Source organism: Podarcis cretensis, assembly GCF_951804945.1.
Source record: "Podarcis cretensis genome assembly, chromosome: 11".
Taxonomy (NCBI): Eukaryota; Metazoa; Chordata; class Lepidosauria; order Squamata; family Lacertidae; genus Podarcis; species Podarcis cretensis.
Window position 1 is genome coordinate 13961052 of NC_137180.1, and position 72089 is coordinate 14033140.

General features: G+C 43.9%; 1 protein-coding gene and 1 long non-coding RNA gene across 3 annotated transcripts; both read right to left on the reverse strand.

Annotated features, from left to right (window-relative positions):
• Positions 1-1257: 1257 nt before the first annotated feature.
• Positions 1258-38050, reverse strand: SPTLC1 (serine palmitoyltransferase long chain base subunit 1). Its single transcript, XM_079995642.1, has 15 exons — positions 37951-38050; positions 35422-35529; positions 31524-31618; positions 29371-29464; positions 26729-26801; positions 20912-21044; positions 16316-16445; positions 15550-15639; positions 13928-14035; positions 12591-12686; positions 10486-10582; positions 9303-9357; positions 6364-6481; positions 3706-3779; positions 1258-2691 (listed from the first exon to the last, which is right to left on the reverse strand). The coding sequence occupies exons 1-15, from the start codon at positions 38011-38013 to the stop codon at positions 2598-2600; spliced, it is 1428 nt and encodes a 475-aa protein (XP_079851768.1). The 5' UTR covers positions 38014-38050; the 3' UTR covers positions 1258-2597.
• Positions 38051-48944: 10894 nt separating this feature from the next.
• On the reverse strand, positions 48945-51167 carry LOC307226492. 2 transcript variants are annotated; one of them, XR_013843470.1, is made up of 4 exons: positions 50574-51167; positions 50256-50360; positions 50012-50135; positions 48945-49768 (listed from the first exon to the last, which is right to left on the reverse strand). It is a non-coding gene; the product is annotated as an uncharacterized lncRNA (long non-coding RNA). The 2 variants fall into 2 exon arrangements; XR_013843471.1 differs by having other exon boundaries at positions 50256-51167.
• Positions 51168-72089: the final 20922 nt, after the last annotated feature.

A 72089-nucleotide genomic window follows, 5' to 3' on the forward strand; every position in this document is an offset into this window, starting at 1 on the left:
CAGTAAACATTTACCAAGAAAAAACAACAACTGGTTTTTAGCACAAATCAAAACTGGTAACATACCTTGAATGCAAGTTCAGGGCTGACTTTCTCTTCCACTTGTGCTTCATGCAGTCTGCATTTTGTCACTTTGGTTTAAAGCAGCACCTATGAGTTTGTCTATATTCTCACACACATATCCTTTCTTTATCAACCCCACCTCCACTCCCACAAAATCATGAAAATTGTAAACAGTTGCAAAACTGGGATGATGGCTGATATTGTTTAGGGAAGCTTTTAATGTTTAATAGACTACTGTATTTTAATATTTTGTTGGAAGCCGCCCAGAGTGGCTGGCGAAACCCAGCCAGATGGGCGGGGTATAAATAATAATTAATTATTATTATTGTTACAGGAACTAGCCAATAGGTGCCACAGACAGATGCCATTTGGCCACACTAGACACTTGTACGACTCAGTCTCTTACTGCAGCTTACTGCAGGATATTAATATATCCTGCATCCAGGAAAAGGCACTTTCAGACTGCTTCACCATCAGGAAAGCAGAATGCTTTAGCTTTACATTAAAAAAATCACAACACAGAAAGTGATAGGACTGTTTTCATCTAGTATTTATCTGGAAATCCATACCATTATTTTTATTTCTGCCATTTATACACTTTCCAGCTGACCATGTCCTCTGGCTGCTTCAGATATATTTTTTAAAAAACCAACCCAATTAATAAACCACATTAATGCAATAAAAAAATCAATACTAAAACACAGAGCAGCATAAAACCAAAGGCATGAAAACGATTGTGGAAAAGCAGGACACCCTGTTTTAAATGAGAAGTCCCAACCCTTTCCTGATCTCATTTGAAAGAGAACTTGGGAGTCTACAGTCCTGAAAATATTTTCAGTTTACAATTAGCATAACTGTCGGCAGCTGATAAAGTTACACTGGACTGTACAACGTTTGGCCACAATCCTGAAACCGCATTTTGAAGAAAACCAGAAACTCATCAACGTAGCAAATTAAGTGGCTTGGGTATGGAAGGCAGCACAGCCTGAAGCATGATGGAAAAATTTATACCTTAAAATACTGAGAGAGAAGCCCGATACCCACCTCAGGTTACCATGAAGCACTTTAAGCCGATTTAGCCCTACTGAGTTCAGGGACTGTAGCTCAAATCCAATTATTTCCCCCCTTAATGAGATTGTAGCTGATAGGGAAGATGGTGCAGTCGGAATATGAAGAAAGAAGGACAAAAGCAGGATCAAATATATGCTTTTATTTTTTAAAAAAATTATGTGTCAAATAGAGCGCTGGAATATGTAGCAGCAACCAAAAAAGGCACAGGAGTGTAGAACAACCCAGACATAACAGAAAGTCTTTAAAAAATAGTATTCACCAGAAATCTGGAACACTTATCATGGCAAATTCATTGAAGGGCGAAAGAGGTCCTTCTGACTCTGGGTGGAATACTGAAACTTCTACGGTATCAATGACAGTCCCTTTTCTGCACATCTTTAGGAGACCTGAGTGGTGGTCTCAAGCAAGTAATTGAGAGAAAAAGAGAAAGAGAGAGAAAAATTGGAACTTCCTGATCACAGTAGGGATATGTGCCCATGCAACTAAATGTTAAGTATTTCTAACTTATTCATGGTTTTTAAAGGTATTCATGAGTAAACATGGACAATAAACATCATGAGTGAATTAGTTTTCCCATTAATTTATGTACCCACCAGATTATGGTAAGAGATCAATATTTGTTTTGTTTGCTTGGCGGAAGAAATTCTACCAGCATTTCATCTGTGTGTGCATACAGATTGTACTGTACAATGCTGAACTCAATCCAATGGAGATTGAGACTGAAATTTAACCGAGAGCTCCAATGTGTGCACAGCACTGGCGATCACCGGTATAAAAGTTAAATGCGTGGTAAAATCACAGGAAAGGTAAACTTGTATAGAATAAAGGAATTGGCATGAGATAAGACATTTAATGGAAACCGGACAAATAGTTAGAAAAACAGCTCCTTCTGGGAATTTCAAAAACCAAAAGATCTTTAAAAAAAAGTGTACAAAATTCCCACATACCCAGTGTAATAAAAGCTACTTAAGTACATTATTCAAAAGCATAATTCCATAATACCGTTTAACTATCTGGTCTGACAGTAATAGGAACCTGTTCGGGGGAATGTTATTTAAAATAAGAGAGGTTAAATGAAGAATATCGTGTAAGTTTTCTCACCCTTTTCATGTTCATTAGCGTTAAACACAAAACTCTCAAAAATAGCTCGGCTTGTTTTACACATTTAGAGAGCTAGGGAAAGGAATAAGGCCCTTTAAGAACAAAGGTGAAACTCATGTAAAATGCCAGTGATAACAATGATCTCCAATCGAAACAGTACTTATACAGTGAGCAGAGTTTCACATTCCCATATTTGTGACTTTTTTGTTGTTCTGGAATGACTCGGTGGAAGTTGAGCTTTCCACTCCGTCAGAAGAGAAAGTCAACGAGCTTGAACCTTGGGAGCACAAGCCAATCCGCCATACAGTAGGAAAACCGGTATTCCAGTGTTGGGTGAAGAACGAAGACTCAAGTATGCGGGCCTCAATTCAGCACTGACTCGGCAGCTTCCCTGATAAGCGAGGCAGCTTTGTCCAATTCCGCTTCTGTCTGTTCTACCGTCACTACAACTCGGATGCTGTCAGGGGCAAACACAGAGTAGTCGGTCAAAGTTGTTGTCTTTTCGTTGCGTGGCAAAATGCATGCAACCTTACAGCACAAACCAGACTCTCTAAGCTCCGGAACGCTGTTGCCAGTCAGAGAAGACATTACCAGCTTAGGCAGATCAGTGGCCTGACTTAGTAAATAAGACAGCTGCACATGTACTCAGTCTCCTAATACAGTGGTACCTCAGGTTACACACGCTTCAGGTTACATACGCTTCAGGTTATAGACTCCGCTAACCCAGAAATAGTGCTTCAGGTTAAGAACTTTGCTTCAGGTTGAGAACAGAAATCGTGCTCCGGCGGCGTGGCAGCAGCGGGAGGCCCCATTAGCTAAAGTGGTGCTTCAGGTTAAGAACAGTTTCAGGTTAAGTACGGACCTCCAGAACGAATTAAGTACTTAACCCGAGGTACCACTGTACTTTCCTTTGCCCATCAATATTTTTTGCTTCCCATAACAGTAGTGATAGCTTCCCCTGTCAATTCAGTAACAAGGATTATGAAGTCTAGATTTGGTGACTGGTAAAGTTCAGTAGCTAGAAAAGGTACAGCGAGATGATGATGATGATGTTAATAATAATAATAATAATAATAATAATAATAATAATAATAATTTATTACTTATATCCCACCCATCTGGCTGGGCCTCGAGTCATTCTGTTGCTTCTAGTGACCACAGAATGTAAGTGACCTTATTCTCCCTCCCAAGGCCTGATCTCAAGTAACCTTCAGACAGCATTTTATTAGCTATTCTTAAAAAAACCTCACACATATTCCTGCCCTGAACCCTATTTAGGTATAGATGAGCAAGCCATTTAGGACAGTCTGCCTGTTCACTAGACGAGTCCATGACTTATAAAACAACAGCGACCTTGAAAATCCCGAGGTTCCAACACAAGCTACGGCATGCTTCTCAACCCACCCATTCTGCCTGCCATCAGAAGAACACAATTTTCTTTTAATAGCAAGGTGAGCAAGTATTTACGAACCTGGGTGGTGGGAGAAATTTCTCTTCTTTCTCCAAATAGCGAGCCTGGGTTAATGCAATACCTCTGTTCATACACTGAGGAGAGAAACAGGAACATCAGGTGCCATGCTCATGTGTTATCGGACTGTTAAGTAACATGTGATACCCTGCCACAAGGAGCTAAATACATTTTGAGTTCTGGTTTGTAATACTGTTCTTTCTCTTCTAGCCATCCCCATGACTGCTCCTTGTTCTATTGTAAAATAAAAAATAAAAAATTGTAAAGGTAAAGTCCGATCAAAGGCGACTATGGGGCTGCAGCACTGAGGGAGGCAGGTTTGTCTGCAGAAGGTTTTCCAGGTCATGTGGCCAAGCATGACTAAACTGCTTCTGGCACAATGGGACACCATGAAGGAAACCAGAGCAGATGGAAACGACATTCATCTTCCCGCTGCAGCGGTACCTATTTATTTACTTGCACCGGTGTGCTTTCGAACTGCTAGGCTGGCAGGAGCTGGGACAGAGCAACGGGAGCTCACCCCGTCGCGGGGATTCGAACCGCTGACCTTCTGATCAGTAAGCCCAAGAGGCTCAGTGGTTCTGACCACAGCGTTACCCACGTCCCCTTGTCATTATTCCTTTCTCTAAGTGAACCAGCGTGCATTCCATGCATTTGCACACAACACCAAATACTAGGTACATGTTATGCGCACTAGTCTTGGGCCCATCAACTCCCCAACATTTTTCCTCCTCCAGTGGTCAGAATCTTTCACTTTCATTTACAGCTAATTGCAGTGGTTAAGGTTAACTATGGTTTAGTGCAGGGGTCGGCAACCTGCGCCCACAGGGCAGTTTAACTGGCCCCCAAGCAGAGCTACAAGCTGGGCGAGTCCATGCGTGCTGCGCTAAACCAGTGTGGCACGGTGACTCACTTCTGCAGTGCCAGAAATCACGTCTGTGCATGTCCAGATGCTGAAAATCACACGCACGTGCAATGCAGCCCACGGAGAGATCTCCGCAGGACTTGAGCGGCCCAGGCAGGTAAAACCTTGCTGACACCTGGTTTAGTGAAACAAGGCAACTTCAAACCATGGTTAATGACCCTAGCTTGCAATCACCTCCTTGCTGTTGTACCAGAGAAGTGAAATGGAGCAGGGAAGACCAGGCTCTTGCCTGCCTGCCGAGCTGAAAATCCCCCAATGGCCACTGCCAACAGATCTGAATAGGTGTCAAGTAAGGTAAAGGTAAAGGTAAAGGTACCCCTGCCCGTACGGGCCAGTCTTGACAGACTCTGGGGTTGTGCGCCCATCTCACTTAAGAGGCCAGGGGCCAGCGCTGTCCGGAGACACTTCCGGGTCACGTGGCCAGCATGACATCGCTGCTCTGGCGAGCCAGAGTCGCACACGGAAACGCTGTTTACCTTCCCGCTGGTAAGCGGTCCCTATTTATCTACTTGCACCCGGAGGTGCTTTCGAACTGCTAGGTTGGCAGGCGCTGAGACCGAGCAGCGGGAGCGCACCCCGCCGCAGGGATTCGAACCGCCGACCTTTCGATCGGCAAGCCCTAGGCGCTGAGGCTTTAACCCACAGCGCCACCTGCGTCCCTTAGGTGTCAAGTAGCGCTGGACAAATTATAGTCCCCTGTGTGTCAGGGACTGGGAAGAGGAGGAATGGTGGAGACGGCCTCCCCAGCTTGACCCTTCCAGGGAGGAAGAAGAGGAAGACATTTTAGATTTACAACAGGGGTTTGAGGGAGGTCGCAGCTCAGAGGCAGATGAGGGGGAAAGTTGGGAAATAATGGGAGAGGAGGGGGAGGGGGAGGGGGAGGAGGAAGCACCAGGGGGGTGACAGCTAATGGACATGGTGTATTTAGAAAGCATTCCAGACCCCCCCCCCATCCCAGAACCCGGCGAGCCTTAAAAGTAGGAGAGCAAAGAACTTAAAGACAGAGGGCATGTAGCAGCATTCGTAAAAGTGATGAATGAAGAAGTGAGGGAGACGGGGGGTGGAGATTCACTCTGGACAATGCCATTATACAAGAGGCTGGGTTCTTCAGCCTCTCTCTGTAAATACTGAATAAAAAGCAGACGGTAAGAGACATTTCCTTATCTTCGTACGTTCCTGGGCAACCAACTGGGAGTCGCTGGCAGAGGCCTGACATTGTGGGACCACAAGGCTCAAGAGCGAGGGAATTTAGAGACATTCGTCCAATGCTGTCTTGCCCTCAATACCCATCTCCCATAGTAGGTACAATGCTGCCTTTCATATGCCTTATTTCAAAAAGGGACTAATCCCAGATGATTGCTGTAGCCAACTTAGGGTTGCCATATTTCAAAGTGTGAAAATCCTTTTCGGCCAAAGTTGTTGAACTTTCCTTTTCTCTTTTTACAAAATATAGTTCTGGAGCTATTTTTAAGGAAATTTGCCCAAATCTACACTTCCGGCATGGGCTGCCATACGTCCGGATTTTCCCAAAGCGATTTCCGCCCGGACATGGTTTCCAGCGGCCGAATCCCAGCTATGCCCAGGAAATTTCGGGTGTATGGCAACCCTACTTTTCAAATGTAACCTTGCAACCCAGCACATGGAGGAATTCTAGAAGGAAGTGCAACAGAGACTTCAATACAGGACACCTTTCTTGTCGTTGTTAGGCTTTGAGGACTGTAAAAAAGGACCCTTACATAATCAACAATTTCCTTCAGTAGCCTTGCATCACTCTCTCGAGATCCAGTGCTTTCTTCTAAGCGGAGGTGTAATGCTGGAGAAATGGATTGCCCCACTACACGTAGACCAGGAATCCTAAAAAAAAAAAAAAAGGTCAACATATCAAAAACGCTGATATGGTCAGCAATCAAATGAAAGAAAAACTGGCAACGTAAATTAGCAGTCGCTTTGTGACAATAGTGAACTCAATGGAATGCATTCTCTGCTTTCCTGTAGGATTGCATGACCGAAACAGCCAACCACACGGTCAAGTCAGGAAGGCTGTCCCATCCAATGGAACTCACCCCTTCCTTCCTTCCTTCCTTCCTTCCTTCCTTCCTTCCTTCCTTCCTTCCTTCCTTCCTTCCTTCTATTCCTATACCAACCCATGGTGGATCACAAGCTGAGAGCAGAAGCAAACATCATGCATTATAGCAGGTTGCCTAAGCAGCAGGTGGCCCAGCTGCAGACTACAGGCAAACGGCCCATCTCCCAAAACCTTCAATTACTTTTCTCGGCCTCTGGATGTGATAGGACCAGTATCCAAATAAACTAATTTGAGAAATGGAACTACTTTCCTACATGGACAGAATCAAATGTTTAATCACAGCAAGAACAGCTTTTCAGCACTGGATCAGCCAATTTCTACAGTATCGTCTAGTTCTGCGTAACCCGGAGTGTGGATAACAAAACATCTGGAAACGGCCATGTCAATTCTACCATTTTCTTTCAGCAACTTCCTATCCCACAGCTACATGGGTAATTGTTTTAGATGCTAAACAGCTAGACTCTAGCGTGCCAAAGAGTGTCCAGGAGGAACAAAGCAGAGACAACACTGGCTTGATCAAATCTAGAAACAGAGATGACACATTCGACTTGGGGAGGCAGTTTCAACTCCTGTAAGAGTGCCAGTAGAATCTGCCTAAACTGCACTTCTAAATTAAGAGGTGAGGCACTTCCTTGAACTGTGGAAGAATATATTTTCCTCCAACTAGGTCAGCATAAAAGCCCTGCCAGCCACAAGTTTTTCACTGGGCAAGTGGACAATGCTGTCAACAGGACAAAGATATGCAAAAACAAATTAAGAGTTTTGCTCAATTTAATTTAGAATTTAATGTCTAGAAACATCTCAATTTTCAATTATTCCACATTAAAATTGCTGGAAAGCATCTTGTTAAGAGCCTGAAATCTAATGGAAGGCTATTTACTGGAAGGAAATCAATAACACGAGAGAGAGAAAGAAGCAGTGTTGATTAATATCATAAAGCAAGCAATCATCTAGTCACAAGCAAAATCATGAATGCAACTGTATGTTAGTTTACGGGGCAGATTTTTATGGAACCATGTGAGAGGCTTGCATGCTGAAGACTTACAAAATAACTTTAGATCATTTATGAAGAACTTAAAAAGCTCAGGTCCCAATACCAATGCTTCACGTCAAATTCTAACAGACAGTTTAAGTTATAAAATGGACCATTAGCATGTTTCAGAAATGAAGGCAACTAACTGCTACAAAAGGAAGAGGTGGTTTAATAAGAGAAACCGCCTTTGAATGCCAGCCAATTTAAAGCTTTGACATTTGCAGATTTCTCCCCAACCGCACTTTGTCATAAATGTACTGTACATTTCTAGAGGCTGTTTTAGAAGTCCCAAGTTGATATCCAAGTTCCTTTTGCCACTTACTTAAAATAAACCAACATCTGACTCAAGTACGCATCAAGCTAAAGAAGAACAATAAGCAAAGTGTCAGACAAAGCTCAAAAGGTCAGTTAATGTTTGTGTTAAGAGAAGAGAGTCTGGCTTTGATGGTATGGCAACCCTATTCGAAAGGATATTTTACATAGGCAGAGGATGGGGAATTTGGCACAATGAAATGTATGCCTAATGAAAACTTGTGCTACAGAAGATGTAGTAAATGTATGACGTGAGAACTTATATGGAAAAGCTAAGGATAGTATGTAAGATGCACCTGACTACGGAAAAGAGAATTGCAGCGTCGCCTTCAAAAAAGGGAACAGATATCGTGCAACTGCCTAGGGCCAAGGCTCTTTCGTGATCTGAAAGATGTGCTAAACACTGATGTGTTGAAGACGTTCAACACATCAGTGAATTCAGAGAGACTCATCTAAACTTGGATATATTAATTTACAACCTCTTGCGCTAACTGAAGTGAAATGCACAGAAATTAATTTTGCACAAGAGGCTCAAACCTGAAGCATCCAAAATCTTGATGCTAGTCTTTGCAAATATTCCTGCATTAATACTTGGGAGTGCTCCAAAGTGAGCCCAGAGCAAAGTCTTGGAAGCAGGGTCTCCCACAAGTATCTATTTTCGGCAATGCTGCTGGCCAGCTACATCTTAATTATGACCATATTTACAGACACGGACTACATCTTTGGTATCAATCGAAGACTGTATTCCCTGCTAATAATTCAATGTGCAAGTAAAATAGCTAGGAGTGCCTAGGAACAAAGGCTATTTTACACATGACATGTTTATTTACCCCAGCTATAAAATTTCATATAGCACTATTGGAGGAAGTATGATCTTTTAAATGCATGTCTGATATTGAAATGCCACAGAGAAGAATTTTAAACAGAAGATAAATTACGGCTAAACTGCCCATATTGTATTTCAAGAAATTGTTCCCTGCTTTAACTGTAACTGCAGTCAAACGCAGAAGCCGGATTTTCTAAAGTAGCTCAAACTTCAACAGAGCTGGGTGGGGGAAAACTCCACTAGGAGGGGCAATCTTACACAATCCTCTATATGCCTATCCAGAAGCAAGCCCTATTCCACTCACTAGGGATTACTCCTGGATAATATGGTATAGGATGTTTGGAAAACTATGGCTTTTTTAGGAGGCATTTTCCGTTCAACGTGGAGTTCAAAGTAAGAAGGCGAAACATTCACTTACCCTTGTAAAGCCTGGTGTATTCGCTTGCATTTTTGTCGTAAAATCTGAAAAATGCCTAGACAAAACAGTTTTAAGTTGGGGTATCTAAAACTGAGCAGCATAAATATAAACAGCTGTTTAAGTCTTGTGCTAGAGTTGCCACTTCTACAAATCTGCCTTTCTACCACTCGAGAGGTTACAGGGAATTATACAGAGAAAATAAATGCTTAGCGATACAAACATGGGGCTCCCATGCTACCTTAGACCACGGGGAATAGACAACAGGCATCGTAGAACAGAAGAAGACCACATGGTCAACAGTGGGGCATTTTTGCCTCTTTTAAGTCAAGCTCATGAATCAATGAACTTCACCTTCTCTCAAAGGCAGAGCTGGAGAACTGCTAGAGAGCAAAAAGGCTTTCTCTTATCTCAACTTCCGGGTAAACAGAAGTGAAGGATGGTAGCAGAATAGTTCAGGCCTCTAAAGGAGAAATTCTCTTTCCTGGAGGGAGAACAACATAAGCCAGCGGAGGAGGGAAAGCTGAGAGGTGCTCTAACCCCTAGCCACCTAATTATTTCTGCTGTCATTTTTCCTACACCTTTTCCAACTGTAATCCAGTACAACTGGAATTGTGCACAATGTAATAGATTTGGCCATTCTGAGATTTCCATGATGCCATTATGCTACTAGCTGTTTTCAATTCCCTTCACAAGGATTTCCAATGCTGAATTTGCCTTTTTCTGGCACATTCTGAATGACTTCTCGACTAGAGAGAAGACTCTTTCCTGGTAGCCATTGCTATTGCCATTTATTTTTCTTCTCTATTCAAAAAAATAAAAACTCACTCCCTCATCCTTTGCCTACATCACTTTTAATGGAACAAATCATTTATATCATTTGTGGCCCATTCAACAAGCCTGGCGAGATTTCTTAGGAGATTTCTTGGGATTTCATCACTCTCAAAAAACTACAAACTTTCCTACTGCACTATGTACTAGGTGATATAGCACAACTATCCTCCGGATAACCTAGGCATCTTTAAAAAAGAAGAAGGGCTGAGTCAACTATCAAGCATACCAAAATGTGAACTGCAATTTCTACAGTGAACCTACGAGCAATCTCTCATAAGAACAGGAAGTCAAACCCATCTCACAAGTATGGCAGTTTATGCTAAACAGTTTTCTGCTTTTTAAAAAAAGATACCTGGGTTTTCCTCCATGATATTGAGGCCCTCAATGGCGGCAGCAGCTAGGAGAGGAGGCAGAGAGGCTGAAAAGCAGTACCCCTGACCAGATAATCTCTGGAAAGAAAAAGGAGCATGGAGTGACCACACTTTATATCGATAATTCATTGGTAAACAAGTTGGAATTTATCTGGATGCTTAGTTTGCCCTTGTTCCAAAGACCTAATCTGAAATTATTTCCAACAGCTACATGTGTGCAACACAGTATCTTTATTTGCATCAACCACTAGCCATAGCAATAAAATAAAATAAAATGTACTGAATATAAGAGGTAAAAACTTAACTATACAAAATACATTTTGGAGGTTTACATCAATAATCAGATAATATATCTTATTCTGATTGCCCCTGCTAAAAACCTTGCAGTTTTTGCTGTGACCTGATCATCTTGATCTGCTAAAAGAAAAGACACAGTAGCAATGGCTGAGTGACCTGGCATGGACAATAATTGAGGAGTAATAACCTCACTCCTCAAATCCTTATAAAGAGTGCAAGCCAGAAGCACATGAGCCACTGGCTCAATACTGCCCTCTCCACAAGGACATAACCGTTTTCCCAGCGGGATTTTTCAAAATCGACCCTCAAGTACAGCCGAAGGCAGTATATTCAATCTTGCGAAAGTGAAAGCTGGTCTGTATTTTGGAATTGTTAAATTTTGCAAAGAGGGTGCCAAAGTGACTAGGTGGAAAACAATCATACCGTGGACAAAATGTCCTTGTTGTGGCCAAATTATTCTGTCGCTCAATATCATATAGGTAAAGGTAAAGGGACCCCTGACCATTAGGTCCAGTCGTGGACGACTCTGGGGTTGCAATGCTCATCTCACTTTACTGGCTGAGGGAGCTGGCGTACAGCATGACTGCTGTGACCAGCATGACTAAGCCGCTTCTGGAGAACCAGAGCAGCGCACGGAAACACCGTTTACCTTCCTGCCAGAGTGGTACCTATTTATCTACTTGCACTGTGTGCTTTCAAACTGCTAGGTTGGCAGGAGCTGGGACTGAGCAATGGGAGCTCACTCCGTCGTGGGGATTCGAACTGCCGACCTTCTAATTGGCAATCCCTAGGCTCTGTGGTTTAACCCACAGCGCCACCCGTGTCCCTTTCGATATCATATAGGTGCTGTCTAATTAAATTATTTGTTTTACTGAAGCCCAGGCTCTCCTTTGCTCTAGGACCTTCACCTCTACTATCAACTACTTCTCCCCAATTCTTCCCTGGTCAGCCACCTTCCTTTATGTATACTGGGCACCAATTCAGCTGCATCCAGTGAAACCTTTGCCCCATTCCGCAGCAATAGATGCTGATGCTCCTTGTTTCCTGCGGCTCCCTTGGATGGTCATAATAAATAACAAGATGAAAGATGAAAACATCTTTCAGTAATTCCAGTGGCACCTTATAGATCAACTAAATATAAGCTTTCAAGGTATGAGCTTTCGTGTATAATACACACTTTGTCAGAGGTCGCTTCAACCTTACAACTGTTGATGACTGTTATGGCAGTTGGTTCCACAGGGAAGGGCAAGGGATTTTTAAAGGGATAGTTGACCAAAATTAGCTTTAGTGTATATAATGGGGCATGAATCCAATATCTCTATTCAGACCAGGTCTCTCCATAGTTTTTAGTTTGGTAATGAGTTGTAATTCAGCAACTTCTCTTTCAAGTGTATTTCTAAAATTCTTTTCCAATAAGACAGCTACTTTAAGATCTTGTATAGAATGTCCTGGGAGATTGAAGTGTTCTCCTACTGGTTTTTCTGTTTTATGATTCCTGATGTCAGATTTATGTCCATTTAGCCTTTGGCATAAAGTTTGTCCTGTTTGTCCAATATAGAGAGCTGAAGGGCAGTGTTGGCATTTGATAGCATATATAATGTTGGAAGATGAACAAGATGGTGTTATTCTCAACTGACAACATGAAGAGGAGATGCTCCCACCAGCCTACCAACATCTGCCAGACTGGCCAAGTGTGACTCCACTCTATCCAATACCTGCCTTGGTCACAGTATTCTACTGGAACTGCAAAACATACAACATATCATGCATTTCCGGTTTTTACACCTACCTGGTGATCAATAACAAAGGATCGCCCACAGCAAAACCCTCCAATAGAAGCCAGGGAGTTTTCCATGTTTGCACTTATAAGATCAATGTCATCCATCTGTTGCACAAACAAGGCAATACCAGAGATAGTTAAAAACAGCATGTTTGGTAACCAGCCATATAGCCATAGAAAGGTTAGATTGGCTTCTGAATTATTTAACCCTCCCAAACGTGCCCATAATTAATAAAGACACAAACTCTTTAAATTCATCTAGAGAAGGACAGACAGCAAAATACAAGAGAAATTATTAAAGTGGCACTCAATGCAAATTTCTGGTGTCAGTGGGTATCCTACAAAGTACAGTGGCACCTTGGTTCTCGAACTTAATCCGTTTCGGGAGTCCGTGGAAGCTGCATCAGATGTTCTGCTTCCAAAAAATGTTCGCAAACTGAAACACTTACTTCTGGGTTTGCGGCATTTGGGAGCCGATTTGTTTGGCAACTAAGCTCTTTGGGAACCAAGGTACAGCTGTATCCACAATTTAAGTTTTCCTGTTTTAACCACTGAGATCTAAAATAGCAAAGTAGATCTGAAGCAGCTCTCAACTTAACTCTGGAATACATTCAGTTAACACATTTGACCCGAGTGTCAATATTAATGTAAATTTCTACATGCACTTTCCAGAATGATTACAATGACACAACCCATCTGGAATAAAAATGCTCAACAAATCAAAAGATGAACAGGGAGCAGGATTTTTTTCCCTTCCAAGATTAGCTCCTTGCGGCTTTCCAAGTTCTACTTTATGAGCTCTTTTCCTTTTTGTGGATAAACAGTTCCTGAACATGTAGAGGACACTACAAGTAGCACCCTGAATCCTAGCCAGTAATTTGTAAAATGTTCTGAATGATTTATATAAAGTTTTGTGTGTTAGTTTGCATCATGCGGGTATATTAATGTATACGGCATCTCTGTGTTAAGTATGTTCTTTCATATCAGAAAATTCACCCATTCATTTGTCCGTTCCCAAAGCAGATTCTTGACAAATTCAGAAAAAGGCAAAGCAGTAACAAAAACCTGCAAACCGAGTAAGTCACAGTAGATTGTTTTAAAAGGACAATGATTTTGATAACTTGAAGATGCTTTACATATTTGTTGCTAGTAATAATCCCACCTATATTTAAATTTTCTTTGCAAAGCTAATATTTAAGGGATTATGCAAGAGACAAGATTGCCATGCACAGAATTTGCATATAATGGCTGCTAAGCCACTGCTATAAACATGACAAGCATATCAAAAGTTGTTTCTTCCTTTTGGCACAAAAAAGCATTGTCATCAGAGAAAAGCATGCACTTACATTTATTCCAAAATGTTCTGTAACTCCTCGTCCATGTTCTCCCAGCACTCCGAAGGAAAGACTTTCTTCCAAAAATAACCTCACTTTGTATTTGTATTTCAATTTCACCTACATATTTATTCAATTGCAAGTGACACAAGAGAGCACAAGATTATCGAGTGCTCAGGACAAGAAACCAGATTCATGCACAAGTTGTCAAGTGTTCAATCAGATTGTTGCTCAGTCAACTTCATTCTAAAAATGCAAACCTCCATGCACGTTAATTCCTTGACATTGTTGTAAGATATTGTAATGGTTCTAGGGGTTGCTCGTGCGTAAACCGGCGCCACACCTGGCTGGGTTGCCTGAGTGAACCTCTTCTGTCCGGACAGCCACTCGCCCGTGGCTGTCTCAATCGCTGGCAGAATCCGTCAGTGGGCGTTTCTTGAACTTCTTCCAGCAAAGAAGCTCTTTGACGCCTAGTCTCCTCCTACTCTCCCTGCACGGAAGCCTTCTGTGCAAGGAGGGTGTGGGCAGCAGAGGACCCTTACTCTCCCCGCTGGTCCCCAGCAAGTAGTCATGGGACCGCCTCGCCGATTCCCCCATCTGCCCCCCTTCTCCACTGGTGCTACGCTGATTCCCTTTCCCAGAAGATGGGCTGCCTCTCCCCATCCCGGGACGCTCTCTGGAATCCCTCTGGAGCCCGCTCTCTCCCTCCGGCCCTGATGGCAGTTCCCTGACAGATATGGAACATATTTAGCCTGATTATGCATAGAATATAATTTTCTGTGCACTGGTGCCTCACTGAGTAGCTGGACTTTTGGGAGTCCAGAGTGTGTGCGCGGTGAAATATCGAAATGCAGAACTAGTACCCTTAAAACTTTGGGAGTAGGAACAGACTTCCTTGAAGAAATAAATAGAAAGCCTTCTTACTGAGAAATTGCCCAAATGCATTGTAACAAAACTTTCCCCAGTTATAGGGGAAAGTTATCAATGCACAACTAGAGTTTTAGGCAGAACACAGCAGCATCAATATAACACGCCTCATTCCCAGTGTGAGAATATTGTCTCCTGCCTCAAAATTGCTGCATCCCATTCTTCTGACCCCTGCACTAGCCAAGTGATCTCATATATAAGGGGTGAAGCCCTCAATCCCTATCTAAGGTAAAGGTAAAGGACCCCTGGGCAGTTAAGTCCAGTCAAAGGCAACTATGGGGTTGTGGTGCTCATCTCACTTTCAGGCTGAGAGAGCCAGCGTTTGTCCGCAGGCAGCTTTTTGGGTCATGTAGCCCGCATGACTAAACCGCTTCTGGCTCAACTGAACACCGTGACGGAAACCAGAGCACACGGAAATGCCGTTTACCTTCCTGCCACAGTGGTATCTATTTATCTACTCACACTGGCATGCTTTTGAACTGCTAGGTAGGCAGGAGCTGGGACAGAGCAACAGGAGCTGGGACAGAGCAACAGGAGCTCACCCCCTTGTGCAGATTCGAACCGCCAACCTTCTGATCAGCAAGCCCAAGAGTGGTTTAGGTCCCCCCCCCCCATCACTAAACAGTCTAGTATTTTTCTGTTCATTCTTCACATAGCACATAATAACTGGTAGGGAAAATACTTATTGATAAAAACTACCTACTCACCAATTCTGGAAGAGGACAAATATCTCCAGCGTTAACATACAAACCCTCAACCACGATAAAGCGCCGGGTTACACGAGCTTTACGAGGGTTCTGCAGAGAAGTAAAAGTTTTGTATGGATGCTTCTTAACAGATGCTTGTTATGAGATAATCTCACTTAGGTTACTACTAAAATGCCATCAAAAGTTGACAGAATGTATAGAAGAAAAGCTTGCGCTTATGCCAGCAGAAATCAATGGCCTTAAACACATTTTTAACAATATGATACTTTGCGGTTAAGCATTCTTTATAGCCAGTAAGCTCTGCAGCCAGGATAAAGGCTTAATGCTATTAACTCTGAGCCTTTTACATGTTGATGTATAAAGAAATGTGCATGGCTGTGTTTTGATACTACTTTAATACAAAAATGGTGCTTACAGTGTGGTTGTGAAACAAAATGGAACTCTTCAGTATTTTTTACACTGCACTGATATTGCGGTGGTGTGTGTTCTGGTTATTTTGAGTTGTTTTTTTAAAAAAAGAAAAAGTGGGTGAACTGCATATCTTACAGTTCCATCTGTAGATTTTTCAAAAGTTAAGTGAAAGTTGCAGACACCAAGCACGGCTATCTGAATAAATGAAACACAGCTGCCAAACCTACTTCAAAAGATACACAACACTTCATTTCCAGAATGGACTAGAAGATAAATAATGAGCAATGAAGGCATCAAAATATGTTAGCTTAAAAATACACCCTACAACACATCAATGACTTCAAAAATACTGTACCTTCTGATCTTCAATCTCCTGCTCTTTGAGTAGATGCTCAAGGTCAGCTATATCATTATGTTTAAAAAACTTAATGTTGCTTCTGGATGCCTGTAAGCCTTTCTGAATAGCAAAGCACGCTGCTTCATCACTGTAAATACACAGAACTGTGTCAGTTCACTCTTAGCATGAGCTGCCTTTTTGAAGTCTGATTTCTCTCCATAATGTACTTTTCACGAACTGCTACACAATGTGCTTTTTTGACCATATGAGCAGCCTCAACCACCCCCAGCTACAGAAGTGGACAGCAAGACTGCATTCGATTAGCAATATCGTCACATGACGGGGCTCTTGCATTCTTCTCTCTCTGAAATGGCCACAAGGAGATGACATGCTTTTGCTTCTATTTCCAATTGCAGTTTAACCATGTTATTTTTATCTATGGTTTATTGAAGCAAGCCAGCTTCATGAACAATGTTTCCTGGTTTGCCTGTTTTAGCAAACCATAGTTAACATTCATGACAGCTTCCCTAGGTTTTGCTACAACACTAAAATGTGAAGCTTCCAATCTTTTTCACTGGTGCAAAAAAGGAAAATGAATGCGCCTGAGGCTCATTCACATGATAAAACCATAATTTGTTATGTTTGAATGCAGCCAGTGTATGAGAGCTGCCCAATCAATAGCCAACAATTTTGTTTTTCCTGTGTTCACAAGGAACTGTTACTAACATCATTTTGTTTATTAAAATGTTTCTATCCCTCTGTATGAATCAAAAAGATCCCCAAGGTGTAAATACACACACACACACACACACACACACACACACACACAGAGTACTTTTTCTGTGGGGACGCAAGGGGACGAATATCCCTAAACATTTTGTGAATCTTTGTACTTTTGTCCATTTACTGTATTTATTTCCTCCGATTTGAACTTTAAAATGGTGATTTTCTTGAGTAAAAAAGAGAGCATATAGAGATCCTTTAAAGGATAGTTTCAGAAGGTGGCATCACTCCTCCAACCCATCACCTTTGGCATACAGGATGTCACACTGATTCATCTTGTTTCTCAACATGAACATGAAACAGCTAGATCATCCCGGTATTTGGGCTAGAGATCATCTATATGCAGATCAAAACTAGCTTTCATTTCCATCTTTTGATGCAATGGAAGTTCTAAACTGGTGAGTTCTGCAGTAGATTAAGGTGAACAAACCGAAGCTTAATCCAGACAAGGCAGAGGTGCTGCTAGCTGGACGTTCTGGCAGCCTGGAAGAGGTTTGGGAGAGGCCTTCCTCTTAAATAAAGAAATCTGGTTTGCAGCTTGGCAGTGCTCTTAGGTAAAGCCTTGCTTAAGGATGTTCAGATAGCAGAAGTGGTTACGGCTGCCTTTTGCCAGATCTGGCTAGTGGAGCTGCTGTGCCCTTATCTCAGAAACCAGACTCAGACATATCCTAGTCACTTCTAGCCGATCATTGTAACACTATGTTAGGGCTGCCTTTGATGGCAGAGCAAAAACTTCAAATAGACCACAATGCCTCTGGCCCAGCGCTGACAGGAGATAGCAGTTTGCAGCATAAAACTGCAATACTGCATCATCTGAACTGTCTACCTATTTGTTTCTATACTCAACTCAAACTCCAGTTAATAAGAGTCTGTAGGTCTATAGTCATCACCTAAAACTGAGCCCAGCGACAAACTGGTACCTAGTGAAGATGGAACAGTATCAGAATTTTATGGTTTGTTTTTCCAGTCATTTTTATTAGTTTTGTGTAGGATTCCGCGGTTTTGAACTTTAGAGCCCTATATGGCCTGGGAACAGAGCACCAACTATCTCCACCCATATGAATCTGCCTAACCCCAGAGATTAGCTCCATGGGTTTGAAATGTGGCCAGAAAATTTTCTGAGCTGATGGCAAGATAACCACATCCTTCCAAAAGGCTCAAACTGAGCTTGTCTTCTGAAGAGCAGCTAAGACTGGGGCAGAGGGACCACAGACATCTTTAGGTATTACTCCTTTAATTAGTTATTTGATTACACTCCTCATAATCTCTTAATTGTAATTTTAAACATAAAGGCTATTTTAATATTCTTTTATTCATTGTTTTACATTTTTTTAAAAAAGTTTGCTTGCCACCTTCAATAATTTTTTTAAAGGAAGCTAGTATATTAATAAGGAGAAAACTGCCAGGGCTAGGTAATTCCTAGCCATTGAACTCACTCAGTTCATAGGTTACGTGGGGGGAAAATGGAAAGGGGGAAAAAATCAGACTACGTATGCTACAGACACATTTATCTGGGAATGTCTCATTGAGTTCTATAAGATTTACACACACACACATACAATTTCAGTTAGTATCAACTAACACATAACAAGCACAAGCTCAGTAAGAGTGCTCTAGAGGAGATTTTTGTCTGACATTAAGTAAATTCATTCCAACCACTCATCAAGTGCATTTCTTTGCTTGGCTGTAACCTATGGGGGATACTGACAAAACGTTTCAACAGCTGCTAGCAATTTTTAAAGAGTTGATTCTAAAGCAGCAATTGATCGTTAAAACCAAGTAGTCATTTTGAAAGCATTTCATAAGCGATTAAAACTACCCCTTAATAGGCATTTAAAATGGTATCAAGATACAGCTTTGAAAATGACAAGATCATATAAGCGATCCTACACTGGCGCTGAAAAATTGTGCATAACCACTTTCCTAACAATCACGTTCAGCCCTTCTTCTAGGAGAAGGCCTATTAAAGCGCTTTTATAACTGTCCCAGTTAATTTCATTTTTAAACAATTGAGATTGATAGCTCATAATGCATGTTCACTAAAACAGACCACAGAACCCACTAAGAGCTGGTAACCAGAAGCAACAGCTTGTAGGTTGTGCCTTTGAGAGAAATATCTATGGTTAACTTGGGTGTACACAGATGTTGCCAGCAGTGGCTGGCAACAATTCGCAGATTGCTACAGCTGGGAAAAGTGTCACTACAACAGGGGAGATTGTCCCTATCAGGTATATGAGATGCCCCCCCCCCCAATCTATAGCCCAGCTCATAGGCTTCTTCCTCCAAGCAGTTTTGCATCTGTAAGCCATCGGTAGAGACTGAAGGAGGAAGGCACACAATGCATATATCCACTGGCCACCTTACTGTACTCTAGCCTAGTTTCGAAATCTCTTCCCCAAAGGCTCAACCAAACCTCAAGCATGCACAACTGTTCTAAGAGCGGCAAGACAAATCTGTTTGAAAAGGGTTTGACTTGAAGTGGTTCAAACAGAAAGAATAAGTTCTGTTTTAGTTTAAATCGATTCTATCTGGTTATCTTCCGCTTGGACTACTGCAATATGCTCTACATGGGGTTAGCTCTGAAGGTGACTCAGAAACTACAACTAATCCAGAATGAGACAGCTAGACTGGTGACTGGGAGTGGCCGCCGAGATCTAAAGCATCTTCATTGGCTCCTAATACATTTCTGAGCACAATTCAAAGTGTTGGTACTGACCTTTAAAGCCCTAAATGGCCTCGGCTCAGTAGACCTGAAGGAGCATCTCCACCCCCATCATTCACCCTGGACACTGAGGTCCAGCTCTGAGGGCCTTCTGGCGGTTTCCTCATTGTGACAAGTGAGGTTGCAGGGACCAGGCAGAGGGCCTTCTCGGTGGTGGCGCTTGCCCTATGGAATGCCTTCCCACCAGATGTCAAGGAAATAAACAACTATCTGACTTTTAGAAGACATCTGAAGGCAACCCTGTATCAGGAAATTTTTAATGTCTAATGTTTTACCATTTTTTATGTGCTGTAGGCCACCCAGAATTGCTGGGTGAACCTAGCCAGATGGGTGGGGTAGAAATGATAAAATTAATGTTGTTGTTGTTGTTGTTAAGCCAGATAAAGGTAAAGGTAAAGAGACCCCTGACCATTAGGTCCAGTCGTGACCGACTCTGGGGTTGCAGCGCTCATCTTGCTTTATTGGCCGAGGGAGCCGGCATACAGCTTCTGGGTCATGTGGCCAGCATGACTAAGCTGCTTCTGGCAAACCAGAGCAGCACACGGAAACACCGTTTACTTTCCTGCCAGAGTGGTACCTATTTATCTACTTGGACTTTTGACGTGCTTTCGAACTGCTAGGTTGGCAGGAGCAGGGACCGAGCAAGGGGAGCTCACCCCATCGCGGGGATTCGAACCGCTGACCTTCTGATCGGCAAGTCTTAGGCTCTGTGGTTTAATCCACAGCGCCACCCGCATCCCTGTTAAGCCAGATAGGCAGGTATAAATAATAAAATTATTATTTATGAAGAACCTCAGCCTTACAGAGAGGAGAAGAAATACTACAGAGATTCTGAAGGAGCCTCTTCAGAAAGTCCCACGTACAGTCGTACCTCTACTTACGTATCCCCCTGGATATGGAATCTTTGGGTTACGGCCACGGCAAACCCAGAAGTGTATACTTCCGGGTTTCGCCCCGCGCACATGCGCAGAAGAGCTTCACGTACCTTGCGCATGCGCACAAGCGTGTCTCTATTTACATAATTTTGGGGGTGAAAACAGACCCCGAGAACAAATTAAGTTTGTATCCGGAGGGTCCAGTGTAATATAGAAAAAGTGAAGATTACGTACACAAAAACAATGTCTCCTCGTTTTGAATAGGCAGGAATAGCACTGGCAATTGTAGCAAATCCATAGGAATATATGATAGCTTCCTCGGTCCTCATAAATTTGGCAAGTCGTTCCTCCAGTTCCAGGTGTACATCTGTTTGGGAAGGGTAGTTTATGTTTTAGAAAAGTCACACAAAGATGCAAAGTCATTAACAGCATGAAAATCTATTCAACTCTGCCCAGGTTATTTTCTCCTTCACACACACAAACACACACACACACACGGAACAAGTACAGGCTGACAATCCGGTCATTCTAACCAGGTGCAAAGTAACTCATCTGAGTGTTTGACTGCATTACCTTAAAAGGGCACTTATGTTTTGTGAGTAAAAGTAAGCAAGCCACACTCAGATACCTGTCAGAAATATTCCAGAAACGAATACCAAAACGTGTCTGTTGTTGGGAAACTAGAAACAGAGGGAATCAACACTGCCAAGTGTCAGAGGCTTGTTTAGAAAGCTAAGGGGTAATTATCTTAGCTCTATATTAACATAGTGCATTCCAAGTGGAATTCCCCAAGCAGTTTTCAGGCTCGATAAACCAACAAAGCAATCAGTGGAGTTAAATCTCTTCTCCCGACACTTATTCCTATCTTGCATTTTTCCACTTTGTTTTTTTTTTTTTTGCCTTCTCTCATCCCCTACCTTCCTACTCCTCCCCAACTCATTTTCTGAACATCCCTCATTTCGAATGAAACATTCGCATCTATCACTTACTGAGCCCTATTTTACAGATTCATCCATTATTATTTAAAAAATGTTTTTACTGAATATTTCCTGGGGTTACCAAAGTACATACATCACCTCTATTTTCAGATTCTAAAGTTTTTTTCTGCAGATCAGTGAGACTTCAATATTGCATATTGCATACAGGGGTGGGGGAGAAGAGAGTTTGGGGGGGAGAAGGGAGGTAGTAAACTTTCATTGTTTTACATGGTATATGTGCAAGGTTTTTGTGTCAGCGTCATGTGGGTAGGTTCTCTTTGTATTCCTTTATCAGTTTTCTTTGGCATTGAGAGTGGTTGGGGGCCGAAGGCATGGATGGTCACCTACAGTTGACTGCAGTGAGTTTTGTTTGCCCCGTGTGTGTGGCGTTGTTGGGTCAAGCTAACCATCGATTCATATGCTGCCAGTGGGTTCACCTTTATTACACACACAACCCAGCAAGATCCACCCATTTAAGAAGAATTAACCGTTGTCCCCAAATATAATTTCAACCATGGTGAATTAAGATCCATCTCATTTTGGGGGTGGGTGCTGGAGGGGCTCAATCCAGCGTAGCAGGAGTGACTGTAGTGTACACAAATGAGTGTCATAGAGCCCAATAGTTCCACTTTCTCCCACACATCTTCCATCAAATATGGAAAAGGATAGCAAACTCATTGTTTTGTTTACGTATACACCGCTTACATAGGGACATGGGTGGTGCTGTGGGTTAAACCACAGAGCCTAGGGCTTGCCGATCAGGTCGGCAGTTCGAATCCCTGCGACGGGGTGAGCTCCTGTTGCTCGGTCCCTGCTCCTGCCAACCTAGCAGTTCGAAAGAATGCAGTGCAAGTAGATAAATAGGTACCGTTCCAGCGGGAAGGTAAATGGCGTTTCCGTGCGCTGCTCTGGTTCGCCAGAAGCGGCTTAGTCATGCTGGCCAATAAAGCGAGATGAGTGCCGCAACCCCAGAGTCGTCCGTGATTGGACCTAATGGTCAGGGGTCCCTTTACCTTTATACCGCTTACATGGTAAAATGGCTTCTAAGTGGTTTAAGGCAGCACAAGTGAGCACTGCAAGGAATGGGGTATCTATTTCTCCAAGGACAAGTGGTGGGGAAGAAAGTTTTACTGAGCGTCATGGGAGCCCTCCAGGAGTGGCCACTGTGTCTGTGTCAGGGACTGGGCAGAGGAGAAATGGTGGAGTCTGCCTCCCCATCCTGCCCCTTCCAGGGAGGAGGAGGAAGAAGACGACAGTATAGATTTACAACAGGGGTTTGAGGAAGGTCACAGCTCAGAGGCAGATGAGGGGAAAAGTTGGGAAATCATGGGAGAGTCGGAACAACACCCGGCTGACACGTTGTCATTAGAAAGCATTCCAGACCCTCCATCTCCCAGAACCTGGCAAGCCTTAAAAGTGGGAGAGCAAAGAGCTCAAAGACAGAGGGCATGTAGCAGCATCCGTAGAGATGATGAGAACGACGAATGAGAAAGTGGGAGAGATTTGGGGGATGGGGGGTGGAGATTCACTCAGGACAACGCCATTATCCAAGAGGCTGGGGTCTATAGCCTCTCTCTGTAAAGATTCAAATAAAAAAGGAAAGCAAGAAACTTTTCCTTGTCTTTATACTTTCCTGGGCAAATAGCCGGGAGCCGGTGACAGCATCCTGACACTCTGATAGGATGAAACCTATTAGTTCAGACCATCTCTTTTCAATATCAAGAAAGTTGCCAGGATTAGAGTTACTGGGGAACTGGTAACAGGCCAGATTAATGAACCTTATCTCCCTATTTTTTCAGCTCAAAATCTCTCATTATCACATCGGGAGGGGGGCAGTTTGGACCCAATTTAGTGACCAACATTCCTAAGAGAATCTGCCGTTAAAATCCAAGGAAAAGGGGCAGGGCGTAAACCTTTCTCTTCTCGTATTCCTATGCACCCTACGTATTAAGCAGGAGCATGAGAAGATGACACATACACTGGAAAGAACAGCCAAACCTTCAGAGTAAGAAGTCTTTCACCATACTGAAAACCACATGGCTTTAAAATTAAGAAGTCAGGATATCTAGATGGGAATCTAGTCAAAACAACATCAGTTATGGTCATGGATAGTGTTTCGCCACAATCTTCCAGTAACAAGGAAGGTAAGAGAGAATTCTAGCACCACCACTGAAATGATTAAAAGGAGAAGGGAGCATGGAAGACATTGTTCTCATATGGTAAACTATCAAATCACAGTGCCCAAAATGCCGACGATAAGATGAACACTTTGCCTTGTGAAACCTGAACAGTCCCAAGTGGCTTCCTGGAAGCCGTTCCCAATCCTCTAGGTGAAAACACCAGCAAGTTAAGCAACTCGCACCAGAAAGTCAGACTATAGGGGAGATAAAGGAAAACGTTTAGGCTCACTGCACTGCTGTCTCTATAGTGCTCTGCAGAGACAGGAGAGGAATGTGAAACACCCTCACACTGTGATTAAATGCAGACTAGGAGCTTCACAGCAGGATTTGTATTACAAAAACCCTCCGCTTGAGGTCTGAATCCAAACCTCTTGATTACCACACAGATATAGTATGTTGGCAGTATCTACATTACTGTGTTCGCAAGCGGTCAAGATGTTTCAGCCAGAAATCAGACTGCCCCCTTGTGGCCTCTTTGGAAAGCTCAGTATTTAGTCTTTGCTTCAGCTCTGCCTATTATCCCTGTATGACATTTGAATAACCGCGAAAAGAAGCTGTGAAGCATTCTTGAAACAAGCTTAAGGCATCATCCAGCAATGTATTCTGCTCAAACAAGATAGATTCTGTAACCGATACACATGGGAGAATCTAACGAAGCTTCTGTAAATAATCGGCTGTAACGGTTTCATGACCCTGGAAAAAGCTGCAACTTCTACTGCAAGCAGAGATTGTGTGAAGGCTGTTGCTGTGAAAAAAAATCAGGAACTGATCTGGAAAGTTTAAGGGAAGCACAGGGGAAAAACAGAAGCTAGGATGCTGTTGCAACTGTCCTGCCCAGATGGGTCTGCCTTCAGGTCCAGTTGGTGTGGCCAGAGGCAGTCTGAGACTGGCCAGAGGCAAGTCATAGGAATTCTTTTTTAAAATTATGTCAAGGCAATAGCTGAATTCTTTAATGAAAAGCTTCACAGTTCCTATTTCTTGCTACTGGCATTACAGAATATTCAAAGACTAGGATTGCCAGTGGAAATCTGAGCAGCCCCTCAGACCAATGTGGAAGTAGCTCTAGGGTCCTGGATCAAGTTGTATTGGCATGGTTACAAAGTTGTGTTTCTGCATCTGTAGGCCGATGAATGGCTCTAGAGAATTAAGAAGCATTTAATTCTGAGTGAGAATTCCTCTTGCTTCTTTCAGGCATTACAATCCAATTGGGCTCTAGTTTATCCTAATTATAATACTTTGTTAAGTATTGTAGCTTCACTTTCACAAGATGCAAAAGTGATCTCTTTTCACTCAAAAAGTACAAAACTGCCCAGCAAAGTAAAGGTAAAGGTAAAGGTACCCCTGCCCGTACGGGCCAGTCTTGACAGACTCTGGGGTTGTGCGCCCATCTCACTTAAGAGGCCAGGGGCCAGCGCTGTCCGGAGACACTTCCGGGTCACGTGGCCAGCGTGACATCGCTGCTCTGGCAAGCCAGAGCCACACACGGAAACGCCTTTTTCCTTCCCACTGGTAAGCGGTCCCTATTTATCTACTTGCACCCGGAGGTGCTTTCGAACTGCTAGGTTGGCAGGCGCTGGGACCGAGCAGCGGGAGCGCACCCCGCTGCAGGGATTCGAACCGCCGACCTTTCGATCGGCAAGCCCTAGGCGCTGAGGCTTTAACCCACAGCGCCACCTGCGTCCCTTAATTGGGCTCTAGTTTATCCTAATTATAATACTTTGTTAAGTATTGTAGCTTCACTTTCACAAGATGCAAAAGTGATCTCTTTTCACTCAAAAAGTACAAAACTGCCCAGCAAAGTACTCTCCCTGAAAAGACTGAGTGTGCAACCATGGGTGTGCTTCTGGATGCAGACTAAAAGCTGCTTCTAACTTTTTATGGGGGCCAGCTCAAACTCATATGGATAATTCCGGTTTTGGAAATATCTTCTAAGCAGCAGCAGCAGCCAAAAAAAGAAGACAGAAATGTGGACTTTCCAGCAGTTACTCTTTGCCTTCAAATCCCTCCTGTGAACTCACTTTTTCTCTGATGTCTTTGGCAGAACCTCTTAGCTCTCATTTGCTACTGATGCAGTTCTGTACCTAGTTTCCCCGAGTGTAAAGCCCCTCAAACTCCGTGAGCAAACATGTGTATCTTGTGTGTGTGTGTGTATCTATATAAATATCTATATATCTCATCTTCCAAAGCAACCTCTATTTCGGACTTACAAATGGAAAGCGTAATACTGGTCAACAAAAGAGATTTAAAGACTGACTCAAGGCAAATCTTTAAAAAATGTAGTATAAGCACTGACAACTGGGAAACACTGGCCTGAGAGCGCTACAACTGGCAAACAGCCTTGACCAAAGGTGTCATGGGCTTTGAAGACGTTCAGACTCAAGACGAAAGGGAGAAACGTGCTAAGAGGAAGGCACGCTTGGCAAATCCACACCATGATCAACTCCTGCCTGGAAACCTATGTCCCCACTGTGGATGGATGTGTGGATCCAGAACTGGCCTCCACAGTCACTTACGGATTCACTGTTAAAACCGTGTTTATGGAAGACAATCTTACTCACTGAAGAAAAGGGGGAGGATTGAGCTGTAGTGTGTTCAACTGAACTGAATGGAAACTCCTTTTCTGTTTATGCTCAGTTTTAGCTTTCTTTCTGCCGCCTCCCCATGTCAAACTCTAGATTGTGTGCTTCTCAGGAAAGGGACCATGTGCTCTTGTTATTACTCCATGTGTGTGCATGTTAATGACACTATGCAAAAAAACCCCACAAGCTTAGATGCCAATTCATCTGAATGAGGAATACGTTAGCATTGGTTCCCATCTCCCAATTCCTTTATGTGACATCAACATTCAATTAGCTACCTTTAATGCTCAACTGGAAAAAACAGGTTATACGTACCAAAGGTTCCATAAAATCCCCTTGGGCCACAGGTGCCAACACCGTATTTTGTCAGAGAATTCTGGGCTGCATTCTTTGAATAAGCATAGCAGGAGAAGAGTTGTTAAGTACAGTTAGAAAAGAAATGATTTCTACAGTATTCAGAGAATCACAAAATTGACCACAAGGACCAGCATTGGATACGCCTATTGTTCCAGTCGCATTTTGCCACCGCGAGCCTCTATTGCATCAAGGTATCTCCACCCTGGGACGCAGGTGGCGCTGTGGGTTAAAGCCTCAGCGCCTAGGACTTGCCGATCGAAAGGTCCGCGGTTCGAATCCCTGCGGCGGGGTGCGCTCCCGCTGCTCGGTCCCAGCGCCTGCCAACCTAGCAGTTCGAAAGCACCTCCGGGTGCAAGTAGATAAATAGGGACCGCTTACCAGCGGGAAGGTAAACGGCGTTTCCGTGTGCGGCTCTGGCTCGCCAGAGCAGCGATGTCACGCTGGCCACGTGACCCGGAAGTGTCTCCGGACAGCGCTGGCCCCTGGCCTCTTAAGTGAGATGGGCGCACAACCCCAGAGTCTGTCAAGACTGGCCCGTACGGGCAGGGGTACCTTTACCTTTTATCTCCACCCTGGCCTGGCTGCAGTCCACTGATCTGCAGGGTGCAGCAGCAGCAAAAGACATGTCTTTTGCTACTGCTCTATCCCACAAAACACCTGATTCGCCCAGGTGCAGAGCAGCAGCAGCAGCAAAAGACTGTCTCTCAACACCCCCCACCCCCGCCACGCTGCTGGGAGAATCAGGTGTTTTATACCAATTTGTATAAAAAACTATTAACTGCTGATCTTAGAATGCTAAGTCAGGACACTTGATTAAAAAAAACAGGTTACATTTTTGTTTTTAATGGATTATTTTTGCTTATTTTAAATAAAAAGATAGTGTTTAAAACACCCACTTTTATTAATTGACCTGACTTAAAGGCTCTATCTGCACCTACTTCTTACAAAACACTTTTGCTTGCTGTATTGGGCACTTTAACATAGACAGCAATGCTTGTGTGATAATATAATGTCCCTTTATAATGTGGCTAGGGATATCAGACTGCCTTCAAAGAGGACCTACAAAGGCACTACGAAGCATCAGTGCTTTTGTGCTTCCTGTTGTGTCCTCTCCCCCCACCTTACTGTTTGCAAGGGATCACTTGCATCTCCCCTAGCAGGTTCTCTTCCACAAATATTCCTGTAGGGAAATTGGTGGGTAGGCTGCTTACTGTTGGAAAGGGCAGCGTCCTCATTATAGGATTCCCCTCTGTTGCTCTTGCCAGGTAGCTATGACACGTACATAGCTGTATTAAGAAATCCCTCCTAAACTATTACTTCTCTCATGTTATTAAACCTGCCTGGATTAAATGTGTGCCAAAATCTGGTTTTTAAAACAGAAAACTTTTAGTGTCTTTAAAAAAGAAATCCCTATATAAATAAAAAAATAGCATCTAGACATTCTGTTTTTGCACCTACAATTCCAGCCCCAGGAGCAATGTAGCTCCTAGCTTTTGTATCCCAGTTCCTAACACTGATGAGAACCATTTAGTCCAAATCCCAGCAATGCAAGCATCTTTGGCTAAACAAGGGGCACAAACTCATGACCCTGAAATTAAGAATCTCATGTTACTGAGCAGGGGTCGGCAAAGTTTTTGTGGCTTGGGCCAGTTCACGGTCCTGCAATAGCTGTGCACACGCTATTTCCGGCACTCCTTCTGGCGCAGAGGTGTGCACAGCTTCCCATTGGTTGCAGGAGCTTCCTGCAGCCAATGGGAAGCTGGCTAGCGTCGCAGAAGGTGGTCCCCGCTCTGCTCCATGCCCGGTTTAGTGAGGTGCACAGAAGCCAGCTGGGCGGGCGGCAGGGGTCCATGGATTGGTTAAACGACCTCCATGGGCCGCTTGTGGCCCATAGGCCTTAGGTTGCCGACCCCAGCTACGGAGCTATCCCTTGGGACATTCAATAGCTATTCCTTGGGACATTCAACAGTGTTAGTATTGGCACTTTCATGTCCCAGCGAGTACAGATGAATGCAACACAGTTGCCCTACAAACAAGATGCTAGACAAGGGTTTGAAAGCATACTGTATTTATTTACAGGTAGGTAGCCGTCTTGGTCTGCCGTAGTCAAAACAAAATAAAGAAATTCTTTCCAGTAGCACCTTAGAGACCAACTAAGTTTGTTACTGGTATGAGCTTTCGTGTATCTGAAGAACTGTGCATGCACACGAAAGCTCATACCAGTAACAAACTTAGTTGGTCTCTAAGGTGCTACTGGAAGGAATATATTTATTTAGATCTCTAAATCCAAGCAGGTCTGTTGCCAGGGGTTCATTACCTAAAAGGGAGGTTTTGCCTAGGATTCTCATGTAGACTTTTCAAGCACAATATGAACAGCAGTATTATAAAACTGTGGCACTGAGTTCAAGATTAAACTGCAGTTGCCCCTTTGGGCAACTTTAAACTATGGCTTAAAGTAAACAGCACTAACTGAATCTGGTATGCAAAGTATAGCACAGCGACAGGATGCTCCCTCCCTGCTTAATAAACCGTAGATTATTAAGGCAGGATTGTTACACCTGAGCCAATACCTACAGATGAGCAAAAGTGCAGGCACTTACCTTGACCCTTTCATTATCCAAAAGCCCAAGAAAATTAAATGACGCAAAGTTTATGCATTCCTTGCCATTCACGACAATGTTATGAATTGGAGGCCTGAAAAGAAAAGAAAATCAAACTTTTCTTAGCTTACTAATAATCCTAACTTTGTTTCAGGCACTTGGTAAGAGAACAGCGCTTTTAAAAATTCCGCACAACACTGTAAAGACAACTAATTTGAAAATACATATTGCAATGGTGGAAACTGTTCAGTCTTTCTGGTGCGGGGATTCCTTTTTTAGTATTTATATCACATTTCAAACAGCTGCATTCCTGTTGATGAAGCCATGCCTTTGAAGGTAAGGTAAAGGACTCCTGGATGGTTAAGTCCAGTCAAAGGCAGCTATGGGGTTGTGGCACTCGCACAGAATTTGGCATTTTCGGACGCTAACTACTTTCAAGAACCCATATCTGAAACTCTGGAACATGCAGTGGGGAGGAAAATTTAAGAGGGATCTTGGGAAACATAGAACTACCTTATGACAATCAGAAATTAAAACTGCTCTAGTTAAAGATCACTTTGCTTTCAATAGAGCTAAAATAAAGAGGTTTCTTACCTTTCATCAATGATCAAATATCTATTTACTTTTTTAATTTTATTACTGAACTACTACTGCAGGACATGCAAGGTAGAAAATAAATCTTTATGTCTAACTACTAGTTTTAGGATAACTTACTTTGGGGTCAACATTAACATTCAGAATATTATAGGTTTTGCTTCTTAACCGGGGTGTATGGGAGGCGGGTAGCGCTGTGGGTTAAACCACAGAGCCTAGGACTTGCCGATCAGAAGGTCGGCAGTTCGAATCCCCGCAACAGGGTGAGCTCCCGTCGCTTAGTCCCTTTTCCTGCCAACTTAGCAGTTCGAAAGCACGTCAAAGTGCAAGTAGATAAATAGGTACCACTCCGGCGGGAAGGTAAACAGCCTTTCCATGCGCTGCTCTGGTTCGCCAGAAGCGGTTTAGTCATGCTAGCCACATGACCCAGCCAATAAAGCGAGATGAGCGCCGCAACCCCAGAGTCAACCATGACTAGACCTAATGGTCAGGGGTCCCTTTACCTTTACCTTTATGGGGTGTTAGGGGAGGGGTGGTGAGAGACATGTTAGGCTCCTTCTGGGGTAGTTTGTCCACATTTGGTGCCCAACATGCACTCAGCTCTCACCTGTGGCTCCTCAAAGCTGTCAGAATGTGGCAGCAGCAACACCCTGGGAATGGCTTCGACTGGCCGGCTAAACCAGGTGAGAGTAGCCAATGGGTCTCAAACCCTTAGTGAGTTAGGAACTTCCCTTGCATGTGAAAACAGGCTCCAGCAAACTGAGTGGACGAGGCCAATAAACAGTGGGTTCAATGGTCAAGAAGGCGGTTTCTGGAAGAAAAACTCTGATCCTAAACCTCTGCTGCCTTGCAGGATATCTTTGGGAGAAGAAAAGGCGAAGGAGTAAACCCGACACAAATCCAGAGTGGAGTCCCTAAGACGGTTGGATGGCACCTTGTCCGCCTCCTTCCGGCAACTCCTACAGCCAAGCTTGTGCCAAACGTATTGCTTTCCTTTCCTTTGGACCACATCAGCGAGGCCGAGGGGGGGGCCTTGTCGCCTGGGCAGCCCAGGGCCCCCATACACACTGCCCAGGCTTGCATCCCAGAGAGATCACTTTGGTACTGCTAACACAGTGGTTTGCCTTCACTCTCGGAGGCGCATAGAAGCCAGCAACCATTTCTTAACCACTGAAATCTCCCCAGCTTAAAAAGTTTAGATTTGATGACAAGCTTTCACAATAACATTTCTGAAAAGTCACCAGGCAAGTCTCTAATATCAATTAAGCAGCTGAATGCCAACTAAGTGAACCAGACGCCAAGCATCTTCATGAGGGGTTTTTTTAAAAGAAAAAACAAAATTTTGTTGCGAGCTAAAAGTTCAATCCATTCTGTAACCTGGTTCTCAAAGTTTGCAAGAGAACAAATCACAATTTCCCCTGAAAGTAATCAAAGCTGCAATATTAAGCATACTAACTATGAAGCAAGCACCTTTGAAGTCAGGAGGACTGGCTTTCAAGTAAGCATGCAAGGGATTGGGCTGTTTAGTCAAACATGGAATTGATTTATTCTAGGATTACCCTGAAACAACATTGTAGTTGAGAGCTGGATGGTCTTTGGATACAGGAGGAACAAGTGGTTCTGGTTGCCATTCTTCAATCAACTCTTCCTTTTCCTAAAACAGAAAGAAGCCAAAATATTGGTTGTTAATAATTTTATTGAGAAAATCAGGAAGAGATTTTTGATCTAAGCAGATGGATTTTACATGCATATCTGGTAAGTTAAATGGATACAAAAATGTAATTCATTCATATTAATATGCTTCCCATTTTCTAATCCACATATGTATTTCATGTTCTATGCATGCCAGTTGGCACTGTAACTATTGCCACATTTTTGTTAGCGCTGGGAAAACATTTGATTATGCTGACATGTTTTTCCAAGAGCAATACAGACATTAAAAGGATCATTATGAAATTAATAGACTTCTCTGTACAGATGCACCAAGCAAGTCCACCCACCTGAATATTGGTTTTATTATCATCTTTATTTCTTCATTGTCCAGTATACCTGAAGGAGCGTCTTCACACCCATCATTCTGCCTAGACACTGAGGTCCAGTGCCGAGGGCCTTCTGCAAGTTCACTCGCTGCGAGAAGCCAAGTTACAGGGAACCAGGCAGAGGGCCTTCTCGGTAGTGGCACCTGCCCTGTGGAACACCTTCCCACCAGATGTGAAAGAGAAAAACGACTACCAGACTTTTATAAGACATCTGAAGGCAGCCCTGTTCAGGGAAGCTTTTAATGTTTAATATACTATTGTATTTTAATATTCTGTTGGAAGCTGCCCAGAGTGGCTGGGGAAACCCAGACAGATGGGTGGGGTATAAATAATAATAATAATAATAATAATAATAATAATAATAATTCCAAAAAGGCCTCAGGGCAACGTACTGCCTGGATACAGTGGTGGGATGGATGAGGGAAAGTAAGCAGAACTTGAATCCTGGAAACACACTATGGGTGAGTGGTTCTTGTGTCTGAGAAATTGGTCAAGTGCCTGGCCTGGGTGGGTCTGTACTCCCCCTGAAGGAGCAGGCAGGCTGTTTAGGGGTGCTTCTGGACCCAACTCTGACACAGGTGGCCCAAGATGTTTCAGTGGCTAGAATTCCTTTTATCAGCTGTGACTGGTGTGACAGCTAAAATCATGCCTGAAGTGGGACAGCTTCACTTCAGGCTTTGGTGATATCAAGAATGGATCACTGCAATGCACTCTATGTGAGGCTTCCTTTGCAGCAGGAAGATGCAGGTGAAGCAGAATACTGCGGCTGGCTGCTGACAGGTAAAAGGACCCCTGGACGGTTATGTCCAGTCAAAATCGACTATGGGCTGCGGCGCTCATCTCGCTTTTCAGGCTGAGGGAGCTGGTGTTTCTCCACAGACAGTTTTCTGGGTCATGTGGCAAGCAGGACTAAACCGCTTCCAGCACAACGGGACACCGTGATGAATGCCAGAGAACACGGAAATGGCGCTCACCTTCCCGCTGCAGCAGTACCTATTGATCTACTTGCACTGGCGTGCTTTCGAACTGCTAGGTTGGCAGAAACTGGGACAGAGCAATATAGACATGAAAGTGGAAATGATTCATTTTGTTGTTGCTATAACATGAACACAAGTTATACTTAGAATGCCCCATCTCACTTGTGAGCAAGTAGTCATTACTATTCATTACGCTAAAGGAAAAGCAGAGATGAAAGCTTCCCAGGGGCTAAGAAACATCATTAGGTCTCTGAGGTACTTTTAGTTCCTTCTATTTCAATGCTAACTCCTGCTTTCAAACGAGTAAGATAGATAAATATAGCATTTACCCTAGATCTCACTAACCACAAAGCAGTCATGAATGCCCTACCTTTTCCAACCTATTTAATACCACAAACTGTAATAACCACTAAATTAGATGGTGTTTTTTTTTAAAAAAAAACCTGCATCGTGAACAATTATTTCACAATGGATGCTTAACATTAGAGGCACGCTACCCCTGAACATTCTGTACTGAAGTCAACTTCATATCATGCTTGTGAGCTTTCCAGAGATACCTGGCTGGCTACTGTTGGAAACAGATGAAAGACTAGATGGACCTTTGGCAAAGGATCTTTATGCAGTTAAAGAGAGAAAAAGCATACTGCCTCGCAAATCTCCCCGTCAAACGAAAAACAAATCGCAGAACAATGTGTGTAAGAAGACTATCTATTCCTAAACAGCTGCATGGACCCAACCATAGTAGCATCTACTTCGAGGGATGGGGCCTTCTAGATGTTGCTGAACTACAACTCCCATCATCCTTTGCCACGCTAACGGGGGCTGTTTTGAGTTGGAGTCCAAAAACATCTAGAGCAGACATGTACAACCGGGTGACAGCAAACGACAGGTGGATCTCCAGGCTATTGTGGTCAATTGCGGGATCGTATTCGATCACCAAATATGAAACAAAGGGGAATGGAATATTCCCCTGCCTGCCCCCTCGCTGTATTCCTCTGTCATGTCCTATGTGCTGTCCCCTGGTGCTGTGTCCAATTGCTGCTGTAGCTGTGAAAGCTATCATGTCATGCATTGACGTTTGAGTGTTGTAAGTAGCTATTGCTGCGGACTTAAGTAATATCGAATTAAAACATTCTCAACAACCCTGGTAGTCTCTCCTTCCCAAAAAAGCTCAAAAAAATGACAGTGGGTAGATCACTCCCAGTGTTATTTTACTGGGAGTAGATCACAGTCCCTAGAGTTGGACGTTCCTGATCTAGAGGTTAAAGGTAAAGGGACTCTGGTGTTGTTAGCTGCCTTGACTCTTGGAAAGGTGAACTAAGCATATTTTAAAATAAAAAGCAAATTGCATCTCCACTTTGTTATGAGTGACAGCTGTGAAGAAACTAGTCGTCTGGATCAGTAAAGAAAAGGTAGAGCATTTTCCAGCCATTTTGCCATCATATCTGTTCTCCTGTGGAAAACTGCTGTACGACACACAGGGTTATTAAACTGGGCAATCACCTTTCAGAATAACTTTGGTATCAGGTGGGGAACTTGATCCAGCCAGTCTTGTCATTATAACCCCTCCCATTCTGCAACCCAACATGGTTCAGCCATGACTATCACCTTGCATTACAATGACATAATGGCTTGAAATAAACCTGTTTACTCCTAATGCTGATCAGCTGATTGTTAGGTTTTGGGAAGTAATGTGCACTGGGCTTCACAAGTGCCACCAATCAATGGACTTTTAGATCTTCCAAAGCCCTGGGTACAGAAGTGCTGCCAATCAGCTGATCAGTAGAACTTGCCAAGGTAAGCACATAGCACCACTTTCAAAGAGTAATTGTCAGAGGAACTTTTTTTTTTTTTTGCTACACAGAAACCAACATCACTTTTTAAAACAGCACCCCTAAATACCACAACTTATTTAACAGGTTTGGAGCCAGAGAAAAACATGGGCTGTGGGTGTCCTAAACAGCACCCCACACAGTGTGTCTGTCAGCCACAACCTCCCTGCTTATGCAATCGTACTTCTCTAGAGCCAAGTCATTAGTAATACGAATTAACTTAACATAGTCCATAATCAAGCAGGGTTGGGGGTTTTTTGGGGAGACTTTAGGAAAAACAATTACACTTGTATATACAACTATGATTAGACACGGCCCCCTCTTCTCTCCCCCCCCTTCTATCTTCCTACCTCTCTTCTCCCCCAATCTAATATTGTATACATTAAAGTTTCATGTAAAATACAAGTGATATGTAAAAGGGACTTTATGATCTGAAAACAGAGGTGATGTATGTACTTTTGTAACCCAAGAAAATCTTTAATAAAACACATTATTTTTTAAAAAAACGATGATTAGACTGAAGTGCTTATTTCAAGCATTATAGCTATTAATCATACTGACTTTTAGTTTTTTGTCAGAGCATATTGAGACTATTTTGGAACATCAAACCTTAGGTGTGAGGTCAGATCGCTCCTGAAGCTTGTACGTCTTGGAGAAAAGAAGTCTGATTATCCATAGGATTAGAATACCTTCCAAAATAAGATGGTAAGTTGGAGCCTGGAAAGTAAACAAAAATACCAGCTGCACATTAATCATTGCTCTAAGTTTGCCATCTCTTTAAAAGTGTACAAGTTAAATTCACCACTTTTTGCTGTTTTAACCAAACTTGTAACCTGACTGAAATGTTTAGGAAGCCCAGCACTGCCCAATCGGAAGGTTTCAAAAGAGAAAATGGACAAAAGCTGGATTTATTCTCTTGGATCCAATAACACAGCCTTGTAAACAAGCCTGCAAAGGTTAGGAACTCCCCTCCTCTGCACTGAACATGGAAATTCAGGGCACTAGGCAAAAGAGAATACCTTCTCCCAAGAAGGTTGCTGTTGGAGACAGTGGTCCATTCTTTCTCCACTTGTTGATGGTATGGAACTGCTGGCTGCCAAACAAGTTCTTACATTTCCTAATAGGCAACTTTATGCAACTGGTATAGCTCAGAACAAGTGTTCTATACACTTAGCTATGTCTCCATACACAGAGTATCTTTCTTACTTAAGATCTCTACTCTCCCATTAGAGCTGTGTTAAGTGGACATGTTGTAGACACACAGGATCTTCAAAGAGTTCAACAGTCTCTTCTCTGGGAAGTTTGCTTCAACAAGCATCAGGTCAATGGGTTTGAACAGAATAGGTACACACCACTCCCTTAGAAGCATAGGCCAAAAGGTTAATCTGCTCCCTCAAAGTGCCGCATCCATGCTGTTTCCATCCTCTAGCATTACTTAGAACTATAAATCATGTGGTTAGATTTCTGAACTTACCACTCACCTACAGAAGTATAACTATGCCAGGCCAACCAAACTGCTCTGCCAATCCAAATTAAAAGATGTAGTCTCTGAATACAGACAGCGCTAGAAACATGGTACAGTCATACCTCGGGTTACAGATGCTTTGGTTATGCGTTTCCAGGTTAAGGACGCGCCAAAACCCAGAAGTACCAGAAAGGGTTACTTCCGGGTTTTGGTGCTTGCGCATGCGAATAAGCACTAAATTGCGACCCGCTCGTGCGCAGACGCAGCACTGCAGGTTGCAAAGGTGCCTCCCACATGGATCACGTTCGGAACTCGAGCGTCCACTGTATTATGGGTAAGCCAACCAATGGCAATGGGATTTTGTACTAGGTATTAAGACTACCCAATGCAGCACTGTCTGTTCTGACTGAAAGCCAGAAGGCTTGGGAGATGAGCTCTGTCACCAACCCATGCTATAAACAAACAGAAGCCTATTCATTTAAAACATAATGTCCTTCATCAAAACTGATTTCAGAGTGGCTTATTAGGTTAAAAAATACAAATAATAAAAAAGTAAGCCAGGAAATAAAAATTAAGAATACTTAAATGTATGTAAACTACTTTAAGACACCTGAATAAGAAGGTGTTTGTTTGCCTAAAGCAAAGAAATAAGTCCATGTTGGAGGACTGGGAATTAATTCAGCAGAGCGTTCTAGACAGACACCCACTAAATGATAACCAAGATTATGCACATTTACCCCATATTTATAAGCGAAACTTACAAACAGAACCTATACGTTTGCTCAGAATTCAATGGTGCTCATGCCTAAATAACCCTTATAACTGCAATATTTAATGACACCTTCTGATATCTTGATGGGAGCTATGGGGTGGGAACGCAAAGCCATCTAAATCCTGTTTGCCCCACAGCAGGAAACAGGAATAAGAATAATGTGGCACACACACACAATTTGAATGGGAACTCCCCTGAACTTTGGGGACCCAACTCCCTTAATAATAATAATAAGATGAAGAAGAAGAAGAAGAAGAAGAAGAAGAAGAAGAATGTGGCACAGACACACACCATTTGAATGGGAATTCCCCTGAACTTTGGGGGCCCAGCTCCCTCAATAATAATAAAAATAATAATACTTATGTTGCACAGACACACACCATTTGAATGGGAATTCCCCTGAATTTTGGGGACCCAGCTCCCTCAATAACAATAATAATAATGTGGCACAGACACACACAATTTGAATGGGAACTCCCCTGAACTTTGGGGACCCAACTCCCTTAATAATAATAATGTTGCACAGACACACCGTCTGAAAGGGAATGCCCCTCAACTTTGGAGGCCCGTCCCCCTCACATTTTTATTTTCTTGGGAGGGGGGGCTGCGAAGGGAACTCTGCCCCTTGTGGTTAGCCCCTATGCGTCCTCCCGACGGCCAGGCGCGGCGACCCCTCCCCCCCCCGCCCCCGGGCCCCTCCCCCGGGCAGCCACCCTCCTCCCGCCCCCCCACCCCGACCTCAGCCTCCCTCTTCGGTCGTGGGGGCGGACCAGGAAGGGACCCCCGCCGGCCCCTGCTCCTTCCCCGACCCCTCGGGAAGCCTCCAGCCTCTCCTCGCTCCGTTCCGCGGAGCCCTGCGGCCACCCCCCCCCCGGCCACCCACCTCGAGGGGCCCGCTCACCTCATAGAAGGCCTGGACCATCTCGACCAGCACCCACTGCTGCCCCGCGCCCTCCGCCGCCATCGCCGAGAGATGCTTCCGGGTCCCGGCGCGCGCCGCGACGTCACGCCGCGTGCGGGGGCGGGGCTGGGAGACCGGGGCGGACGCGCCCGTCGCCCCGCCCCCTTTTAACCCCTTCCACTCCCCGGAGGAGACTGCCTGGTAGAGACGAGGAGGAGGAGGAGGCGCAGGTGGAGGCGGCGGGTCTTTTCTCTCTCTCTCTCTCTCTCTCTCTCTCTCACACACACACACACACACACACACACAAAACTTACGTAAATAAAATATTGGAAGGGTTGCAAAGATGCCCCATCCCATAGGATCGGTCGCAAGATGCAGAATAGTGGAAGCGTTGCAAGGACGCCCCACCCTATAGGATTGGTTGCAAGATGCAGAATATTGGAAGGGTTGCAAGGATGCCCCACCCCATAGGATCTAAGGGTTGCAAAGATGCCCCACGCCATAGGATCGGTCACAAGATGCAGCAGTGCACGCACACCATTGGAATGGCAATGCCGTTTCTTAATTTACAAAAATAGGTGCATTATCTCTTTTTTTCAAGTTGTGCTTTCTACGGAACAGTTTCAATTGTTGTGAGACGTGTGTTGCATTAGATTCAGCAGGGCTTACTCTCAGGTAAGTGCAGCTGCAGCCTTTGTGACCCAAGTTTTGGGTCCTTTTTTAGGTTCAGGATGTCACTGATTTACACTCACCCCCACGCCACCCCTCACAATATTTGAAAATGTACACTTTGTACTTTGTACACAAATTGGCCGGGAAATTCATTCTCGGTGTCTTTTATCAATTTATTTAAAGAACAACAAACTGGTGATTGCTTTAACTTTTGGATATGTGGTGATTTGAATCATGAGGATGAATTAGAAGATCTGCCGAGTCTTGAATGAGTCTTGCTTTGGAATTGAGGACTTCATTAGATTTTCCTCTGCCTTTTCATTTTATTTTGTTCCAAGAGCTTGTTAGAGATAATGTGTAAGCGTGGTCAGCTCCCTAAAAATAGGTCAGCAACTCTGGGGTTCCCCCCCCCTTAAAAAAGGTGGAGAACTCGGGGGGGGGGCACCGGAGGGATCTTTGAACCACGGCGCCAGATATGCTTAAGACCGCCTTCCGTCTGATCTCCAGTAGTTCTCTTAAACCTCCATCGCAAAGCTATCGCTGCCTCCTTATTATTTTAAGAGGATGGTTCCAACTTGTGTTCTCACATTTTTTCAATGGGCCCTGGATGGTGCTGTCCTATTGGTTCAAAACGCAGCCGGCATTAAGTGGTGTAGGACACAAAGCTTGCTGTGAAAGAACGAGAACAAGAGCATCATAATTCACAAGAATTACTTGCGAGTTGCAGTTCAGCACCATCTGGAGGGTCAAACGTTCCCCACATGGCCTCACCTGATTCTAAATGGTCTCTGTTTACTCTTTTATACAGCAACTTGAATTCACAGCACTTCGTGTAGAAACATAAAGGGGTTCATGAGTCTTTGCCACATGAAGCTTCCAGGAGATCATTTAGCAGTATGTTTTGGATTGAGCCAGGGGAGGTTGCAGGATCGCCTAAATCAGGGTTTCCCAAACTTGAGTCTACAGCTGTTTTTGGACTACAGCTCCTATCATCGCTAGCTAGGAAGACCAGTGTGGTCAGGAAAGATGGGAACTGTAGCCCCAAAACAGCTGGAGACCCAAGCTTTGGGAAACCCTGGCCTAAATTGTGGACCAGATGTGACATCAGATACTTCTTCCAAAATGACATCAGAGTATATAGGTATAAGCTGTCCCTCTCCAGCTGCAATCCCAACAATCTCTTCCAACCACTGGCATGGCTATGAGTTATGGTCCCAATGGGAGCCCTCTCCCCTCTGGATTTGATGCGGTTTCTAAGTACACATTTAGCATCATGCTCTAGTTTGGACCCTGAGTTATTAATATTTATTATTATTATTATTTATTGAATTTATATACCACCCTATAACTGGAGGTCTCAGGGCGGTTCACAAAACAAGATCAACATATAAAACCACAATATATATAATCAAAATAAAAACAGGTTACCTCTATTATTATTACAGTGGTACCTCGGGTTACAGATGCTTCAGGTTACATACTCTGCTAACCCAGAAATAGTACCTCGGGTTAAGAACTTTGCTTCAGGATGAGAAAGGAAATTGTGCGGTGGCAGCGGGAGGCCCCATTAGCTAAATTGGTGCTTCAGGTTAAGAACAGTTTCAGGTTAAGAACAGACCTCCAGAACGAATTAAGTTCTTAACCCAAGGTACCACTGTATTATTATTATTATTATTACTACTACTACTATTATTATTACTATTATTACTATGCCACCCATCTGACATCATCATCATCATCATTATTATTATTATTATTATTATTTTGCCACCCACTCTGGGCAGCTTCCAACGAGGTAAAACACAATTCAAGCAGACAAAATCTATGCATGGATATGTGGGAGTCACATGCCTACGATAAGGGAAGAAAGGAGGAGAACCAGCTTCAGTTCTGCACTTCTTGTTCTTCCTGCTACAATCTAGAGAAGAAGGTATTTTGCTCATCTCATTGACATTTCCTTTATTGGCTCACATGGTGGGCTTAGCCCAGAACTGCGGCCTGAGGAATCAGTGAGTCAACACCTAACCAAAGTGATTCAATATTCTCTCCTCCTATTTCTCTTCTGGAAAATGGCGAGAAACAAATATTACAAAACGCTCAAGTTGCAATTGTTTGTATGGTCATGTTTGCAACACCGACATTGACATATTTCCTAGGAAGTAGGTGCCTATGAGCCCAGGGGTACTTTACTTCTGTGTAAATCTGCAATCCTAATCCCGTTTACCTGCAACTGTCACAGAATTCAATATGACTTAATTAATGGCTGTGGTAGCAGAACAACCCATAAATGCGAAGTTACTTATACATTGAGGGCAAGTGAGAAATTGTATGAATTAATTCTGAGTAGATATGGTTAGGACTGACTAAGAAATGACTGTGTTAAGCAGCATTTTAATTAGGAATAATTTAAAGCAAAGCAAAATAACTTGTTTATTAAGAGGACTTTGGGCACACCCAGAAGGGATTGCTGATTTTGCCTGGTCCCCTAGAACACCTTGAAGAGAGGCACATTCTTAAATTGGGAAAAATAAGGATGGGCAGTGGAAGCATAATAATGCAAATCTACAGCTGCTTTGCTACCTGTGTTTTGAAAGAGTGGCCCGTCCCACTCTTTCCGTTCACCTGTGCAGTATTTCCTAAGAGAAGGGCGTGGCAGCTAAAAAAGCCAATGCAATTCTGGGCTGCATCAATAGGAGTATAGCATCTAGATCAAGGGAAGTAATAGTGCCACTGTATTCTGCTCTGGTCAGACCTCACCTGGAGTACTGTGTCCGGTTCTGGGCACCACAGTTCAAGAAGGACACTGACAAACTGGAACATGTCCAGAGGAGGGCAACCAAAATGGTCAAAGGCCTGGAAACGATGCCTTATGAGGAACGGCTAAGAGAGCTGGGCATGTTTAGCCTGGAGAAGAGGTTAAGGGGTGATATGATAGCCATCTTCAAATATATAAAAGGATGTCACATAGAGGAGGGAGAAAGGTTGTTTTCTGCTGCTCCAGAGAAGCGGACACGGAGCAATGGTTCCAAACTACAAGAAAGAAGATTCCACCTAAACATTAGGAAGAACTTCCTGACAGTAAGAGCTGTTCAACAGTGGAATTTGCTGCCAAGGAGTGTGGTGGAGTCTCCTTCTTTGGAGGTCTTTAAGCAGAGGCTTGACAACCATATGTCAGGAGTGCTCTGATGGTGTTTCCTGCTTGGCAGGGGGTTGGACTCGATGGCCCTTGTGGTCTCTTCCAACTCTATGATTCTATGATTCTATGATTCTAAGGGTAAAAGTGGGACCAATGCTACCATCCCGGTTGTGATAAATTACCCGTGTAACCACTCTGCACGCAACTCCCAGCACTTTATGAAACACTATTTGCCACAACACCAGATGGGAAGCAAATTGTACGGAAGGGAGGGGGGGGGAGTGAAGTAATAATGCTTTTCAGCTGGTGGCCACGGGCAAAGCAAGTAGAAAAACAGGACTTCAGTTTTGTACTTTCAGCCACACCCTTCTTTAGCGTGTCCTGGATTGCATTTTCGGTAAACACCAACCAGAATAAATAATGCATGCTCCAATTTACATAATCCTATGGGTCTTGGGGTGTGAGTGTGTCATAGTCTCCCAGTTTTATTATTTTGTTATAACTTGCAAAGAGCAGCGTGAAAAAGGAGTAGCAGTGAAATAATAGCAGAGAAAGGTTTTGAGAATACAGAAAAGTAGTTCACTGAAAGGGGGAATAAGGGGGTGTAACAGGTTTAAGGAAACCAGGTAATAATGATGATGATGATGTTTTATTTATATCCTGCCCTTCCCAGCCAAGACTGGGCTCAGGGCGGCTAACACCAGGTACAGTGGTACCTCAGGTTAAGTACTTAATTCGTTTCGGAGGTCCGTTCTTAACCTGAAACTGTTCTTAACCTAAATCTCCACTTTAGCTAATGGGGCCTCCTGCTGCCGCTGCGCCGTCAGAGCACGATTTCTGTTCTCATCCTGAAGCAAAGTTCTTAACCCGAGGTAATATTTCTGGGTTAGCGGAGTCTGTAACTTGAGGCGTATGTAACCTGAAGCGTATGTAACCCGAGGTACCACTGTATAAAACAATTGATTAAAATACAACTTAAAAACAAGATTACAATAGAACATTAAAATTCAGCTCAGCCTCATTTCAGTAGAAACTCAAATCAAAAACTTCACCAAGGCCAACTATCCAGACTGGTCCTACGTGGGCCAGAAAAAAGCCAGGGAAGTCCCCAAATAGGAGATCAGAGGGGGAAATTCGGAGAGAGCGTTCCACTATGACCATTGCAGAGTTGGCATAAAGAAGGAAATCAAAGGAGCTTCATTACCATGTGACCTTGAAATTCTGGATTCCCCCTCCCAAAAAAAACCTGATGCCAAAGTTTTGTGCTGCGAACCCCACTTTTCGTGCTGCCCCCTGCCACCAGGTAATTGGCCCAGCAAATCAGGATCACAGGTTAATTCCCCCAAATCTAACCTTGTCCGATGGACTCCAAACAAGTGTTGCAGTTTTGTGCCACAAGCCCCACGTTGATGAAGCTGATCAAAGGAGTTGGCCAAAAAGAGAAAGCTTGAGGATGGGGATAGATAGAAAGATAATGAGCACTAGGACTGAAATCCCACAAGACTAATCTCCGGAGAAGGAGAGAAAAGGGAAAACCAAACAAGCAGTGAGTGGGGAAATATGAATGAGCTAAAAAGGGTCTGACAGTCACTTGTCAAGCAGAAGGGAATGATAGAAGAGCATGAAAAGAGGAGGCAAAGGCTGAAAATGGCACCTTTTATTTATTTGCTCAATTTATATTTCTCATTTCCTCCAAGGAGCTCAAGGCAGTATACATTCCCCCTTATTATTTATCTTCACAACAACCCTGTGGCTAGCCTGAGAGATGGTGACAGGCCCATGAAGACCCAATGAGCTTCATGGCTGATGGAGGACTTTGAGCCCTGGTCCCCCAGGTCCTAGTCCAACCCCCTAACCACTACACCACACTACCTTTCCAGTTGGGGTGAGATGGGGAGAAAAGCTCCTCCCCCCCTTCAGAACGGAGACTATGGGGGGGAGGAAAGACAATGCATATACTATGATCTCAGTGGAAGAGGTTCTGCCTTGAAGGAGGGATGAGAGTGTGGTTCGAATACCCTCCAGGTTCCATTTCAGGTCTTTTCTTCTTCCAGTTGTGTGCTTGCATACGAAAGCAGAAGTGCAGGAGTCTTGAACCCCATCGTTCAACCCAGACACTGAGGTCCAGTTCCGAGGGCTTTCTGGCGGTTACCTCACTGCGAGAAGCGAAGTTACAGGGAACCAGGCAGAGGGCCTTCTCGGTAGTGGCGCCCGCCCTGTGGAACGCCCTCCCATCAAATGTCAAGGAAATAAGCAACTATATGACTTTTAGAAGACATTTGAAGGCAGCCCTGTTTAGGGAAGTTTTAAATGACTGATGTTTTAATGAATTTTTAATCTTTCATTGGAAGCCGCCCAAAGTGGCTGGGGAAACCCAGCCAGATGGGCGGGGTATTAATAATAATAATAATAATAATAATAATAATAATAATAATAATTATTGAGCCCTAGGCTGAAATTAACAGAATCTGGATATTAAGCAAGTCAAGGCTATATTTCTTCAGCCTAGCAATAAGGCATGAACCAGACTACCCTGAATGTTTGACTACAAACATTTTTTGGTATTCATATTTTATTGAAAAGGTTTCCATTATAAAGAAATAAAGCAATACAAAGAAAATAAAAGCAAAAATACAAACATAAGGATAACCCACAAGCATTGTATAAAGAAACTGTAAGGTTGTTCTTTTCCTGGAGAGAACTTTGACGTTCAGCGCCACCAATTTTACAGAATAAAAGGTCCTAGGAGTTAGCAGTACAGTATATATTTCTACAGTACTGGAATGCCAGCGCACAGTCTCAGGTTTTTCCCATGGTGCCAAAATACTCTGTGATTTTCAATGCTGTATAGTTGTTTAAAATCTGAGGTCCGCAGAGCTGATGCTGAAACCACCAGACCATCCTTGATAGCCTTAAAACCCATTTGTCAACTAGAAAAATGTTAAACAGTTGATCCCACCGTCTTGCTGAAGTTCATAAGGGCATTGCTGTGTTTACAGATCATGTAATCCAGACCAGAAGGCAAACAGGAATTCCTTCTACTTATGGGTAAAACATGCGTGGAGGTGATGGCAGAACACTTCGAGCCTGACAGGCATAGCCACAACAATTTTGAATGCTGAGAAAATAAGAGATTTTCATTGTCTCCGGTCTTGGGAAATACAGGAGTCATCCTTAGTAAGGTCTGAGCAATGAGTTATGGATTTGATGCCAGAAGTACGCACTGCCCAATAAAATACATAGATCTAGTGTGTTGCCATAGATCTGCATCACTCCATTGCAAAAATACCTTGAACTCTTTGTAACTGTGGGACTATTTGTAATTAATTTGGGCAGGGTGAGTTTGCTTGCTCAATTTGCAGTTTACTGTATACTAAATATGCATATGTGGAAATGATTCACAGGCAAGTCGTATCCCTCTACTGTGTCAGGAAAGGGAAACAATAATTGTTTCAACAATAAGCAAATCTTGGGTCCAGATAAGTATTTGCAGCCTTTTCTGCCTCTAAAAAGCCTCTCTGAAGGTCTATGGGCCTCCCCAGAATAGTTTGTAATGTAGCATGGAACGTTCCTACATAGAAATTGTCTTCAAAAAAGGTACATTACAAAATTAGTTGCAAGAAAGAAAAATATCTGACCCTATAAACCCTGTCCCTATTTATTATTGTTGTGGTATAAGAAAAAAGAGGATACTTGGGGAAGCTGGAAACAAAACAGGGCATTGTGGCTTGGGCGGTATACAAATGATGTAAAATAAGCAAATAAATACAATTTTCATATGCAGTAAAAATTTGAGGTATGAGAATTTCCACATGTTCTTTTAAAATTTGAGATTCCAAGATGTTTGTAAGATTTATTTTGTTTGAAGTTTGAATGCTAACACAATAGACCACTTTTGGCGAAAGAAAGAAAGAAAGAAAGAAAGAGAGGGAGAAAGGAAGGAAGGAAGGAAGGAAGGAAGGAAGGAAGGAACTCACCATATTGTCAGATACATTAGTCTAGGATTGGGGAACCTAGGAAGGAAGGAAGGAAGGAAGGAAGGAAGGAAGGAAGGAAGGAAAGGGGGGAGAATTCACCATATTGCCAGATACATTAGTCTAGGATTGGAGAACCTATGATCCTCCAGATGTTGATGGATTCCACCTCCTGTCAGCCCCAGCCAGCTTGATCGATGGTCAGGGAAAAGGAGAGTTGTATTTCAGCAACATCTGGGGAGGTCACAGGTTCCCCATCCCTACTTACTTCAATGGTTCTCTGACCTACCACCGAGTTTTGCCCATAGAAGTTTTAGGCTACAGCCTTATACACACTTTTCTGGGAACAAGTCCCGTTGAACTTCTGTGGAAACACGCATAGGATCGTGCCGTAACTTCTCCATCTTCATTAGCATGAAGTTGACCCAGAACAAGATTAAAGCAGGACCTTTCCAAGGAGTAGACTAAATATGTGCAAACTTGTTTCATGAATCATACATCCCAGGGCACTGGTAATAATAAAAAAGGTCTTTACTGAGCGCAGAAGGAAATACATTGAACGTGATTCATTGGGTTTATTGCCTTCTCCATATTCAATGAGGCAAAGCAGGTAAGGCAATTACTTTTATTGGACCAGCCCCTGATGGCGAGAGTTCATAAACTTCCAAAGTTCACAGTTCTGTTCTTCTGGCATGGACTGAGTAGTATGTTATTGAGGCAGTAAAATTAATGGCAATGTGAAGAGCATATCTACCCATGAGACAGACGGGATATTTATTCTGCATATTGGCCCTTCAGGAGGTACTAGCTGCCTTTGGGATCCAGGAGAAAGAAAGAGAAGCATGGATGTTACTAAGCAAACGCAATCCTGGTTTTCCCTGAGTGAGGGAGCCTGACCAGGCAAAATGGCTGAGCTGGGGACAGAGGTGTCAGGTGGCCCCCAAGATTGAGGGGGTGGGCCTGTCGCATGCTGCATGCGTGTGATGTCATGTGAACAACGTCACATTGTCTGTGGAGGCCAAAATAATAATAATAATAATAATAATAATAATAATAATAATAATAATAATAATAATAATAATTTATTTATACCCTGCCCATCTGGCTGGGTTTCCCCAGCCATTCTGTGCGGCTTCCAACAAAATATTAAAATACAGTAGTCCAAACATTAAAAGCTTCCCTAATCAGGGCTGTCTTCAGATGTCTTCTAAAAGTCTGGTAGTTATTGTTCTCTTTGACATCTGGTGAGAGGGCGTTCCACAGGGCAGGTGCCACTACCGAGAAGGCCCTCTGCCTGGTTCCCTGTAACTTGGCTTCTCGCAGTGAGGCAACCGCCAGAAGGCCCTTGGCGCTGGACCTCAGTGTTCGGGCTGAACGATGGGGGTGGAGACACTCCTTCAGGTATACTGGGCCTAGGCTGTTTAGGGCTTTACAGGTCAGCACCAACACTTCTAATTGTGCTCGGAAACGTACTGGGAGCCAATGTAGGTCTTTCAAGACCAGTGTTATGTGATCCCGGTGGCCGCTCCCAGTCACCAGTCTAGCTGCCGCATTCTGGATTGGTTGTAGTTTCTGGGTCACCCTCAAAGTAGCCCCACATAGAGCACATTGCAGTAGTCCAAGCGGGAGATAACCAGAGGAGCTGACCACTGAAACAGTGATATGTGTGATGCGTATTGCGCATGACATGCACGCACAACACTCGCCAGGCCCCCTCAACATTGAGTCACGGTGGGTAAAGTCCTGGTGGGTAAAATAATCTAGTAAACTTTAATCTCAACTGGATTTTAGAAGAACAAATCACATAAATTCTATTCCCCCCAAAAAAAATTTGCAGAAGCCCAGCATCATATTACCTGTTGTGAATAAATAAATCCAGCTACAGATTGTTTGACATTCTGATGGCAACATGCTCAACTGACTTAAATACAGTATGTCACAACTAGGCATAGAAATAATCTGCAGCGGTATAGCTTTTCCACTAGGGAGCAGTTATGCACTAGCTACAACAATGCTTGCAGATTGGAAAGCTTCCAAAATCTGAAAGGCCACCAGTATTGTTCAAAGCAGCAACATATGTAGGTTTCCTGTTTGTTATCTCTGAACTGGTTTGACCTGAGATATTATTACTACCACTACTGTAGGTTATTTACATTTGAGAGAGGATAGCTCCAAAAACAGCTATTTTCAGGACACTTAACCTTGCTTCCTAAAATTTCAGACATAGGCAATCCAGAGATATGAGGAAAACCTATTACATTAGTAAACATAATTTCTTTCTCAGGTGCCAGATCTGATAAAGATAAATTTTAATTAAGATTAATGAGATCTTGTCAGCTTGTACACTGTATATCTATTATTTATATTTATTGAATTTATATACCGCCTGTCAGGGACTCAGCGGGAGCGCAGGGAGGAGAAGAGATGGAGAGCGAGGGGGAGCAATCCGAGGGCAGCGTAGGAGAATATGACAGCAGCCCGATAGATTCCATGAGCCTCTCCAGCGAATCGGAAGATTCACAGAAGGGGGCGCCGATGGGCAGGGCAAGGGGCGAGCCAAGGGGGACACCCCAGAAGCAAGGGGCCAGTGGGGACTCCCAGAGCAGCAGTTGGAAATCAGGACCAGCTTCCCCACCAGAGCGCAGTGGGGGGGAGGAGTTTCAGGTGTCAGAGCCCACATATGCACCACCAGCGAGAGAAGATGAGTCAGGGTTGACCACGCCTCCATCGGAGAGCGAGGGAACGGTCAAGAGGAAAGTTGCAGGCTGGGCGCGCGCGCCAAGTTCAAAGGTACAGGCGAGCGGCACAGAAGGTAGCCCGGATAGGGAACCAGGTCCTAAAGCCCGCCGGAAGGAGGGGCAAGAATCGTCTGGGTCAGCGTCAGAGGAGTCCAGGAAAGATGAGACCCTAGCGGGCAGGAGGGCCCAGAGGAGAAAGGAACTTAGGAAGAGGTGGAGCAAGGCGAGAGTCTTAAACTGGTGTGGAAGGGGAGGAGACTCAGACGGGACTTCGCCGGTCTAAGGTCGAGACGTAGAGCTGCACGCTGCGGCTTTAAAATGGAAACTGAATCTCAATAAAGACTTTTGTACATAACTACAGCCTAGCGTTGGTCCTCTGTGAGCTGGGACCTGGAGGCAGCTCTGACACCGCCCTATACCTGGAGGTCACAGGGAGATTCACAGAACAAAATCAAAATTTAAAACCGTGAAATATATAATCAAAATAAAAACAAGAACCCAATAATGCCCCCCAAAAAACACATTTAAAAAGGGCATATCTACGATCCATTGAACGATCGTGTATCTACGATTCATTGAACAATACGGCCGATGCTTTCAATGGTTTATTTTTAAATACACCCATAATAATGCTAGTATTGCAGGTATTTATGTGGCATATGCAATGGTGAATTCCCCTTGGCACTACATAGCTTTAAATTCAAATTGCATGTGCAGCCAGCTTGGGATGTGACTGTGCTAAGACTATGAAGAGAATTATTAGTTAATGATAATTAAGAGTAATAGAGAAATTAAGAAATGCAGAATAAGTGTTAAAGAATGGAAAATCATCAGAGGTTGTTGACGGAAGTCCAAAACATTGTATAAGATAAGAATTTATGTTAAATGATTGTTGGAAATGATATGTTAAAAAAACCCCAAATATATATACAGTGGTACCTTGGGTTACATATGCTTCAGGTTACATACGCTTCAGGTTACAGACTCCACTAACCCAGAAATAGTGCTTCAGGTTAAGAACTTTGCTTCAGGATGAGAACAGAAATCGTGCTCCAGCAGCGCGGCAGCAGCAGGAAGGCCCCATTAGCTAAAGTGGTGCTTCAGGTTAAGAACAGTTTCAGGTTAAGTACGGACCTCCGGAACGAATTAAGTACTTTACCCGAGGTACCACTGTATGTATACACACACACACACACACACACACACACACACACACACAGTGTCTCTGTCTTATCAGGATTGAGCTTCAGTTTGGTGGCTCTCATCCAGTCCAAGCACTGGTCCAGCACTTCCACTGCCTCACCCGCAGATGTAAAGGAGAAATCGCGCTGAGTGTCACCAGCATAGTGCTGACAACGTACTCCAAACCTCCCAATAACCCCACCAGCGGTTTCATGTAGATGTCAAACAACATGGGGGATAGGACTGAGCCCTGCGGAACCCCACATTGAAGGTTCCACAGAGAATTGACAGAGATCCCTGCAACATAGAACCACTTTTGCCCCATTTTCAGATGTTGCTTTGTGATGCGGGTTTTGCACTCCACCGAGTCCCTCACTTGGACAGGTGCTGTTTTCCTCCTTAGGGCTCACTCAGAGGCAATTGCTATTCCTCCCAGGTGAACAGGTAATTGGCAGACCGTAATACATGAAACTCGTAATCCGGCTGAGCAATAAAATATTATTGAAAAATAATGAGAAATTTAAAGGGGTCAGAGTAATGAAACCCTGACCAAAAAAAACCCCACACCCCATTAATGTGAAGATTGACTTAAAGGGAGAGCACCTGTTCCTTTTACAGTCTCCTGGAGAAATATTCAGGTTGTAACATCTTCCAGTCCTGCTTTACCATGTGACGGAGGTGGGGGCAGACTGCAGCCGTCAAATCTCACTGTCAAGCAAATGTTAAAGGTAAAAGAGTTTTCCTAAAAGCAAAGGATTTAGCATCAATATTGGCTTTTGGGATTAACTAAATCCCAAAAGTGTGCAGAGTCTCTGGCTGTGCCATCGCTGCTCTTGCTTTTGTTGGAAGGAAGACAGGAATGAGAACAGCTTGAGGTGGCCCAAGCATCTTTCTCTGGGAAGGAGAAGATGCACAGCTCACCTGGCTATCTTCCAGTATAAACCCTGCTTACATTTCACATTCTTCAGTGTCCTATCCTTTTTTTTAAACAGGGAGGCTGAGGTCAGGGTAAATCATGGGAAGAGAACGACGACGTTTCTGCACAACAAGAAACAAAAGAAGAAGGTTGCACTCAGACACATCCGTCATATCAAACAGAGGTATGAGGGCCAGACCTGACCTTTTGGACTCAAGGATAGGAAGTATTGGAGATAAGGACAGGAGACTGTGATGTGCTGTCTCTCAAAATTTACAGTCTCACATTTTTGTGGCTTGTTAAGCTGCTGTTTTCTTTTGTTAAAAGCAGCTGTGAAAGGGGAGGCTTCGGATGAAGGCTGCAGTGCCTGGAGAAATATATCCACAATATGGATACCCCCTCTGTCGCATCTAGTTTCACCATTAAGCAGGAACGTATTGTGGCTACAATCTTTGCACAAATTAGAAAACACTTTCGTTTTAAATTTCTTTGCTTGGTTTTCAGATCAAAGTTTTACAATCACATATCTAATATGTAACATAAAAAACAATATTCCAAGGAATCTCCTGGACTTCCCTCCTTCCCTTTGTGGGTCCTATTGTTAATCATTTCCTCCTGCATCTTTTATAATAATCCAAATCTTTTACATCTCCAATACGTCCACCATTAAACTACAAGTTTATTCCAGTCCTGCTAACAGTTTTAACTGTTTACAATGGTTTTTAAGATAAATTATAAAGTATAAATTTTCCCATTCCTTATTGAAATTTTGGTCTTCCTGATTTCTGATTGTTCCGGTCATTTTTTTGCCAAAATTAGAAAACACATTCAGACACCCAGGGCTGGTGCTGGACTTCACGGAGCCCGTGGTTTGGTGCTGCTGATGTCCCCCCACTCAACATCAGGCTCTGCTCTTCTTGTGACAACCTTGGCCATCACAAGCTTTCTCTGATGCCACATCCATCAGCCTCCTAGACATGCTTCAGTGGTAGATGGGAGACAGAGCTTTCAATGAGAGCTAAGCTCAGCTCTCATCTGTGGTAGCAACCAACATCTTAATTCACCCAAAATGCAATGCCTTGGCCAATGAAATGTCTAGATGTAGCCCTACCTGGACAATAGCTCTATGGAATGAATAAATTTAATAGATCTAGGCATCAGGACATTGAATTTTAGGTAATTTAAAATGGTGTTTCGTCCATGTTGATAGGACCACTTGAGCTTGGTTCCTGTTCTAAACTGGCACTGGCACCTACCACTGAAAACCATCTTGGGTCCAGGCAGGGAAAGCAATGGCTGGCAGTGCATCTAATTTGGACTGGTGAGGGGCCCTGCCAAGCCCTGAAGGCCTCAGCTTCCAACTTCCAAACACTCTCTTCTTGCCAACGTAGCTCAGCTTCATGCCACAAAGATGTACACATGCACTGTGCGTACATTACCAACTTTTGATTTCGAAATGACTTAATCTCCCTTCCAGGACTTGGTCAGGCATGTAGAAGCAGCTGGTGACTCAGCAGAAGAGGCTGAGGAAACCTGAAGGATCAAAGGAGCGCTAGGAGCAAAACTTGACGTGTCAGGTCAGGGTGGGATCTGAAACAATGTGGATTTTTACAGCTTCTTCAAACCTTGATAGTAGTTCATAAAATACTACTTGGATGGCAAGACAAGCTATAAAAACAAAACTCTTGCAAGGGCTTTCAGCAGCAGATGCAAGCAGATGCAGGCATCATGCTATGTTTAGTTGCTTCTTTGTAACATCAGTAATAAGTGACACATAGCCCAAATGTCTGTTGTCTTTGTCCATGGAGTTTTCTTGGCAGGGATACTGGAGTGGCTTGCCGGTTCCTGCTCCAGGTGGATCATGTTTGGTCAAAACTCTCCACTATGACCTGTCCATCTTGGGTGGCCTTGCACGGCATAGCTCATAGCTTCTCTGAGTTTTCAAGCCCCTTCGCCATGGCAAGGAAAGTCCCATGGACTGCAAGAAGATCAAACTATCCATTCTGAAGGAAATCAGCCCTGAGTGCTCACTGGAAGGACAGATCCTGAAGCTGAGGCTCCAATACTTTGGCCACCTCATGAGAAGAGAAGACTCCCTGGAAAAGACCCTGATGTTGGGAAAGATGGAGGGCGCAAAGAGAAGGGGACGACAGAGGATGAGATGTTTGGACAGTGTTCTCGAAGCTACCAACATGAGTTTGACCAAACTGCAGCAGGCAGTGGAAGACAGGAGTGCCTGGCGTGCTCTGGTCCATGGGGTCACAAAGAATCACACTGTTTTCTTTTTGTGTACAGGAGAACCTTGAACCCAACTGTGGGCAGCCAGGACCAGTGTGTGGCCAGAATCAGCAAAATTCAAAGAGAGGCAATAAGAAGCTGCCATTGCAATGGAGATATCTGCCAACACAGCCCAACTAAACAGATCAGGATGAGTGGAGGGTTGCAGAGCTCTGTTGGCACTGTTGGAGGAACAGCGACACTATACCCCGGCCTAAATACTTATGAGATGGAGCTCCTCATCAGGTAAGACAGCCTACGTCATCCTTTTGAAGCCTTGACCAATCTTTAGGCCAAGGAGGACCATTCTGGAGGTGAGTCAGGAGCCGGAAAGACAGAGGAGAATCCTGGGTGAAATTTAAACAAGGCACAGCCCCAACCCCCATGTGGGTAGGGACCAGAAGCAGATGTGGCATCATAATTTATTTGCAATTTTAAACATATGCGTTGATTGCTTCAGAGGACAAGTAGGCAAATAATCATGTAAAAGCAGCCTTTGAATCACCATCCTAAATATATTTTGACTGAGCAGTTAGTGTCACCGCAAAGCTAGAAAAATAACTGAAGGGTGATCAAAACCTCTGCAAGAAGAACAAAGTAATTCCAGATATTCCATGAGGAATTGATATAAGGAGAAGCCCTGATGCAACATTCCAGCATATATTAGTAAGCTTGGCCACTTGAATAAGCAGATGGTGCAAGATGCTCTAGAACAGGAATGGTTACCAGTACACAGAGCGGCACTTTGTTCTCCAGACCTTTGCCAGGGTGAGGCTCAATTTGAAAAGTTTTGCTATCAAGCCTAAAGGGTTTTTGTGCTCACTCAGGTATAGAACAGTATACAAACACACACATTTATATATCACGTACACTGTTCAAAGGAGAGATGGAACACTAAAATTATTTATTTATTAATTAAACATCTATGCGCTGTGATCTAAACCACTGAGCCTCTTGGGCTTGCCGATCAGAAGGTTGGTGGTTTGAATCTCCGTGACGGAGTGAGCTCCCGTTGCTCTGTCCCAGCTCCTGCCAACCTAGCAGTTCGAAGCATGCCAGTGGGTTTGAGCCCCACTTTTGGCAAAAGATTCCTGCATTGTAAGGGGCTGGGCTAGATGACCCTCATGGTCCCTCCCAAACTCGATTCCCTGATTCTATGATTCCTTGAAACCAATATCCCCCTCGCCTGGGTTTCATCCATTCATGAATATCTATCTTTCACACATTACATTTGTGCACACGCAAACACCATTCTGCCTCAACCACATTTGAAACCCCCCATGTACTCACACAAACATATACCAGCCGACATCCAAAAACATGACATCCATTCACGTTCATGCCCTGGTTTCAATCCACAAATATCCACTGGCTTCTGAGTCGTCTTCCAAAGGTGAACTTCCATCAGCCAACATCCACAAACATCAGTCTGCTTTAGCCTTGTAGCCTCCACCAACTTCCAAATCCACATGCCACTGGCTTCCATCCACCAACATCTGCCAGCTTTTCTTAGGTCCATCATGAGATGTCCACCAGCTTCCAACCACAGATACCAGCAGCCTTCAAGCAAGAAAACTTGCCTTATTATCGCTCCCTAGCGCGGGACGCGGGTGGCGCTGTGGGTAAAACCAATCGCCAATCGCATGGTCGGCGGTTCGAATCCCCGCGGCGGGGTGAGCTCCCGTCTTTCGGTCCCAGCTCCTGCCCACCTAGCAGTTCGAAAGCATGTCAAAGTGCAAGTAGATAAATAGGTACCGCTTTATAGCGGGAAGGTAAACGGCGTTTCCGTGTGGTGCGCTGGTGCTGGCTCGTCAGACCAGCTTCGTCACGCTGGCCACGTGACCCGGAAGTGTCTCTGGACAGCGCTGGCCCCCGGCCTCTTAAGTGAGATGGGCGCACAACCCTAGAGTCAGACACGACTGGCCCGTACGGGCAGGGGTACCTTTACCTTTACCTTAGCATCCCACTGCCAGAGGATTGCCTCCTTCCATTCACCACTTTGCCTCCTGCAAGTGGCAGAAACCTGGGCAGTGCTGAATGTCACTTCCCTTGCCAGGTGTGTCCTGCTGGAAACAAAAAAGGGCTTTCCCCTTGGCCTGCCTTTATATCCACTCAGTTGCCAAGTGCTTTTGTGACATCACAAGAAACCCACAGCCAATGGCAACAGCTGGGGAGGCATCATCTTCATTGCTTTGAGCCTCACAATGGCAGGTGGACCTATCAGTGATTGTTTGATTGTTTATTCAGGAAGCGGGTGGTGTTATGGTATAAACCACTAAGCCGCTTAGGCTTGCCGATCAGAAGGTCAGCAGTTCCATTCGCCATGATGGGGTGAACTCCCGTTGCTCTGTCCTAGGGCAGTTTACAATATAAAAACACAAAAATACATACCATAAGGGTAAAGGGAAAAGGTAAAGGGACCCATGGACGGTTAAGTCCAGTCAAAGGTGACTATGGGATTGTGGCACTCATCTCACTCTCAGGCCGAGGGAGCCAGCATTTGTCCACAGATAGCTTTCTGGGTGTGCTGGTCCCGGGGGGAAGGTACCGTGATCGTAGTCAGAGTTCACAAGATGAGAGGCGAGGTCCGAAACTGGGAGCCGGGCGGGAACAGGAGCGCTGGAAGATCAGAAGCAGGAGGCCGGGCAGGGAACAGGAACGCTGGAAGGTCAGGAGCAGGAGGCCGAGCAGGGAACAGGAACACTGGAAGGTCTGAAGCCAACAACGACGTTGCTCCCGCAACCTGGGACCGGGCTGACTGACCTTTATTTCTTCTAAGGCCAGGGGCGGTCCCGGCCCCCAGGAGCCCCGCCTCCTCTGGCCTTAAGGCGAGCACTCCTCCTGGGAGCAACCAGTTCCCTTCGCCTCTCTGCCCTAAGCCTCTGTAGTTCAGGAGAGGTTACTGGGCCCCGGAGGAGGCTCACCTGTAGCCACTGAGTCCTCAAGCACCTCTGGGGCCAGAAGGGTTTCACCTGGTGCCTGCTCTTGAGGATCTGACACAGGTGCAGGCTCCTCAGAATCTAGGCCTTGCCCCAGTTCAGCCGGCCCTGGAGGCGGGGACTCCTGTGCAGGCTGGGATTCCTCTGGTTCAGCCTCTGAATCGGAATCCCAGGCCATCACACTGGGTCATGTGGCCAGTAGGACTAAACTTCTTCTGGTGCAACGGGACACCGTGATAGAATCCAGAGCACATGGAAACGCCGTTTACCTTCCCACGCAGCAGTACCTATTAATCTACTCACACTGGTATGCTTTTGAACTGCTAGGTTGGCAGGAGCTGGTACGAAATGACAGGAGCTCACCCCATCGTGCGGATTCGAACTGCTGACCTTACAATTTAGACCACAGCGCCACCCATGTCCCCAAATAACAAATAAAATGCCATAATAACAAAACAAAAACAAAAACAAAAACAAAAACAAAAAAACAAAAACAAAAACAAAAACAAAAACAAAAACAAAAACAAAAACAAAAACAAAAACAAAAACAAAAACAACAAAACCAATAGCACCCTTCCCCCCCGCCATACAGTTTTAAAGGCCATTGATTGGCCAATGAAACAAAGGCCTGGGAAAAGACCAATGTTTTTGCCTGGTGCCTAAAGTTATGTAATGAAAGGGCCAGGCAAACCTCCTAGGGGAGAGCATTCCACTAAGAAGGAGCCACCACAGAAAAGGCCCCTTTTCAGCTGAGAAATGTTGGAGGGTATGCCGTAACAACAGTAACTGCATCCTAGCACTATGAACAACAGAACAGAGCCTTGTCCTGACATTTTAATGAATTTCACATGTCAAAGAAAAGTTAATTCATTTAACTGCACCACATAGTACTGAGTAGTTTAGACTGTGTACACACTATAACTTCATAGCACATTCAAAGCACATTTCCCCCTCTAGGAATTCTGGGAGCTGTAGATTGTTAAGGATTTCTGGGAATTGTAACTACCGTATTTTTCGCTCTATAAGACGCACCAGACCACAAGACGCACCTAGTTTGGAGGAGGAAAACAAGAAAAAAAATATTCTGAATCTCAGAAGCCAGAACAGCAAGAGGGATCGCTGCGCAGTGAAAGCAGCAATCCCTCTTGCTGTTCTGGCTTGAGCAATAGCTGCGCAGCCTGCATTCGCTCCATAAGATGCACACACATTTCCCCTTACTTTTTAGGAGGGAAAAAGTGAGTCTTATAGAGCAAAAAAGACGGTATGTGGAAGGTAACCTGTGGTGCCTAGAATTCTTTGAGGGAAATAATGTTCTTTGAATGTATGGAATTTAGCATATCCTCCGAATGAGGATAAACTGAGTTTTGTAAGAAACGACTAGTCTAATATTTTCCTTCAGTCTCCTTTTTAGCAGCCTTCAGATGAACTTGATAATCTTTAAGGTATATTTTAGATACCAAAACATCTGCCTCAATCGAGGCATTAACACATCTCAACTGTCATTAACTTTCAGTAGTGTGGGATCAGTTTTTCCCAAATGTCCAAGAGATTAGATTCTGTATTATATCCTCTGCCTTTTTCCTATGTAAGGAGTTACAAAAATGCCTTTCTGTGCTAGTATTGGCGTAACTGAGTGGGCCTCTATACTTCTTAGGCTAAGGTGGGCACTAGCCAAATAAATGTGTTTGGTTTGGCACATTTCGAGTCTGCATCGCTGCTAAAGGCTGAATCTGGATCTTGTCTCATTGCAGTTATTAGTGAGGTCATGTCCTGAGTTTTCAATTACAGCTTCATCAAATGGGTCGAAGTGTGCCCTGGCCTTGCACAAATCATTATCTGTTAGATAGAGTCCTACTAAATTGTCAATATACTTCTTGTCTTCCCTTCAGCAAACCTTATTTTTAAACCATTTTTTATCTTTCTGAAGTGTTGTCTTGTGAACTATGAAGCTACCAGAAGAGAACAACACGCCCTCTGTCTTGCCCTCAGTCTGCACCCATGAGTCAGACTCAGAGACTTCTCCTATGCAGTAGGATTGTTATCGAAGCTGCATATGTTTCTCACCACTAAAGGCATTTAAGCATCCACACAGATGTATCATTCACAAGTTTTTGTGCGGTTTTGGCTAAGATCCACATGAACAATGAGATCAGAAAAGCAGTCAGTTCTCTGAATTGAAGTTTGGTCTGTGTCATATGGAAGTGAGAGCTGGACCATAAAGAAGGCTGATCGCCGAAGAATTGATGCTTTTGAATTATGGTGCTGGAGGAGACTCTTGAGAGTCCCATGGACTGCAAGAAGATCAAACCTATCCATTCTTAAGGAAATCAGCCCTGAGTGCTCCCTGGAAGGACAGATCGTGAAGCTGAGGCTCCAGTACTTTGGCCACCTCATGAGAAGAGAAGACTCCCTGGAGAAGACCCTGATGTTGGGAAAGATGGAGGGCATAAGGAGAAAGGGGTGACAGAGGACAAGATGGTTGGATAGCGTTTTCGAGGTTACCAGCATGAGTTTGACCAAATTGCGGGAGGCAGTGGAGGACAGAGGTGCCTGGCGTGCTCTGGTCCATGGGGTCACAAAGAGTCGGACACGACTAAACGACTAAACAACTGTGTCATAGACACTGAAGAAGCAAAGATCACCAGTGTCAAAGCAATGATTCTTCAACATCAACTTTGTTGGACTGGTCATGTTGTTTGGATGCCTGATTATCATCTTCCAAAGCAACTACAGTGGTACCTCGGGTTAAGTACTTAATTCGTTCCGGATATCCGTTCTTAACCTGAAACTGTTCTTAACCTGAAGCACCACTTTAGGTAATGGGGCCTCCTGCTGCCGCCACGCCGCCAGAGCATGATTTCTGTTCTCATCCTGAAGCAAAGTTCTTAACCCAAGGTACTATTTCTGGGTTAGCAGAGTCTGTAACCTGAAGCGTATTTATCCTGAAGCGTATTTAATCCGAGGTACCACTGTACTCTATTCGAAACTTTAAAATGGAAAGCTGGAGGTCAACAAAAGAAGTTTAAAGATTCTCGCAGGGCAAATCTAAAAAAAAAGTAGTATAAACACCGACAACTGGGAAACACTGGTCTGCGAGTGCTCCAATTAGAGAACAGTCTTTACCAAAGATGTCATGGGCTTTGAAGACACTCAAACTCAGGATGAAAGGAGAAACGTGCTAGGAGGAAGGCACGCTTGGCAAACCCTCACTGTGATCAACTCCCACCTGGAAACCTCTGTCCCCACTGTGGAATGATGTGTGGATCCAGAAATCGCCTCCACAATCACTTACAGAATCACTGTTAAAACCATGTTTATGGAAGACAATCTTACTCGGCTACGAGGGATCGCCAAAGAAGAAGATGTGAAACTGCTGTTTTCCGGCTTCTCCACGACACTGCCACGACTTTATCACCACGCCGAAGAGTGACAGATTCTGTCACAAGCCCTGTTGAGACATCCAGGAGGGGCTGGTTGAATCAGGACATGGGGTGAGAGGAGCTCAAAGAGTTGGAGACCAATGATCCCATGGAGAGACCCTTCTCCAAGATAGGACAAAAACAACATGCAATGGATTGGTAACAGTGGCGTCAGGAGTCTCTAAAAATGAAGTCAGCTGAAGATGCAGTGAGGAACCTAAGCTGAGGTGACATTTCTGTGCATGCTTACCTGAAAGAAAGCTTAGCTGAAGATTGCAGGACTTCTTTCTGAGTAAACATGAATGGGATTGGCTGCTAGAAATACAAAAAGAGAGAGAGATTTGAAAAATCCAAATACTGAGTGATGCCTTGCTTTGTTTTAAAATGGTGTCTGGGGACATATTGGTAACTTTCAGCTATTTCAACAGAAAATTCTGTATTGCTGACTTTTCCTTGGTGTCCTCTGCCAGCCCCTCATGCCTAGAAATAAACTTGGCAATACTTTTGTCTTTTCCCATACAAGCTGAATTCACTACTTTCTCTCGTGCAAAAACTTCGATACAAGTCTAATGAGGCCGAGAAGTGTTAAGACTATGAAAGAATGTTGTTTTAGAAAAGGTATAAAACAGCTGGAAAAATAAATTGCCAGACATTTTACAGCTGAACAAAAATGTAACTTTAAAAATGGATTGCAGTGTTGCTGGCTTGAAATGTGCCAGAAAACCATGTAAACCAAACACAAGCCCCTCCTGATAGTCTTTGAGCCAAGATAGTGCTAAGAAGCACGGGTCTTCCTATCTATCAAGAAAAGAATGCTGCAAATACCGACACATTTGAGAAGGAAATGTCTTTATCTTTTCATTTCAAATTGATCTTCCTAGGTTAGTATACCTGAAGGAGTGTCTCCAGCCCCATCCTTCAGCCCGGACACTGAGGTCCAGCGCCGAGGGCCTTCTGGCGGTTCCCTACTGTGAGAAGTGAGGTTACAGGGAACCAATCAGAGGGCCTTCTCGGTATTTCCCATCAGATGTCAAGGAAATAAACAACTATCTGACTTTTAGAAGACCTCTGAAGGCAGCCCTGTTTAGGGAAGTTTTTAATGTTTGATGTTTTATCACGTTTTTAATATTCTTTTGGAAGCCGCCCAGCGTGGCTGGGGAAACCCAGCCAAATGGTTGGGGTATAAAAATCATCATCATTATTATAGTTGCACTCTTCTTTATTTTCCATCAATAGCCTGTATGCAACTCTTTTGGCCAATAGCTTCATTTCAGCAGACATTCGTACATGAAAGCATGGTGCAATTTGCCTCCACCCGGACCGCCTAGCGAGGAAGGGAAAGTACTTGAAGGGACAACTCAGTTTGTGCACTGCTATCAATGATGGCTGATAGTTACTGGGAATCACAAGTGGAGAATCTGCTTCCCGTAGGCATCGCTGGTGGACAACTGTGAGAACAAGAGGCTAGAACCTTCATTGGAGGTATTTAGACAGAGGTTGGATGGTCCTCTGTTAGGAGCTTTTAAGCTAACATTCCTGCATTTGTGCGGATTGGACTATATGATTCTTGGGTTACCTTCCAACTCTAGAATTCTGTGATTCTGAGGTCAAGTATTCTTTAGTCTGAGCCAGCAAAGTTCTTCTTACATTTTGGAGGCCTGAGATTGTGCAACGGCTTATAGATGGCCCTGTCAGCATGAACCTCTTCTACCCAGCAAGAGGATGGATGATGTTCTCTCTCTTCTTCTTTTTTGGAAATAATTTGTATTTGATTTTAAAAGTATAAAATTAGAAAAATAACTTAACACATATCCACAATTAAGAGATTCCTCCAAATCTCTGGACTTCCCACCTTCCCCTCCATGGGTTCTATTATTAAATCTCTTCTACTGCATCTTTTTCAGTACTCTCTCTCTCTCTCTATATATATATATATATATTCCTTCATTATCTTCATAATACCCGTTATATTACAAGTGTTATTGCAATCCTGCTAATGTTTTCATCTGTTTACAGTGGTCTCCAAGATAAATTATAATTTCCCCCCATTCCTTATTAAAGTTTTGGTCTTCTTGGTTCCTGAACTTTCCAGACAATTTTGCCATTTTGGCATAGTCCAACAGTTTAATTTGCCATTCTTCTCTGGTAGGGACTTTATTTTCTTCCCATCTCTGGGCTAATAGCATCCATGCTGCTGTCGTCACGTACATGAAAAGTCGTTTCTGCTCAGGACAGATTATGTTTTCAGTTCGTCTGACAAAGGCAGAGGAAAAAGCATTCTTCATTTAGCACTGGCTGCTGTGAAAACTTAACACGAAGTCTTCCTCTTCCTTGTTGACTTGCCTCCAGCTAGGGGACGAAATGTGATGTTCAGCTTGTTTTGGCTTGGGATTCAAAAATTAAGATAGGAGATGGGATTGAGTTACTCCTGGCATGCTAGAAACCTGTGAGGTTTCTTTGTCAGCCTGAATGCAAAGCTGTCCCTCTCCGCTCTTGTTAAATGTCACCACACTCTTCCTTGTTAAAAATAACGGATGTGTTTCATGCAGATAGTGCCCTTAAGGTGAAATATGTGGTAACCTTGAGGGGATCATTTGTGTGTGTGTGTCTTGAAAAGAATTTCCCCACCCCCTCCAATTTGAGGTATGCATCCATCATCAATACTGCAGTGAAATGAGGCAAGCCGTCGATTTCAGAGGGGCTATTAGGAGAAATATTTCACTCTTGATCTTATGAAACAGGAAGTCAAGTGACTCGAAGCACCTGGCAAAGGTAATAATCCATGGGCAACACATCGTCTCAAATGCCTTGAAGCTGTTTCCCAATACAAGGGGGGCAGTTCGTAGGCAGGCACTTGTCATAACTCGCCGCTAGTCAATCCTGCCCTGCCAGCCTGGAATGAGGCCTGATCCATTGCCTCCAGCCTCCCAGGAGCCCTTGCAAAAGGTAACAGGAAGAGGCAAATTGACTGAACCTTAAAACAAGGGTTGTTGTATTATACTCCCTTTGCTATGTTTTTAAATCAGAGTGCCGCTAGACTGTCAGTATTTTGCATGAGCATTTTGAGCACCTACCAGGAAATTTAAGGTAAAGGTAAAGGGACCTCTGACCATTAGGTCCAGTTGTGACCGACTCTGGGGTTGTGGCGCTCATCTTGCTTTATTGGCCAAGGGAGCCGGCGTACAGCTTCCGGGTCATGTGGCCAGCATGACTAAGCCGCTTCTGGCGAACCAGAGCAGCGCACGGAAACGGCGTTTACCTTCCCGTCAGAGCAGCTAGACTGGTGACTGGGAGCAGCTGCCGAGACCACATAACACTGGTCCTGAGAGATCTGCATTGGCTCCCAGTATGTTTCCAAGCACAATTCAAAGGGTTGGCGCTGACCTTTAAAGCCCTAAACGGCCTCGGTCCTGTAGACCTGAAGGAGCGTCTCCACCCTCATCGTTCAGCCCGGACACTGTGATCCAGCACCGAAGGTCTTCTGGCGGTTCCCTCACTGTGAGAAGTGAGGTTACAGGGAACCAGGCAGAGGGCCTTCTCAGTAGTGGCGCCCGCCCTGTGGAACACCCTCCCATCAGATGTCAAAGAAATAAGCAGCTATCCTATTTTTAAAAGACATCTGAAGGCAGCCCTGTTTGGGAAGTTTTTAATATTTAATGCTGTATTGTTTTTAACACTCAACTGGGAGCCGCCCAGAGTGGCTGGGGAAACTCAGCCAGATGAGTAGGATATATATAAATAAATAAATAAATAAATAAATAAATAAATAAATAAATAAATAAATAATAATAATAGCCACGCCTCTACAAACATGCGAACAGCTTCATTTTGCACTGTAAAATTTGGCACCACAGCTAGTGTGATCAGGAAAGAATATTTGTGTTAGGAAATTGTGACACCTCCTCCTCCCTATTGTCTCCTCCAACCTGCCAAATCGTCTCCTGAAAATCCAGCCGGGTATGTGGGAGCTGCTAAAGAGGGAGAGGAATCTGTTAGAGACACCCTCCCTGAGCAGAGCAGATGTAATCTGGAAATACTGAAATTTATTTATGGTTTTATATCGCTATTATATCCATCACCAGTTTATGCAACACAATTTGTCAATTGCTCATCCCCCCCTCCAAGAAGGAAGTACAGTGGTACTTCAGGTTACATACGCTTCAGGTTACAGACTCCGCTAACCCAGAAATAGTACCTCGGGTTAAGAACTTTGCTTCAGGATGAGAACAGAAATTGTGCAGCGGTGGTGTGGTGGCAGCGGGAGGCCCCATTAGCTAAAGTGGTGCTTCAGGTTAAGAACAGTTTCAGGTTAGGAACGGACCTCCGGAACGAATTAAGTACGTAACCAGAGGTACCACTGTAAAAAGGTAAAGGTAAAGGTACCCCTGCCCGTACAGGCCAGTCTTGACAGACTCTGGGGTTGTGCGCCCATCTCACTTAAGAGGCCAGGGGCCAGCGCTGTCCGGAGACACTTCCGGGTCACGTGGCCAGCGTGACATCGCTGCTCTGGCGAGCCAGAGCCGCACACGGAAACGCCGTTTACCTTCCCGCTGGTAAGCGGTCCCTATTTATCTACTTGCACCCGGAGGTGCTTTCGAACTGCTAGGTTGGCAGGCGCTGGGACCGAGCAGCGGGAGCGCACCCCGCCGCAGGGATTCGAACCGCCGACCTTTCGATCGGCAAGCCCTAGGCGCTGAGGCTTTAACCCACAGCGCCACCTGCGTCCCTTGCGCCACCTGCGTCCCTGTACCACTGCATCAGCCTTCAAATATCTTACAGAGATTGATAAATTGCACACACACAATATAAGTTAACGGTGGTAAACTCAGGCTCAGGGTTGGTTTAATTTTTTTTCATGCAGAAAGACTAAACACGACCCAAAGGATCTTAGGAAATTTATGAGACCGTGAACTTTCCTATGACATGGATTCTGCTACTCAAGGTCCTTAGACTTTTCGGGATGTGATGATTCTGGACCTCTTTAACTACAGGTGGGTGTTTTGTATACGTGTGTGTTTTAAAAACACCTCCTAGCAAGTAAAAAAAGCCCACCCTAATAACACATCAGGCAGAGGATGTGCCTGATTTATACTGTTATATTGATATGTCCGTGACATATTGGCAAAACGGAACTCTCAGCATCCCTGTTTGTGTCAAGATTTCTGCAGATATTTCATGGCCCTACCTGTGTATGCTGCTGGTTTCTCTAAAGCAGGGGTCAGCAAACGTTTTCAGCCATGGGCTAGTCCACCGTCCCTCAGACCTTGTGGGGGGCTGGACTATATTTTTTTTTTTTGGGGGGATGAACGGATTCCTATGCCCCACAAATAACCCAGAGATGCATTTTAAATAAAAGGAAACATTCTACTCATGTGAAAACACCAGGCAGGCCCCACAAATAAGTCAGAGATGCATTTTAAATAAAAGGACACATTCAACTCATGTAAAAACACGCCCATTCCCAGACTGTCCATGGGCCAGATTGAGAAGGCGATTGGGCCGCATCCGGCCCCCGGGCCTTAGGTTGCCTACCCCTGCTCTAACGCATTGCCATGTTTCATAACGTTAACGTTTCAAGCCACTTCAATCTCTTAAGAGCTTGTTTCTCTTTATAAAAGGAGACAGAATTTGCTGGGAGAAAGGCCCCTGCAGATGGCATGATATAGAACGGTCTCCTTAACACCAGCATGCAACTCAGCGTTCGATTTAAGCGCTACAAATCTTCAGACACATGTTTTGCATTAGGCCCAAGTGATTGCCGTAGCTGCCAAATGTCATAAAAATCCACTCTATATTATTTTAGCCAATGGATTCCACCCCACCCCCCACAAATTATGATGTCAGTGAGAAATCCTGATAGACCTTGAGGTAGATTGAATGTAAAATTGCATGCATAAGGATTTTAATGGGTTTTTAAAATTATTATTAAAACTAATTAAGTGTTAAGTGTAGAGATTGGGACCAATCACAATTCAGAACTCATGGTTTTGTTTTTGTTCTTTAAAAGTTCCTCTGTTTATTAGGTACCGTCCCCGGCATTTAGCAATTAGTTGCATGCCAAACAGTTCAGAAATTTGTGGTATGAGGCTGTGAATGCATTAGGAGGGAAATGGCCTTTTCCTTCTATCTTTTCCAAATGCAAGGTGGGGGAAACTCTCTTTGGTCATCTTCGCAGATCAGATTTGTTTCCTCAGGTTGAAAAGGGGAAGCTTAGAAATATGGTCTGCTTCAAAAGTGATGAAGGGAGGTTGAATTTCAAATTCTATATGCATGTTTGGATGTTGAAGTTTCAGCTCCCCCTAGAGGTGTATTTAGTAAGGTCTCAGTTTGGAAGCAGAGTATCAAAATAATATCCACCGTAAGCCCTTTGTTATTAACTTCTGTAGTAGCTGTGATGATGTCGATGATAAATATGGGCACAAATCATTTCATGTGCTAAAGATGCTCACATGATATGCAATAATTAATGTTTTTTACACCAAGGCCAGCACTACCGTTAGGTAGAGTGCGGCAGATACCTCAAATCATTAGTCATTTAATCTATTGCTATTTTACTTTTCGTGGCAGGCAGTGACAGAGGTGCTTGTAAGGATGTTCTGCCTCAGGTGCCAAAATAGCCTGACTCTACACCTTGACATCTGAGAGGAGGAAGTGCCATTTGGTGTAAAAACATTTCTTCTTGCATACCGTGTGAGCATCTTTAGGGAATGAAATGATTTGTGCCATTTGCTGGCAACTCAGGCAGGGAAATGTCTTGGATGAACCCTGGTTTACATAGCAGTCAAGAGGAGTTTATCACAGCTGGAGTTAGATGGCAGAATTCTCTCTTATAGAAGCTGCCGGCCTGCAAGAATATCAAGTTTTGTTTTTTAAAAAAACAAAAAAAATTGTTGGCGCTGTTTCTTTTACAATTTAGTAATATGCAAAAGCCGAAGCAACTTGGAGAGACCAGGGAAACTGTGCAGGAAACAGTTGCAAAACTGCACATGCCTGGATCTATCACAATAGGTAAAAAAAATGGGTAAAGGACCCCTGGACAGTTAAGTCCAGTCAAAGGTGACTATGAGGTTACAGTGCTCATATCGCTTTCAGGCCAAGGGAGCCAGCGTTTGTCCACAGACAGCTTTCTGGCTTATGTGGCTAGCATGACTGAACCACTTTCGATGGAAACCAGAGCGCACGGAAACACCATTTACCTTCCAGCCACAGCGATACCTATTTATCTACTTGCACTGGCGTGCTTTCAAACTGCTAGGTTGGCAAGAGCTGGGACAGAGCAATGGGAGCTCACCACTTTGCGGGGATTCGAGCCACCAACCTTCCGCTCGGCAAGCCAAGAGGCTCGGTGGTTCAGACCACAGCTCCACCCGCACCCCAAATAAACAATCACACAATCACTGATAGTTCCACAAGCCATTATGAGGCTCAAAGCAATGAAGATGATGCCTCCCCAGCTGTTGCCATTGGCGGTGGGTTTCTTGTGATGTCACAAAAGCACTTGGCAACTAAGTGGATATAAAGGCAGGCCAAGGGGAAAGCCCTTTTCTATTTCCAGCAGGACACACCTGGCAATGGATGTGACATTCAGCACTGTCCAGGTTTCTTTCGCTTGGAGGAGGCAAACTGATGAATGGAAGAAGGCAATCCTCTGGCAGTGGGATGCTAAGGAGCAATAATAAGACAGGTTTGCTTGCTTGAAGGCTGCTGGTATCTGTGTTTGGAAGTTGGCGGACGTCTCATGATGGGCCTAACAGTAGCTTCTGGCACAATGGGACACTGTGATGGACACCAGAGCGCACAGAAATACGGTTTCCCTTCCCGCCGCAGTGGTACCTATTTATCTACTTGCACTGGTGTGCTTTTGAACTTCTAGGTTGTCAGGAACTGGGACACAACAACGTGAGCTCACTGCTTCATGGGAATTTGAACCGCCAACCTTCTGATTGGCAAGCCCTGGCTTCCGTCATGGTGTCCCATTACACCAGTAGCAGTTTAGTCCTGCTGGCCATATGACCCGGAAAACTGTCTGTGGACAAACACTGGCTCCCTTGACCTGAAAGTGAGATGAGCACCAAAACCTCATAGTCGAATTCAGCTGGACTTAATCATCCAAGGGTCCTTTACCTTTACCTTTACCTTTACCATACCTATTCTTTTTAAGTGCTTTGGGATATTTGGAATAGGCTCCCCGACTGTGGAATGCTTTCCCCAGGGAAGTCTGTCTGGTGCCTTCATTATACAGTGGAACCTCACTTGTCAAATGCTTCAGAAGCTGAACAAACTCTCCCAAACTCTTGAAAGGCTTCCAAGGAACATTTCTCCATCTTTTAAAAATTTGCCAACCAGCAATTGTGCCTCGGTTGTCGAACATTTCAGAAGTTGAACAGTCTTCCGGAACAGGTTATGTTCAACAACCGATGTTCCACTGTGCACCTTTAGGAACCAGGGAAAAAAGTTCTCAGTCAGGCCTTTGGTTGATTGGATTGACATCCTATGTCCCTTTAAAATGTGGGGATTTTTTTTGGGGGGGGGTGTTATTGAGTTGTTGTTTTTATTTTGATTATGTATTTTGTGGTTTTATATTTTGATTTTATTCTGTGAACGTCCCTGAGACCTCCGGGTATCAGGCAGTATATAAAATCTATTATTATTATTATTATTATTATTATTATTATTATTAGGCAGTTGCTATTGGTATTAGACACTGCTTGTACTTCAGCACTGAGTAGTGTGGAAAATGCAGCTAAAGCAAATATTTCAGATTGGGTCATCATGACTTGAACAGCCCTCTGATAATGGAGAAAAGGCTTTTGCCGGGAAATTACGGTGAGGAAGGCTGTGGACACTGGAGATCCAAGATGGAAAATTATCATGGAAGAATAGCTATATAATTCTGAAACAGGAATGTGTGTCGTCTGCCTATCCTTTGGACACAGAGCACAACCTTTGGAAATGAAACTCAATTCAATGTTTTCCTTCTGTCTGGAAGCAGATTATCTCTTTATGTTTAGAAATACTACATGGAGGAAAGTTCTGGTTTTCTCAGAGGAAAGCTGGCTAATTTTGTAAAGAAGAACCCCATATATCTGCTGAGAAGTCCCTTCGCAGTCATCTGTGCACATCTGTTATCCAGACTTTATTGGAAATAAACGGGAGGTGGCCAGTAGATGGGGAAAATGTATTTGTGAATAAATTCTTTGCCAGCCTTCCTCTCCCAGTTCACAGATAATTCATCCGAGTTTCCATCAGCAATACAAATCTCCTAGATTAGACAGAGACAGACCAAAAGCTAGAACAGAGGCAAGGGAACGAATGGGAGACAGACTGTCTGATATGAGTGGCAAATGGATGTTTTCTCGTTTGTACTTATGTCAAAAGCCACAGATTATTATTATTTTTGGTATGCACTGTTTTTGGCAGTATGCTCACATTTGTGTTATGTATTTTTTTTGGGGGGAGGGGTTACATTTAACATTCCACAGATGGAGAAGTGTGTGTTTGTTCTGAACACCACACATAAAAACCTTCTAATGTGGTATGCACATTAAATTCTTCAATTTAAAGAAATGTAGGAAACTTCCATTGGGCCCCATTCACACCATAGATTTAAGGCACCCAGTGGCGTAGCGTGGGTTGTCAGCACCCGGGGCAAGGCAAGTAATTTGCGCCCCCTAACCCGTGGATTTGTGCCCCCTAACCCTACCCCTAACCCTAACCCCAGATGTTGCGCCCGGTGCGGCTGGCCCCCCCTGCACCCCCCACGCTACGCCACTGAAGGCACCAGCTTATCACTTTAAACAGTCATGGTATCCCTATGAATTCTGGAAGCTGTGGTTATTAAGGGTGTGGGGAGTTGTTGTTGACTCAATTTTATTTTCAACACATGATGCAATAAAAACCAAAAAAAGTTAATATCTGAAGAGAGCAATGAAATAAAAAGGAAAAGTAAAGAAAGAGGTTAAACAAAGAAGAAGAAAAGAAACACAGCCACTCAAAATTTTATATTCTATCAACCTTCTATCTTAATCATCACTTCACAGAGGTCCACGTCTTCCCAGTGGGTGCTAAATCCCTTCATTTCCAGAGTGGTTTGTTTGTTTGTTTGTTTCTCTCTCTCTCTCTCTCTCTCTCTCTCTCTCTCTCTCTCTCTCTCTCTCTTTCAGGTTTATACATTTCAATAATTTTACAGTCATTTAACATTTCAAAACTTGACTTCCTTCTCCCTCTTTCTGCGGTTCCTTAAATTTATTTTTTAATATTTTCTAGACATCCAAATTAACTTAATTTGTTCATTTATTCATCTACTTTAAATATACAGTGGTACCTCGGGTTAAGTACTTAATTTGTTCCGGAGGTCCGTTCTTAACCTGAAACTGTTCTTAACCTGAAGCACCACTTTAGCTAATGGGGCCTCCTGCTGCCGCTGCGCCGTCGGAGCACGATTTCTGTTCTCATCCTGAAGCAAAGTTCTTAAACCAAGGTACTATTTCTGGGTTAGAGTCTGTAACCTGAAGCGTATGTAACCTGAAGCGTATGTAACCCAAAGGTACCACTGTATACTCTTATGGATTTCCAGAGTGGTTTCACCATCAGTCCCTCTAACCCAGTGAATTCTGCTACGTCAGATGTGGCTGAACTACAACTCTCAGCACCGCCAGCCAGGGTGGCTCAAAGTCAGGGATGATGGGAATTGTAGTTCAGCAACGTTTGGCGGACCAAAGGTTTCCCACACCAGGCCTAATCCTTTGTGGCAGGGATGTTACTGGGGCCGGATATGATGGCATGTAGGACACATCATAGCTCAGCCAACTAAGGTAAAGGGTAAATGGACCCCTGACCATTAGGTCCAGTCGTGACCGACTCTGGGGTTGCTGCACTCATCTCGCTTTATTGGCCGAGGGAGCCGGCGTACAGCTTCCGGGTCAGGTGGCCAGCATGACTAAGCCACTTCTGGCGAACCAGAGCAGCGCACGGAAACGCCGTTTACCTTCCCGCCAGAGTGGTACCTATTTATCTACTTGCACTTTGACGTGCTTTCGAACTGCTAGGTTGGCAGGAGCAGGGACCGAGCAACGGGAGCTCACCCCGTTGCGGGGATTCGAACTGCCAACCTTCTGATCGGCAAGCCCTAGGCTCTGTGTTTTAACCCACAGCGCCACCCGTGTCTCTTAAAGTAAAGGTAAAGGTAAAGAAGCAGCTTGCAATGGGCCAAATGGACTGAAGATTACAGAAGCTGATGCCATTGTCAGAACCTCATATAAAAGTTGTACTGGGTGCTGAAAAGTGCTGCACCTTATAGATCAAGAAATAGTGGGAATCGAATTCTGGTAGCATTTAAGCCCTGCTCAGGGTGCTGGTACAGCACTTTGAGAAACAGGTTACTGTATTGTGGGGGAAACGGGGAAACCACAGTTGAATATATTCTGCAAGAAGGAGAAAAAGACTAGTAGAATCAAACAAATTACCTTTTGGAGTTTATCTCGTTAGCATTAATCCTAATATAGGCAGAGCCTGCTGAATCTGCAAAATGAACACAGTCTTGTACTTTGGCTTGTCTGGTTTAGAATAAGAGAGGATAAGTTAAAATTAATTTCATAGACTTTCGAGTGTTTAACAAATGAGAAAACAAAGTTTAAAATGCTTAAAGAATGGTCTCCCCCCGTTTTCTCTCCTCATATCATAAGGCTACCTTAGCAAATAAATTTCAAGATGCTTGCTTTCATCTGCCCATTTGTACAATGCAACACATTTTTAAAAATTATATCCTATAACTGCCAACAGTTAGATCTAGAAGTACTGTATCCTACCCTACTCATATATTATTTTATAGGATTATTTTATATTATTTGCTGGTTCGAAGATGCATACGGTTGACACGTTGATATGTTTTATGTCCTTTTTCAGATCTTCTGCATATTTGTTTCACAGGTGTGCATGCAAATAAAATACGTGTAGAAAACTTGTGCAAATGTACATGGGTAAACTTCCTTAGCATGTAGTAGATTTATATTCCATTTTTCAACCAGCAAAGCTGCTTCAGAGGTAAGGAACAGCAAATGCAATTTTGTCCCTGGGAGGGGGGCGGTGTAAGGGGGTTGTGAGGGCCTCTCCCCATATGAACCATTCCAGACTCTACGTTATCATTGAAGGCCCTTTTTAATAATAATTTTTTATTAGTTTTCAATTACAATCCAATAATAGCCTCATTATAACAATACCAATCCATAATGCAATTATTAATACCCATTGTTCAAATACCAAATTATATAATTTAGATAAAGTGGGCCCCTGCGTACTAAATTTGATGAATTGATTCTTTGCTTTATTTCTGAATTCGAAAATCTTATTAATTTCCAGTCATCATAATAATCCCTTATACAACAACTGCGATATTAGTAACTTCTATTTGTGTTGACACAAATTTATAAATCTACAAGTGAGGAACTCAAAACTATATGCTTGTGGCAACTAAAAACTATATCCTTGAGGCAACACGAAAACGGGGCCTTCTCTGCAGTGGCTCCTCATTTATGGAATACTCTCCCCAAGAAGGTTCGCTGGGTGCCTTCATTATACATTTTTAGGCTGGCAATGTTGACAAGGCGCCACCCATTCTGGTCCTCCTCATCTTTTTTGCCAGCAGGAAAGGTTGTTCCCTTGGCACAAAAGCACCTTGGGGAAGTGATGCCAAATGGCAAAGGAACGGGAGTGCGGAGGGAACGGACTGCCCCTGGCACCACTATTCTGGTAGGGTGCCATCGTGACCCCCCCCGACACGTGCTGCGCGCTCCCCGCGCACCAGGCACCATGCCCCCACAGGTGGTGTACCGTGCCCCCAGAACACGCACCACACCCTTGCGGGTGGCGTGCCATGCCTGCTCTCCGC

What these genes read in the sequence shown, in the direction of transcription:
- SPTLC1 (XM_079995642.1), bottom strand. Translation starts at nt 38,013, where the DNA reads ATGGCGGCGGAGGGCGCGGGGCAGCAGTGGGTGCTGGTCGAGATGGTC. An exon ending in TATCATGGAGGAAAACCCAG is followed by an intron (nt 9,358 to 10,485) that starts GTATCTTTTTTT and finishes TGTTTTGTCTAG; the next exon opens with GCATTTTTCAGATTTTACGA. An exon ending in AAATTTCTCCCACCACCCAG is followed by an intron (nt 2,692 to 3,705) that starts GTTCGTAAATAC and finishes TGCCCCTGACAG; the next exon opens with CATCCGAGTTGTAGTGACGG.